This window comes from Anomaloglossus baeobatrachus, chromosome 7, assembly GCF_048569485.1.
Source record: "Anomaloglossus baeobatrachus isolate aAnoBae1 chromosome 7, aAnoBae1.hap1, whole genome shotgun sequence".
NCBI classification, from domain to species: Eukaryota; Metazoa; Chordata; class Amphibia; order Anura; family Aromobatidae; genus Anomaloglossus; species Anomaloglossus baeobatrachus.
In genome coordinates this window covers 172,978,905-173,050,993 of record NC_134359.1, presented here as the reverse complement: position 1 = coordinate 173,050,993, position 72,089 = coordinate 172,978,905, and positions in this window count along the sequence as shown.

Below are 72,089 nucleotides of genomic sequence, written 5' to 3'. Positions count from 1 at the left end.
TAAAAGTTTCATTTGGCTACTTTGCACTCTCGAGATAATTGTCACCATGTGCCAAATGCAATATAAAACCAATCTGAACACATTTCGCGCATAAATTAAATGACCACAATTTTCTCCAAAACTATAACAGATGCAAACTTGTCCTGTGTGGTGGAGATGAGATTTGATAAAATAAGTGGAAATCCAGTAAAAGTGTCATTTGGCTACTTTGCACTCTCGAGATAATCGTCACCATGTGCCAAATGCAATATAAAACCAATCTAAACACATTTCGCGCATAAATGAAATGACCACAATTTTCTCCAAAACTATAAAAGATGCAAACTTGTCCTGTGTGGTGGAGATGAGATTTGATAAAATAAGTGCAAATCCAGTAAAAGTTTCATTTGGCTACTTTGCACACTCGAGAAAATCGTCACCATGTGCCAAATGCAATATAAAACCAATCTGAACACATTTCGCGCATAAATTAAATGACCACAATTTTCTCCAAAACAATAACAGATGCAAACTTGTCCTGTGTGGTGGAGATGAGATTTGATAAAATAAGTGGAAATCCAGTAAAAGTTTCATTTGGCTACTTTGCACTCTCGAGATAATCGTCACCATGTGCCAAATGCAATAGAATAGCAATCTGAACACATTCGCGCATAAATGAAATGACCACAATTTTCTCCAAAACTATAACAGATGCAAACTTGTCCTGTGTGGTGGAGATGAGATTTGATAAAGTAAGTGGAAATCCAGTAAAAGTTTCATTTGGCTACTTTGCACTCTCGAGATAATCGTCACCATGTGCCAAATGCAATAGAATAGCAATCTGAACACATTCGCGCATAAATGAAATGACCACAATTTTCTCCAAAACTATAACAGATGCAAACTTGTCCTGTGTGGTGGAGATGAGATTTGATAAAGTAAGTGGAAATCCAGTAAAAGTTTCATTTGGCTACTTTGCACTCTCGAGATAATCGTCACCATGTGCCAAATGCAATAGAATAGCAATCTGAACACATTCGCGCATAAATGAAATGACCACAATTTTCTCCTGAACTATAACAGATGCAAACTTGTCCTGTGTGGTGGAGATGAGATTTGATAAAGTAAGTGGAAATCCAGTAAAAGTTTCATTTGGCTACTTTGCACTCTCGAGATAATCGTCACCATGTGCCAAATGCAATATAAAACCAATCTGAACACATTTCGCGCATAAATGAAATGACCACAATTTTCTCCAAAACAATAACAGATGCAAACTTGTCCTGTGTGGAGGAGATGAGATTTGATAAAATAAGTGCAAAACCAGTAAAAGTTTCATTTGGCTACTTTGCACACTCGAGATTATCGTCACCATGTGCCAAATGCAATATAAAACCAATCTGAACACATTTCGAGCATAAATGAAATGACCACAATTTTCTCCAAAATTATAACAGATGCAAACTTGTCCTGTGTGGTGGAGATGAGATTTGATAAAATAAGTGGAAATCCAGTAGAAGTTTCATTTAACTCTTTTGCACTCTCGAGATAATCGTCACCATGTGCCAAATGCAATATAAAACCAATCTGAACACATTTCGTGTATAAATGAAATGACCACAATTTTCTCCAAAACAATAACAGATGCAAACTTGTCCTGTGTGGTGGAGATGAGATTTGATAAAATAGGTGCAAATCCAGTAAAAGTTTCATTTGGCTACTTTGCACACTCGAGATAATTGTCACCATGTGCCAAATGCAATACAAAACCAATCTGAACACATTTCGCGCATAAATTAAATGACCACAATTATCTCCAAAACTATAACAGATGCAAACTTGTCCTGTGTGGTGGAGATGAGATTTGATAAAATAAGTGGAAATCCAGTAAAAGTTTCATTTGGCTACTTTGCACTCTCGAGATAATCGTCACCATGTGCCAAATGCAAAATAAACCAATCTGAACACATTTCGCGCATAAATTAAATGACCACAATTTTCTCCAAAACAATAACAGATGCAAACTTGTCCTGTGTGGTGGAGATGAGATTTGATAAAATAAGTGGAAATCCAGTAAAAGTTTCATTTGGCTACTTTGCACTCTCGAGATAATTGTCACCATGTGCCAAATGCAATATAAAACCAATCTGAACACATTTCGCGCATAAATTAAATGACCACAATTTTCTCCAAAACTATAACAGATGCAAACTTGTCCTGTGTGGTGGAGATGAGATTTGATAAAATAAGTGGAAATCCAGTAAAAGTGTCATTTGGCTACTTTGCACTCTCGAGATAATCGTCACCATGTGCCAAATGCAATATAAAACCAATCTAAACACATTTCGCGCATAAATGAAATGACCACAATTTTCTCCAAAACTATAAAAGATGCAAACTTGTCCTGTGTGGTGGAGATGAGATTTGATAAAATAAGTGCAAATCCAGTAAAAGTTTCATTTGGCTACTTTGCACACTCGAGATAATCGTCACCATGTGCCAAATGCAATATAAAACCAATCTGAACACATTTCGCGCATAAATTAAATGACCACAATTTTCTCCAAAACAATAACAGATGCAAACTTGTCCTGTGTGGTGGAGATGAGATTTGATAAAATAAGTGGAAATCCAGTAAAAGTTTCATTTGGCTACTTTGCACTCTCGAGATAATCGTCACCATGTGCCAAATGCAATAGAATAGCAATCTGAACACATTCGCGCATAAATGAAATGACCACAATTTTCTCCAAAACTATAACAGATGCAAACTTATCCTGTGTGGTGGAGATGAGATTTGATAAAGAAAGTGGAAATCCAGTAAAAGTTTCATTTGGCTACTTTGCACTCTCGAGATAATCGTCACCATGTGCCAAATGCAATAGAATAGAAATCTGAACACATTCGCGCATAAATGAAATGACCACAATTTTCTCCAAAACTATAACAGATGCAAACTTTTCCTGTGTGGTGGAGATGAGATTTGATAAAGTAAGTGGAAATCCAGTAAAAGTTTCATTTGGCTACTTTGCACTCTCGAGATAATCGTCACCATGTGCCAAATGCAATAGAATAGCAATCTGAACACATTCGCGCATAAATGAAATGACCACAATTTTCTCCAAAACTATAACAGATGCAAACTTGTCCTGTGTGGTGGAGATGAGATTTGATAAAGTAAGTGGAAATCCAGTAAAAGTTTCATTTGGCTACTTTGCACTCTCGAGATAATCGTCACCATGTGCCAAATGCAATAGAATAGCAATCTGAACACATTCGCGCATAAATGAAATGACCACAATTTTCTCCTGAACTATAAAAGATGCAAACTTGTCCTGTGTGGTGGAGATGAGATTTGATAAAATAAGTGCAAATCCAGTAAAAGTTTCATTTGGCTACTTTGCACACTCGAGATAATCGTTACCATGTGCCAAATGCAATATAAAACCAATCTGAACACATTTCGCGCATAAATTAAATGACCACAATTTTCTCCAAAACAATAACAGATGCAAACTTGTCCTGTGTGGTGGAGATGAGATTTGATAAAATAAGTGGAAATCCAGTAAAAGTTTCATTTGGCTACTTTGCACTCTCGAGATAATCGTCACCATGTGCCAAATGCAATAGAATAGCAATCTGAACACATTTGCGCATAAATGAAATGACCACAATTTTCTCCAAAACTATAACAGATGCAAACTTATCCTGTGTGGTGGAGATGAGATTTGATAAAGAAAGTGGAAATCCAGTAAAAGTTTCATTTGGCTACTTTGCACTCTCGAGATAATCGTCACCATGTGCCAAATGCAATAGAATAGAAATCTGAACACATTCGCGCATAAATGAAATGACCACAATTTTCTCCAAAACTATAACAGATGCAAACTTTTCCTGTGTGGTGGAGATGAGATTTGATAAAGTAAGTGGAAATCCAGTAAAAGTTTCATTTGGCTACTTTGCACTCTCGAGATAATCGTCACCATGTGCCAAATGCAATAGAATAGCAATCTGAACACATTCGCGCATAAATGAAATGACCACAATTTTCTCCAAAACTATAACAGATGCAAACTTGTCCTGTGTGGTGGAGATGAGATTTGATAAAGTAAGTGGAAATCCAGTAAAAGTTTCATTTGGCTACTTTGCACTCTCGAGATAATCGTCACCATGTGCCAAATGCAATAGAATAGCAATCTGAACACATTCGCGCATAAATGAAATGACCACAATTTTCTCCTGAACTATAACAGATGCAAACTTGTCCTGTGTGGTGGAGATGAGATTTGATAAAGTAAGTGGAAATCCAGTAAAAGTTTCATTTGGCTACTTTGCACTCTCGAGATAATCGTCACCATGTGCCAAATGCAATAGAATAGCAATCTGAACACATTCGCGCATAAATGAAATGACCACAATTTTCTCCAAAACTATAACAGATGCAAACTTGTCCTGTGTGGTGGAGATGAGATTTGATAAAGTAAGTGGAAATCCAGTAAAAGTTTCATTTGGCTACTTTGCACTCTCGAGATAATCGTCACCATGTGCCAAATGCAATAGAATAGCAATCTGAACACATTCGCGCATAAATGAAATGACCACAATTTTCTCCAAAACTATAACAGATGCAAACTTGTCCTGTGTGGTGGAGATGAGATTTGTAATGTAAATGGAAATCCAGTAAAAGTTTCATTTGGCTACTTTGCACTCTCGAGATAATCGTCACCATGTGCCAAATGCAATAGAATATCAATCTGAACACATTCGCGCATAAATGAAATGACCACAATTTACTCCAAAACTATAACAGATGCAAACTTGTCCTGTGTGGTGGGGATGAGATTTGATAAAGTAAGTGGAAATCCAGTAAAAGTTTCATTTGGCTACTTTGCACTCTCGAGATAATCGTCACCATGTGCCAAATGCAATAGAATAGCAATCTGAACACATTCGCGCATAAATGAAATGACCACAATTTTCTCCAAAACTATAACAGATGCAAACTTGTCCTGTGTGGTGGAGATGAGATTTGATAAAGTAAGTGGAAATCCAGTAAAAGTTTCATTTGGCTACTTTGCACTCTCGAGATAATCGTCACCATGTGCCAAATGCAATAGAATAGCAATCTGAACACATTCGCGCATAAATGAAATGACCACAATTTTCTCCATAACTATAACAGATGCAAACTTGTCCTGTGTGGTGGAGATGAGATTTGATAAAGTAAGTGGAAATCCAGTAAAAGTTTCATTTGGCTACTTTGCACTCTCGAGATAATCGTCACCATGTGCCAAATGCAATAGAATAGCAATCTGAGCACATTCGCGCATAAATGAAATGAACACAATTTTCTCAAAAACTATAACAGATGCAAACTTGTCCTGTGTGGTGGAGATGAGATTTGATAAAGTAAGTGGAAATCCAGTAAAAGTTTCATTTGGCTACTTTGCACTCTCGAGATAATCGTCACCATGTGCCAAATGCAATAGAATAGCAATCTGAACACATTCGCGCATAAATGAAATGACCACAATTTTCTCCAAAACTATAACAGATGCAAACTTGTCCTGTGTGGTGGAGATGAGATTTGATAAAGTAAGTGGAAATCCAGTAAAAGTTTCATTTGGCTACTTTGCACTCTCGAGATAATCGTCACCATGTGCCAAATGCAATAGAATATCAATCTGAACACATTCGCGCATAAATGAAATGACCACAATTTTCTCCAAAACTATAACAGATGCAAACTTGTCCTGTGTGGTGGAGATGAGATTTGATTAAGTAAGTGGAAATCCAGTAAAAGTTTCATTTGGCTACTTTGCACTCTCGAGATAATCGTCACCATGTGCCAAATGCAATAGAATATCAATCTGAACACATTCGCGCATAAATGAAATGACCACAATTTACTCCAAAACTATAACAGATGCAAACTTGTCCTGTGTGGTGGAGATGAGATTTGATAAAGTAAGTGGAAATCCAGTAAAAGTTTCATTTGGCTACTTTGCACTCTCGAGATAATTGTCACCATGTGCCAAATGCAATATAAAACCAATCTGAACACATTTCGCGCATAAATTAAATGACCACAATTTTCTCCAAAACCATAACAGATGCAAACTTGTCCTGTGTTGTGGAGATGAGATTTGATAAAATAAGTGGAAATCCAGTAAAAGTGTCATTTGGCTACTTTGCACTCTCGAGATAATCGTCACCATGTGCCAAATGCAATATAAAACCAATCTAAACACATTTCGCGCATAAATGAAATGACCACAATTTTCTCCAAAACTATAAAAGATGCAAACTTGTCCTGTGTGGTGGAGATGAGATTTGATAAAATAAGTGCAAATCCAGTAAAAGTTTCATTTGGCTACTTTGCACACTCGAGATAATCGTCACCATGTGCCAAATGCAATATAAAACCAATCTGAACACATTTCGCGCATAAATTAAATGACCACAACTTTCTCCAAAACAATAACAGATGCAAACTTGTCCTGTGTGGTGGAGATGAGATTTGATAAAATAAGTGGAAATCCAGTAAAAGTTTCATTTGGCTACTTTGCACTCTCGAGATAATCGTCACCATGTGCCAAATGCAATAGAATAGCAATCTGAACACATTCGCGCATAAATGAAATGACCACAATTTTCTCCAAAACTATAACAGATGCAAACTTGTCCTGTGTGGTGGAGATGAGATTTGATAAAGTAAGTGGAAATCCAGTAAAAGTTTCATTTGGCTACTTTGCACTCTCGAGATAATCGTCACCATGTGCCAAATGCAATAGAATAGAAATCTGAACACATTCGCGCATAAATGAAATGACCACAATTTTCTCCAAAACTATAACAGATGCAAACTTTTCCTGTGTGGTGGAGATGAGATTTGATAAAGTAAGTGGAAATCCAGTAAAAGTTTCATTTGGCTACTTTGCACTCTCGAGATAATCGTCACCATGTGCCAAATGCAATAGAATAGCAATCTGAACACATTCGCGCATAAATGAAATGACCACAATTTTCTCCAAAACTATAACAGATGCAAACTTGTCCTGTGTGGTGGAGATGAGATTTGATAAAGTAAGTGGAAATCCAGTAAAAGTTTCATTTGGCTACTTTGCACTCTCGAGATAATCGTCACCATGTGCCAAATGCAATAGAATAGCAATCTGAACACATTCGCGCATAAATGAAATGACCACAATTTTCTCCTGAACTATAACAGATGCAAACTTGTCCTGTGTGGTGGAGATGAGATTTGATAAAGTAAGTGGAAATCCAGTAAAAGTTTCATTTGGCTACTTTGCACTCTCGAGATAATCGTCACCATGTGCCAAATGCAATAGAATAGCAATCTGAACACATTCGCGCATAAATGAAATGACCACAATTTTCTCCAAAACTATAACAGATGCAAACTTGTCCTGTGTGGTGGAGATGAGATTTGATAAAGTAAGTGGAAATCCAGTAAAAGTTTCATTTGGCTACTTTGCACTCTCGAGATAATCGTCACCATGTGCCAAATGCAATAGAATAGCAATCTGAACACATTCGCGCATAAATGAAATGACCACAATTTTCTCCAAAACTATAACAGATGCAAACTTGTCCTGTGTGGTGGAGATGAGATTTGTAAAGTAAATGGAAATCCAGTAAAAGTTTCATTTGGCTACTTTGCACTCTCGAGATAACCGTCACCATGTGCCAAATGCAATAGAATAGCAATCTGAACACATTCGCGCATAAATGAAATGACCACAATTTTCTCCAAAACTATAACAGATGCAAACTTGTCCTGTGTGGTGGAGATGAGATTTGATAAAGTAAGTGGAAATCCAGTAAAAGTTTCATTTGGCTACTTTGCACTCTCGAGATAATCGTCACCATGTGCCAAATGCAATAGAATAGCAATCTGAACACATTCGCGCATAAATGAAATGACCACAATTTTCTCCAAAACTATAACAGATGCAAACTTGTCCTGTGTGGTGGAGATGAGATTTGATAAAGTAAGTGGAAATCCAGTAAAAGTTTCATTTGGCTACTTTGCACTCTCGAGATAATCGTCACCATGTGCCAAATGCAATAGAATAGCAATCTGAACACATTCGCGCATAAATGAAATGACCACAATTTTCTCCAAAACTATAACAGATGCAAACTTGTCCTGTGTGGTGGAGATGAGATTTGATAAAGTAAGTGGAAATCCAGTAAAAGTTTCATTTGGCTACTTTGCACTCTCGAGATAATCGTCACCATGTGCCAAATGCAATAGAATAGCAATCTGAGCACATTCACGCATAAATGAAATGAACACAATTTTCTCAAAAACTATAACAGATGCAAACTTGTCCTGTGTGGTGGAGATGAGATTTGATAAAGTAAGTGGAAATCCAGTAAAAGTTTCATTTGGCTACTTTGCACTCTCGAGATAATCGTCACCATGTGCCAAATGCAATAGAATAGCGATCTGAACACATTCGCGCATAAATGAAATGACCACAATTTTCTCCAAAACTATAACAGATGCAAACTTGTCCTGTGTGGTGGAGATGAGATTTGATAAAGTAAGTGGAAATCCAGTAAAAGTTTCATTTGGCTACTTTGCACTCTCGAGATAATCGTCACCATGTGCCAAATGCAATAGAATATCAATCTGAACACATTCGCGCATAAATGAAATGACCACAATTTTCTCCAAAACTATAACAGATGCAAACTTGTCCTGTGTGGTGGAGATGAGATTTGATTAAGTAAGTGGAAATCCAGTAAAAGTTTCATTTGGCTACTTTGCACTCTCGAGATAATCGTCACCATGTGCCAAATGCAATAGAATATCAATCTGAACACATTCGCGCATAAATGAAATGACCACAATTTTCTCCAAAACTATAACAGATGCAAACTTGTCCTGTGTGGTGGAGATGAGATTTGATTAAGTAAGTGGAAATCCAGTAAAAGTTTCATTTGGCTACTTTGCACTCTCGAGATAATCGTCACCATGTGCCAAATGCAATAGAATATCAATCTGAACACATTCGCGCATAAATGAAATGACCACAATTTACTCCAAAACTATAACAGATGCAAACTTGTCCTGTGTGGTGGAGATGAGATTTGATAAAGTAAGTGGAAATCCAGTAAAAGTTTCATTTGGCTACTTTGCACTCTCGAGATAATCGTCACCATGTGCCAAATGCAATAGAATAGCAATCTGAACACATTCGCGCATAAATGAAATGACCACAATTTTCTCCAAAACTATAACAGATGCAAACTTGTCCTGTGTGGTGGAGATGAGATTTGATAAAGTAAGTGGAAATCCAGTAAAAGTTTCATTTGGCTACTTTGCACTCTCGAGATAATCGTCACCATGTGCCAAATGCAATAGAATAGCAATCTGAGCACATTCGCGCATAAATGAAATGACCACAATTTTCTCCAAAACAATAACAGATGCAAACTTGTCCTGTGTGGTGGAGATGAGATTTGATAAAATAAGTGGAAATCCAGTAAAAGTTTCATTTGGCTACTTTGCACTCTCGAGATAATTGTCACCATGTGCCAAATGCAATATAAAACCAATCTGAACACATTTCGCGCATAAATTAAATGACCACAATTTTCTCCAAAACTATAACAGATGCAAACTTGTCCTGTGTGGTGGAGATGAGATTTGATAAAATAAGTGGAAATCCAGTAAAAGTGTCATTTGGCTACTTTGCACTCTCGAGATAATCGTCACCATGTGCCAAATGCAATATAAAACCAATCTAAACACATTTCGCGCATAAATGAAATGACCACAATTTTCTCCAAAACTATAAAAGATGCAAACTTGTCCTGTGTGGTGGAGATGAGATTTGATAAAATAAGTGCAAATCCAGTAAAAGTTTCATTTGGCTACTTTGCACACTCGAGATAATCGTCACCATGTGCCAAATGCAATATAAAACCAATCTGAACACATTTCGCGCATAAATTAAATGACCACAATTTTCTCCAAAACAATAACAGATGCAAACTTGTCCTGTGTGGTGGAGATGAGATTTGATAAAATAAGTGGAAATCCAGTAAAAGTTTCATTTGGCTACTTTGCACTCTCGAGATAATCGTCACCATGTGCCAAATGCAATAGAATAGCAATCTGAACACATTCGCGCATAAATGAAATGACCACAATTTTCTCCAAAACTATAACAGATGCAAACTTGTCCTGTGTGGTGGAGATGAGATTTGATAAAGTAAGTGGAAATCCAGTAAAAGTTTCATTTGGCTACTTTGCACTCTCGAGATAATCGTCACCATGTGCCAAATGCAATAGAATAGAAATCTGAACACATTCGCGCATAAATGAAATGACCACAATTTTCTGCAAAACTATAACAGATGCAAACTTTTCCTGTGTGGTGGAGATGAGATTTGATAAAGTAAGTGGAAATCCAGTAAAAGTTTCATTTGGCTACTTTGCACTCTCGAGATAATCGTCACCATGTGCCAAATGCAATAGAATAGCAATCTGAACACATTCGCGCATAAATGAAATGACCACAATTTTCTCCAAAACTATAACAGATGCAAACTTGTCCTGTGTGGTGGAGATGAGATTTGATAAAGTAAGTGGAAATCCAGTAAAAGTTTCATTTGGCTACTTTGCACTCTCGAGATAATCGTCACCATGTGCCAAATGCAATAGAATAGCAATATGAACACATTCGCGCATAAATGAAATGACCACAATTTTCTCCTGAACTATAACAGATGCAAACTTGTCCTGTGTGGTGGAGATGAGATTTGATAAAGTAAGTGGAAATCCAGTAAAAGTTTCATTTGGCTACTTTGCACTCTCGAGATAATCGTCACCATGTGCCAAATGCAATAGAATAGCAATCTGAACACATTCGCGCATAAATGAAATGACCACAATTTTCTCCAAAACTATAACAGATGCAAACTTGTCCTGTGTGGTGGAGATGAGATTTGATAAAGTAAGTGGAAATCCAGTAAAAGTTTCATTTGGCTACTTTGCACTCTCGAGATAATCGTCACCATGTGCCAAATGCAATAGAATATCAATCTGAACACATTCGCGCATAAATGAAATGACCACAATTTTCTCCAAAACTATAACAGATGCAAACTTGTCCTGTGTGGTGGAGATGAGATTTGTAAAGTAAATGGAAATCCAGTAAAAGTTTCATTTGGCTACTTTGCACTCTCGAGATAATCGTCACCATGTGCCAAATGCAATAGAATAGCAATCTGAACACATTCGCGCATAAATGAAATGACCACAATTTTCTCCAAAACTATAACAGATGCAAACTTGTCCTGTGTGGTGGAGATGAGATTTGATAAAGTAAGTGGAAATCCAGTAAAAGTTTCATTTGGCTACTTTGCACTCTCGAGATAATCGTCACCATGTGCCAAATGCAATAGAATAGCAATCTGAGCACATTCGCGCATAAATGAAATGACCACAATTTTCTCCAAAACTATAACAGATGCAAACTTGTCCTGTGTGGTGGAGATGAGATTTGATAAAGTAAGTGGAAATCCAGTAAAAGTTTCATTTGGCTACTTTGCACTCTCGAGATAATCGTCACCATGTGCCAAATGCAATAGAATAGCAATCTGAACACATTCGCGCATAAATGAAATGACCACAATTTTCTCCAAAACTATAACAGATGCAAACTTGTCCTGTGTGGTGGAGATGAGATTTGATAAAGTAAGTGGAAATCCAGTAAAAGTTTCATTTGGCTACTTTGCACTCTCGAGATAATCGTCACCATGTGCCAAATGCAATAGAATAGCAATCTGAGCACATTCACGCATAAATGAAATGAACACAATTTTCTCAAAAACTATAACAGATGCAAACTTGTCCTGTGTGGTGGAGATGAGATTTGATAAAGTAAGTGGAAATCCAGTAAAAGTTTCATTTGGCTACTTTGCACTCTCGAGATAATCGTCACCATGTGCCAAATGCAATAGAATAGCAATCTGAACACATTCGCGCATAAATGAAATGACCACAATTTTCTCCAAAACTATAACAGATGCAAACTTGTCCTGTGTGGTGGAGATGAGATTTGATAAAGTAAGTGGAAATCCAGTAAAAGTTTCATTTGGCTACTTTGCACTCTCGAGATAATCGTCACCATGTGCCAAATGCAATAGAATATCAATCTAAACACATTCGCGCATAAATGAAATGACCACAATTTACTCCAAAACTATAACAGATGCAAACTTGTCCTGTGTGGTGGAGATGAGATTTGATAAAGTAAGTGGAAATCCAGTAAAAGTTTCATTTGGCTACTTTGCACTCTCGAGATAATCGTCACCATGTGCCAAATGCAATAGAATAGCAATCTGAACACATTCGCGCATAAATGAAATGACCACAATTTTCTCCAAAACTATAACAGATGCAAACTTGTCCTGTGTGGTGGAGATGAGATTTGATAAAGTAAGTGGAAATCCAGTAAAAGTTTCATTTGGCTACTTTGCACTCTCGAGATAATCGTCACCATGTGCCAAATGCAATAGAATAGCAATCTGAGCACATTCGCGCATAAATGAAATGACCACAATTTTCTCAAAAACTATAACAGATGCAAACTTGTCCTGTGTGGTGGAGATGAGATTTGATAAAGTAAGTGGAAATCCAGTAAAAGTTTCATTTGGCTACTTTGCACTCTCGAGATAATCGTCACCATGTGCCAAATGCAATAGAATAGCAATCTGAACACATTCGCGCATAAATGAAATGACCATAATTTTCTCCAAAACTATAACAGATGCAAACTTGTCCTGTGTGGTGGAGATGAGATTTGATAAAGTAAGTGGAAATCCAGTAAAAGTTTCATTTGGCTACTTTGCACTCTCGAGATAATCGTCACCATGTGCCAAATGCAATAGAATAGCAATCTGAACACATTCGCGCATAAATGAAATGACCACAATTTTCTCCAAAACTATAACAGATGCAAACTTGTCCTGTGTGGTGGAGATGAGATTTGATAAAGTAAGTGGAAATCCAGTAAAAGTTTCATTTGGCTACTTTGCACTCTCGAGATAATCGTCACCATGTGCCAAATGCAATAGAATAGCAATCTGAACACATTCGCGCATAAATGAAATGACCACAATTTTCTCCAAAACTATAACAGATGCAAACTTGTCCTGTGTGGTGGAGATGAGATTTGATAAAGTAAGTGGAAATCCAGTAAAAGTTTCATTTGGCTACTTTGCACTCTCGAGATAATCGTCACCATGTGCCAAATGCAATAGAATAGCAATCTGAACACATTCGCGCATAAATGAAATGACCACAATTTTCTCCAAAACTATAACAGATGCAAACTTGTCCTGTGTGGTGGAGATGAGATTTGATAAAGTAAGTGGAAATCCAGTAAAAGTTTCATTTGGCTACTTTGCACTCTCGAGATAATCGTCACCATGTGCCAAATGCAATAGAATAGCAATCTGAACACATTCGCGCATAAATGAAATGACCACAATTTTCTCCAAAACTATAACAGATGCAAACTTGTCCTGTGTGGTGGAGATGAGATTTGATAAGTAAGTGGAAATCCAGTAAAAGTTTCATTTGGCTACTTTGCACTCTCGAGATAATCGTCACCATGTGCCAAATGCAATAGAATATCAATCTGAACACATTCGCGCATAAATGAAATGACCACAATTTACTCCAAAACTATAACAGATGCAAACTTGTCCTGTGTGGTGGAGATGAGATTTGATAAAGTAAGTGGAAATCCAGTAAAAGTTTCATTTGGCTACTTTGCACTCTCGAGATAATCGTCACCATGTGCCAAATGCAATAGAATAGCAATCTGAACACATTCGCGCATAAATGAAATGACCACAATTTTCTCCAAAACTATAACAGATGCAAACTTGTCCTGTGTGGTGGAGATGAGATTTGATAAAGTAAGTGGAAATCCAGTAAAAGTTTCATTTGGCTACTTTGCACTCTCGAGATAATCGTCACCATGTGCCAAATGCAATAGAATAGCAATCTGAGCACATTCGCGCATAAATGAAATGACCACAATTTTCTCAAAAACTATAACAGATGCAAACTTGTCCTGTGTGGTGGAGATGAGATTTGATAAAGTAAGTGGAAATCCAGTAAAAGTTTCATTTGGCTACTTTGCACTCTCGAGATAATCGTCACCATGTGCCAAATGCAATAGAATAGCAATCTGAACACATTCGCGCATAAATGAATGACCACAATTTTCTCCAAAACTATAACAGATGCAAACTTGTCCTGTGTGGTGGAGATGAGATTTGATAAAGTAAGTGGAAATCCAGTAAAAGTTTCATTTGGCTACTTTGCACTCTCGAGATAATCGTCACCATGTGCCAAATGCAATAGAATAGCAATCTGAACACATTCGCGCATAAATGAAATGACCACAATTTTCTCCAAAACTATAACAGATGCAAACTTGTCCTGTGTGGTGGAGATGAGATTTGATAAAGTAAATGGAAATCCAGTAAAAGTTTCATTTGGCTACTTTGCACTCTCGAGATAATCGTCACCATGTGCCAAATGCAATAGAATAGCAATCTGAACACATTCGCGCATAAATGAAATGACCACAATTTTCTCCAAAACTATAACAGATGCAAACTTGTCCTGTGTGGTGGAGATGAGATTTGATAAAGTAAGTGGAAATCCAGTAAAAGTTTCATTTGGCTACTTTGCACTCTCGAGATAATCGTCACCATGTGCCAAATGCAATAGAATAGCAATCTGAACACATTCGCGCATAAATGAAATGACCACAATTTTCTCCAAAACTATAACAGATGCAAACTTGTCCTGTGTGGTGGAGATGAGATTTGATAAAGTAAGTGGAAAATCCAGTAAAAGTTTCATTTGGCTACTTTGCACTCTCGAGATAATCGTCACCATGTGCCAAATTGCAATAGAATAGCAATCTGAACACATTCGCGCATAAATGAAATGACCACAATTTTCTCCTGAACTATAACAGATGCAAACTTGTCCTGTGTGGTGGAGATGAGATTTGATAAAGTAAGTGGAAATCCAGTAAAAGTTTCATTTGGCTACTTTGCACTCTCGAGATAATCGTCACCATGTGCCAAATGCAATATAAAACCAATCTGAACACATTTCGCGCATAAATGAAATGACCACAATTTTCTCCAAAACAATAACAGATGCAAACTTGTCCTGTGTGGAGGAGATGAGATTTGATAAAATAAGTGCAAAACCAGTAAAAGTTTCATTTGGCTACTTTGCACACTCGAGATTATCGTCACCATGTGCCAAATGCAATATAAAACCAATCTGAACACATTTCGAGCATAAATGAAATGACCACAATTTTCTCCAAAATTATAACAGATGCAAACTTGTCCTGTGTGGTGGAGATGAGATTTGATAAAATAAGTGGAAATCCAGTAGAAGTTTCATTTAACTCTTTTGCACTCTCGAGATAATCGTCACCATGTGCCAAATGCAATATAAAACCAATCTGAACACATTTCGTGTATAAATGAAATGACCACAATTTTCTCCAAAACAATAACAGATGCAAACTTGTCCTGTGTGGTGGAGATGAGATTTGATAAAATAGGTGCAAATCCAGTAAAAGTTTCATTTGGCTACTTTGCACACTCGAGATAATTGTCACCATGTGCCAAATGCAATACAAAACCAATCTGAACACATTTCGCGCATAAATTAAATGACCACAATTATCTCCAAAACTATAACAGATGCAAACTTGTCCTGTGTGGTGGAGATGAGATTTGATAAAATAAGTGGAAATCCAGTAAAAGTTTCATTTGGCTACTTTGCACTCTCGAGATAATCGTCACCATGTGCCAAATGCAAAATAAACCAATCTGAACACATTTCGCGCATAAATTAAATGACCACAATTTTCTCCAAAACAATAACAGATGCAAACTTGTCCTGTGTGGTGGAGATGAGATTTGATAAAATAAGTGGAAATCCAGTAAAAGTTTCATTTGGCTACTTTGCACTCTCGAGATAATTGTCACCATGTGCCAAATGCAATATAAAACCAATCTGAACACATTTCGCGCATAAATTAAATGACCACAATTTTCTCCAAAACTATAACAGATGCAAACTTGTCCTGTGTGGTGGAGATGAGATTTGATAAAATAAGTGGAAATCCAGTAAAAGTGTCATTTGGCTACTTTGCACTCTCGAGATAATCGTCACCATGTGCCAAATGCAATATAAAACCAATCTAAACACATTTCGCGCATAAATGAAATGACCACAATTTTCTCCAAAACTATAAAAGATGCAAACTTGTCCTGTGTGGTGGAGATGAGATTTGATAAAATAAGTGCAAATCCAGTAAAAGTTTCATTTGGCTACTTTGCACACTCGAGATAATCGTCACCATGTGCCAAATGCAATATAAAACCAATCTGAACACATTTCGCGCATAAATTAAATGACCACAATTTTCTCCAAAACAATAACAGATGCAAACTTGTCCTGTGTGGTGGAGATGAGATTTGATAAAATAAGTGGAAATCCAGTAAAAGTTTCATTTGGCTACTTTGCACTCTCGAGATAATCGTCACCATGTGCCAAATGCAATAGAATAGCAATCTGAACACATTCGCGCATAAATGAAATGACCACAATTTTCTCCAAAACTATAACAGATGCAAACTTATCCTGTGTGGTGGAGATGAGATTTGATAAAGAAAGTGGAAATCCAGTAAAAGTTTCATTTGGCTACTTTGCACTCTCGAGATAATCGTCACCATGTGCCAAATGCAATAGAATAGAAATCTGAACACATTCGCGCATAAATGAAATGACCACAATTTTCTCCAAAACTATAACAGATGCAAACTTTTCCTGTGTGGTGGAGATGAGATTTGATAAAGTAAGTGGAAATCCAGTAAAAGTTTCATTTGGCTACTTTGCACTCTCGAGATAATCGTCACCATGTGCCAAATGCAATAGAATAGCAATCTGAACACATTCGCGCATAAATGAAATGACCACAATTTTCTCCAAAACTATAACAGATGCAAACTTGTCCTGTGTGGTGGAGATGAGATTTGATAAAGTAAGTGGAAATCCAGTAAAAGTTTCATTTGGCTACTTTGCACTCTCGAGATAATCGTCACCATGTGCCAAATGCAATAGAATAGCAATCTGAACACATTCGCGCATAAATGAAATGACCACAATTTTCTCCTGAACTATAAAAGATGCAAACTTGTCCTGTGTGGTGGAGATGAGATTTGATAAAATAAGTGCAAATCCAGTAAAAGTTTCATTTGGCTACTTTGCACACTCGAGATAATCGTTACCATGTGCCAAATGCAATATAAAACCAATCTGAACACATTTCGCGCATAAATTAAATGACCACAATTTTCTCCAAAACAATAACAGATGCAAACTTGTCCTGTGTGGTGGAGATGAGATTTGATAAAATAAGTGGAAATCCAGTAAAAGTTTCATTTGGCTACTTTGCACTCTCGAGATAATCGTCACCATGTGCCAAATGCAATAGAATAGCAATCTGAACACATTTGCGCATAAATGAAATGACCACAATTTTCTCCAAAACTATAACAGATGCAAACTTATCCTGTGTGGTGGAGATGAGATTTGATAAAGAAAGTGGAAATCCAGTAAAAGTTTCATTTGGCTACTTTGCACTCTCGAGATAATCGTCACCATGTGCCAAATGCAATAGAATAGAAATCTGAACACATTCGCGCATAAATGAAATGACCACAATTTTCTCCAAAACTATAACAGATGCAAACTTTTCCTGTGTGGTGGAGATGAGATTTGATAAAGTAAGTGGAAATCCAGTAAAAGTTTCATTTGGCTACTTTGCACTCTCGAGATAATCGTCACCATGTGCCAAATGCAATAGAATAGCAATCTGAACACATTCGCGCATAAATGAAATGACCACAATTTTCTCCAAAACTATAACAGATGCAAACTTGTCCTGTGTGGTGGAGATGAGATTTGATAAAGTAAGTGGAAATCCAGTAAAAGTTTCATTTGGCTACTTTGCACTCTCGAGATAATCGTCACCATGTGCCAAATGCAATAGAATAGCAATCTGAACACATTCGCGCATAAATGAAATGACCACAATTTTCTCCTGAACTATAACAGATGCAAACTTGTCCTGTGTGGTGGAGATGAGATTTGATAAAGTAAGTGGAAATCCAGTAAAAGTTTCATTTGGCTACTTTGCACTCTCGAGATAATCGTCACCATGTGCCAAATGCAATAGAATAGCAATCTGAACACATTCGCGCATAAATGAAATGACCACAATTTTCTCCAAAACTATAACAGATGCAAACTTGTCCTGTGTGGTGGAGATGAGATTTGATAAAGTAAGTGGAAATCCAGTAAAAGTTTCATTTGGCTACTTTGCACTCTCGAGATAATCGTCACCATGTGCCAAATGCAATAGAATAGCAATCTGAACACATTCGCGCATAAATGAAATGACCACAATTTTCTCCAAAACTATAACAGATGCAAACTTGTCCTGTGTGGTGGAGATGAGATTTGTAATGTAAATGGAAATCCAGTAAAAGTTTCATTTGGCTACTTTGCACTCTCGAGATAATCGTCACCATGTGCCAAATGCAATAGAATATCAATCTGAACACATTCGCGCATAAATGAAATGACCACAATTTACTCCAAAACTATAACAGATGCAAACTTGTCCTGTGTGGTGGGGATGAGATTTGATAAAGTAAGTGGAAATCCAGTAAAAGTTTCATTTGGCTACTTTGCACTCTCGAGATAATCGTCACCATGTGCCAAATGCAATAGAATAGCAATCTGAACACATTCGCGCATAAATGAAATGACCACAATTTTCTCCAAAACTATAACAGATGCAAACTTGTCCTGTGTGGTGGAGATGAGATTTGATAAAGTAAGTGGAAATCCAGTAAAAGTTTCATTTGGCTACTTTGCACTCTCGAGATAATCGTCACCATGTGCCAAATGCAATAGAATAGCAATCTGAACACATTCGCGCATAAATGAAATGACCACAATTTTCTCCATAACTATAACAGATGCAAACTTGTCCTGTGTGGTGGAGATGAGATTTGATAAAGTAAGTGGAAATCCAGTAAAAGTTTCATTTGGCTACTTTGCACTCTCGAGATAATCGTCACCATGTGCCAAATGCAATAGAATAGCAATCTGAGCACATTCGCGCATAAATGAAATGAACACAATTTTCTCAAAAACTATAACAGATGCAAACTTGTCCTGTGTGGTGGAGATGAGATTTGATAAAGTAAGTGGAAATCCAGTAAAAGTTTCATTTGGCTACTTTGCACTCTCGAGATAATCGTCACCATGTGCCAAATGCAATAGAATAGCAATCTGAACACATTCGCGCATAAATGAAATGACCACAATTTTCTCCAAAACTATAACAGATGCAAACTTGTCCTGTGTGGTGGAGATGAGATTTGATAAAGTAAGTGGAAATCCAGTAAAAGTTTCATTTGGCTACTTTGCACTCTCGAGATAATCGTCACCATGTGCCAAATGCAATAGAATATCAATCTGAACACATTCGCGCATAAATGAAATGACCACAATTTTCTCCAAAACTATAACAGATGCAAACTTGTCCTGTGTGGTGGAGATGAGATTTGATTAAGTAAGTGGAAATCCAGTAAAAGTTTCATTTGGCTACTTTGCACTCTCGAGATAATCGTCACCATGTGCCAAATGCAATAGAATATCAATCTGAACACATTCGCGCATAAATGAAATGACCACAATTTACTCCAAAACTATAACAGATGCAAACTTGTCCTGTGTGGTGGAGATGAGATTTGATAAAGTAAGTGGAAATCCAGTAAAAGTTTCATTTGGCTACTTTGCACTCTCGAGATAATTGTCACCATGTGCCAAATGCAATATAAAACCAATCTGAACACATTTCGCGCATAAATTAAATGACCACAATTTTCTCCAAAACCATAACAGATGCAAACTTGTCCTGTGTTGTGGAGATGAGATTTGATAAAATAAGTGGAAATCCAGTAAAAGTGTCATTTGGCTACTTTGCACTCTCGAGATAATCGTCACCATGTGCCAAATGCAATATAAAACCAATCTAAACACATTTCGCGCATAAATGAAATGACCACAATTTTCTCCAAAACTATAAAAGATGCAAACTTGTCCTGTGTGGTGGAGATGAGATTTGATAAAATAAGTGCAAATCCAGTAAAAGTTTCATTTGGCTACTTTGCACACTCGAGATAATCGTCACCATGTGCCAAATGCAATATAAAACCAATCTGAACACATTTCGCGCATAAATTAAATGACCACAACTTTCTCCAAAACAATAACAGATGCAAACTTGTCCTGTGTGGTGGAGATGAGATTTGATAAAATAAGTGGAAATCCAGTAAAAGTTTCATTTGGCTACTTTGCACTCTCGAGATAATCGTCACCATGTGCCAAATGCAATAGAATAGCAATCTGAACACATTCGCGCATAAATGAAATGACCACAATTTTCTCCAAAACTATAACAGATGCAAACTTGTCCTGTGTGGTGGAGATGAGATTTGATAAAGTAAGTGGAAATCCAGTAAAAGTTTCATTTGGCTACTTTGCACTCTCGAGATAATCGTCACCATGTGCCAAATGCAATAGAATAGAAATCTGAACACATTCGCGCATAAATGAAATGACCACAATTTTCTCCAAAACTATAACAGATGCAAACTTTTCCTGTGTGGTGGAGATGAGATTTGATAAAGTAAGTGGAAATCCAGTAAAAGTTTCATTTGGCTACTTTGCACTCTCGAGATAATCGTCACCATGTGCCAAATGCAATAGAATAGCAATCTGAACACATTCGCGCATAAATGAAATGACCACAATTTTCTCCAAAACTATAACAGATGCAAACTTGTCCTGTGTGGTGGAGATGAGATTTGATAAAGTAAGTGGAAATCCAGTAAAAGTTTCATTTGGCTACTTTGCACTCTCGAGATAATCGTCACCATGTGCCAAATGCAATAGAATAGCAATCTGAACACATTCGCGCATAAATGAAATGACCACAATTTTCTCCTGAACTATAACAGATGCAAACTTGTCCTGTGTGGTGGAGATGAGATTTGATAAAGTAAGTGGAAATCCAGTAAAAGTTTCATTTGGCTACTTTGCACTCTCGAGATAATCGTCACCATGTGCCAAATGCAATAGAATAGCAATCTGAACACATTCGCGCATAAATGAAATGACCACAATTTTCTCCAAAACTATAACAGATGCAAACTTGTCCTGTGTGGTGGAGATGAGATTTGATAAAGTAAGTGGAAATCCAGTAAAAGTTTCATTTGGCTACTTTGCACTCTCGAGATAATCGTCACCATGTGCCAAATGCAATAGAATAGCAATCTGAACACATTCGCGCATAAATGAAATGACCACAATTTTCTCCAAAACTATAACAGATGCAAACTTGTCCTGTGTGGTGGAGATGAGATTTGTAAAGTAAATGGAAATCCAGTAAAAGTTTCATTTGGCTACTTTGCACTCTCGAGATAACCGTCACCATGTGCCAAATGCAATAGAATAGCAATCTAAACACATTCGCGCATAAATGAAATGACCACAATTTTCTCCAAAACTATAACAGATGCAAACTTGTCCTGTGTGGTGGAGATGAGATTTGATAAAGTAAGTGGAAATCCAGTAAAAGTTTCATTTGGCTACTTTGCACTCTCGAGATAATCGTCACCATGTGCCAAATGCAATAGAATAGCAATCTGAACACATTCGCGCATAAATGAAATGACCACAATTTTCTCCAAAACTATAACAGATGCAAACTTGTCCTGTGTGGTGGAGATGAGATTTGATAAAGTAAGTGGAAATCCAGTAAAAGTTTCATTTGGCTACTTTGCACTCTCGAGATAATCGTCACCATGTGCCAAATGCAATAGAATAGCAATCTGAACACATTCGCGCATAAATGAAATGACCACAATTTTCTCCAAAACTATAACAGATGCAAACTTGTCCTGTGTGGTGGAGATGAGATTTGATAAAGTAAGTGGAAATCCAGTAAAAGTTTCATTTGGCTACTTTGCACTCTCGAGATAATCGTCACCATGTGCCAAATGCAATAGAATAGCAATCTGAGCACATTCACGCATAAATGAAATGAACACAATTTTCTCAAAAACTATAACAGATGCAAACTTGTCCTGTGTGGTGGAGATGAGATTTGATAAAGTAAGTGGAAATCCAGTAAAAGTTTCATTTGGCTACTTTGCACTCTCGAGATAATCGTCACCATGTGCCAAATGCAATAGAATAGCGATCTGAACACATTCGCGCATAAATGAAATGACCACAATTTTCTCCAAAACTATAACAGATGCAAACTTGTCCTGTGTGGTGGAGATGAGATTTGATAAAGTAAGTGGAAATCCAGTAAAAGTTTCATTTGGCTACTTTGCACTCTCGAGATAATCGTCACCATGTGCCAAATGCAATAGAATATCAATCTGAACACATTCGCGCATAAATGAAATGACCACAATTTTCTCCAAAACTATAACAGATGCAAACTTGTCCTGTGTGGTGGAGATGAGATTTGATTAAGTAAGTGGAAATCCAGTAAAAGTTTCATTTGGCTACTTTGCACTCTCGAGATAATCGTCACCATGTGCCAAATGCAATAGAATATCAATCTGAACACATTCGCGCATAAATGAAATGACCACAATTTTCTCCAAAACTATAACAGATGCAAACTTGTCCTGTGTGGTGGAGATGAGATTTGATTAAGTAAGTGGAAATCCAGTAAAAGTTTCATTTGGCTACTTTGCACTCTCGAGATAATCGTCACCATGTGCCAAATGCAATAGAATATCAATCTGAACACATTCGCGCATAAATGAAATGACCACAATTTACTCCAAAACTATAACAGATGCAAACTTGTCCTGTGTGGTGGAGATGAGATTTGATAAAGTAAGTGGAAATCCAGTAAAAGTTTCATTTGGCTACTTTGCACTCTCGAGATAATCGTCACCATGTGCCAAATGCAATAGAATAGCAATCTGAACACATTCGCGCATAAATGAAATGACCACAATTTTCTCCAAAACTATAACAGATGCAAACTTGTCCTGTGTGGTGGAGATGAGATTTGATAAAGTAAGTGGAAATCCAGTAAAAGTTTCATTTGGCTACTTTGCACTCTCGAGATAATCGTCACCATGTGCCAAATGCAATAGAATAGCAATCTGAGCACATTCGCGCATAAATGAAATGACCACAATTTTCTCCAAAACAATAACAGATGCAAACTTGTCCTGTGTGGTGGAGATGAGATTTGATAAAATAAGTGGAAATCCAGTAAAAGTTTCATTTGGCTACTTTGCACTCTCGAGATAATTGTCACCATGTGCCAAATGCAATATAAAACCAATCTGAACACATTTCGCGCATAAATTAAATGACCACAATTTTCTCCAAAACTATAACAGATGCAAACTTGTCCTGTGTGGTGGAGATGAGATTTGATAAAATAAGTGGAAATCCAGTAAAAGTGTCATTTGGCTACTTTGCACTCTCGAGATAATCGTCACCATGTGCCAAATGCAATATAAAACCAATCTAAACACATTTCGCGCATAAATGAAATGACCACAATTTTCTCCAAAACTATAAAAGATGCAAACTTGTCCTGTGTGGTGGAGATGAGATTTGATAAAATAAGTGCAAATCCAGTAAAAGTTTCATTTGGCTACTTTGCACACTCGAGATAATCGTCACCATGTGCCAAATGCAATATAAAACCAATCTGAACACATTTCGCGCATAAATTAAATGACCACAATTTTCTCCAAAACAATAACAGATGCAAACTTGTCCTGTGTGGTGGAGATGAGATTTGATAAAATAAGTGGAAATCCAGTAAAAGTTTCATTTGGCTACTTTGCACTCTCGAGATAATCGTCACCATGTGCCAAATGCAATAGAATAGCAATCTGAACACATTCGCGCATAAATGAAATGACCACAATTTTCTCCAAAACTATAACAGATGCAAACTTGTCCTGTGTGGTGGAGATGAGATTTGATAAAGTAAGTGGAAATCCAGTAAAAGTTTCATTTGGCTACTTTGCACTCTCGAGATAATCGTCACCATGTGCCAAATGCAATAGAATAGAAATCTGAACACATTCGCGCATAAATGAAATGACCACAATTTTCTGCAAAACTATAACAGATGCAAACTTTTCCTGTGTGGTGGAGATGAGATTTGATAAAGTAAGTGGAAATCCAGTAAAAGTTTCATTTGGCTACTTTGCACTCTCGAGATAATCGTCACCATGTGCCAAATGCAATAGAATAGCAATCTGAACACATTCGCGCATAAATGAAATGACCACAATTTTCTCCAAAACTATAACAGATGCAAACTTGTCCTGTGTGGTGGAGATGAGATTTGATAAAGTAAGTGGAAATCCAGTAAAAGTTTCATTTGGCTACTTTGCACTCTCGAGATAATCGTCACCATGTGCCAAATGCAATAGAATAGCAATATGAACACATTCGCGCATAAATGAAATGACCACAATTTTCTCCTGAACTATAACAGATGCAAACTTGTCCTGTGTGGTGGAGATGAGATTTGATAAAGTAAGTGGAAATCCAGTAAAAGTTTCATTTGGCTACTTTGCACTCTCGAGATAATCGTCACCATGTGCCAAATGCAATAGAATAGCAATCTGAACACATTCGCGCATAAATGAAATGACCACAATTTTCTCCAAAACTATAACAGATGCAAACTTGTCCTGTGTGGTGGAGATGAGATTTGATAAAGTAAGTGGAAATCCAGTAAAAGTTTCATTTGGCTACTTTGCACTCTCGAGATAATCGTCACCATGTGCCAAATGCAATAGAATATCAATCTGAACACATTCGCGCATAAATGAAATGACCACAATTTTCTCCAAAACTATAACAGATGCAAACTTGTCCTGTGTGGTGGAGATGAGATTTGTAAAGTAAATGGAAATCCAGTAAAAGTTTCATTTGGCTACTTTGCACTCTCGAGATAATCGTCACCATGTGCCAAATGCAATAGAATAGCAATCTGAACACATTCGCGCATAAATGAAATGACCACAATTTTCTCCAAAACTATAACAGATGCAAACTTGTCCTGTGTGGTGGAGATGAGATTTGATAAAGTAAGTGGAAATCCAGTAAAAGTTTCATTTGGCTACTTTGCACTCTCGAGATAATCGTCACCATGTGCCAAATGCAATAGAATAGCAATCTGAACACATTCGCGCATAAATGAAATGACCACAATTTTCTCCAAAACTATAACAGATGCAAACTTGTCCTGTGTGGTGGAGATGAGATTTGATAAAGTAAGTGGAAATCCAGTAAAAGTTTCATTTGGCTACTTTGCACTCTCGAGATAATCGTCACCATGTGCCAAATGCAATAGAATAGCAATCTGAACACATTCGCGCATAAATGAAATGACCACAATTTTCTCCAAAACTATAACAGATGCAAACTTGTCCTGTGTGGTGGAGATGAGATTTGATAAAGTAAGTGGAAATCCAGTAAAAGTTTCATTTGGCTACTTTGCACTCTCGAGATAATCGTCACCATGTGCCAAATGCAATAGAATAGCAATCTGAGCACATTCACGCATAAATGAAATGAACACAATTTTCTCAAAAACTATAACAGATGCAAACTTGTCCTGTGTGGTGGAGATGAGATTTGATAAAGTAAGTGGAAATCCAGTAAAAGTTTCATTTGGCTACTTTGCACTCTCGAGATAATCGTCACCATGTGCCAAATGCAATAGAATAGCAATCTGAACACATTCGCGCATAAATGAAATGACCACAATTTTCTCCAAAACTATAACAGATGCAAACTTGTCCTGTGTGGTGGAGATGAGATTTGATAAAGTAAGTGGAAATCCAGTAAAAGTTTCATTTGGCTACTTTGCACTCTCGAGATAATCGTCACCATGTGCCAAATGCAATAGAATATCAATCTAAACACATTCGCGCATAAATGAAATGACCACAATTTACTCCAAAACTATAACAGATGCAAACTTGTCCTGTGTGGTGGAGATGAGATTTGATAAAGTAAGTGGAAATCCAGTAAAAGTTTCATTTGGCTACTTTGCACTCTCGAGATAATCGTCACCATGTGCCAAATGCAATAGAATAGCAATCTGAACACATTCGCGCATAAATGAAATGACCACAATTTTCTCCAAAACTATAACAGATGCAAACTTGTCCTGTGTGGTGGAGATGAGATTTGATAAAGTAAGTGGAAATCCAGTAAAAGTTTCATTTGGCTACTTTGCACTCTCGAGATAATCGTCACCATGTGCCAAATGCAATAGAATAGCAATCTGAGCACATTCGCGCATAAATGAAATGACCACAATTTTCTCAAAAACTATAACAGATGCAAACTTGTCCTGTGTGGTGGAGATGAGATTTGATAAAGTAAGTGGAAATCCAGTAAAAGTTTCATTTGGCTACTTTGCACTCTCGAGATAATCGTCACCATGTGCCAAATGCAATAGAATAGCAATCTGAACACATTCGCGCATAAATGAAATGACCATAATTTTCTCCAAAACTATAACAGATGCAAACTTGTCCTGTGTGGTGGAGATGAGATTTGATAAAGTAAGTGGAAATCCAGTAAAAGTTTCATTTGGCTACTTTGCACTCTCGAGATAATCGTCACCATGTGCCAAATGCAATAGAATAGCAATCTGAACACATTCGCGCATAAATGAAATGACCACAATTTTCTCCAAAACTATAACAGATGCAAACTTGTCCTGTGTGGTGGAGATGAGATTTGATAAAGTAAGTGGAAATCCAGTAAAAGTTTCATTTGGCTACTTTGCACTCTCGAGATAATCGTCACCATGTGCCAAATGCAATAGAATAGCAATCTGAACACATTCGCGCATAAATGAAATGACCACAATTTTCTCCAAAACTATAACAGATGCAAACTTGTCCTGTGTGGTGGAGATGAGATTTGATAAAGTAAGTGGAAATCCAGTAAAAGTTTCATTTGGCTACTTTGCACTCTCGAGATAATCGTCACCATGTGCCAAATGCAATAGAATAGCAATCTGAACACATTCGCGCATAAATGAAATGACCACAATTTTCTCCAAAACTATAACAGATGCAAACTTGTCCTGTGTGGTGGAGATGAGATTTGATAAAGTAAGTGGAAATCCAGTAAAAGTTTCATTTGGCTACTTTGCACTCTCGAGATAATCGTCACCATGTGCCAAATGCAATAGAATAGCAATCTGAACACATTCGCGCATAAATGAAATGACCACAATTTTCTCCAAAACTATAACAGATGCAAACTTGTCCTGTGTGGTGGAGATGAGATTTGATAAAGTAAGTGGAAATCCAGTAAAAGTTTCATTTGGCTACTTTGCACTCTCGAGATAATCGTCACCATGTGCCAAATGCAATAGAATATCAATCTGAACACATTCGCGCATAAATGAAATGACCACAATTTACTCCAAAACTATAACAGATGCAAACTTGTCCTGTGTGGTGGAGATGAGATTTGATAAAGTAAGTGGAAATCCAGTAAAAGTTTCATTTGGCTACTTTGCACTCTCGAGATAATCGTCACCATGTGCCAAATGCAATAGAATAGCAATCTGAACACATTCGCGCATAAATGAAATGACCACAATTTTCTCCAAAACTATAACAGATGCAAACTTGTCCTGTGTGGTGGAGATGAGATTTGATAAAGTAAGTGGAAATCCAGTAAAAGTTTCATTTGGCTACTTTGCACTCTCGAGATAATCGTCACCATGTGCCAAATGCAATAGAATAGCAATCTGAGCACATTCGCGCATAAATGAAATGACCACAATTTTCTCAAAAACTATAACAGATGCAAACTTGTCCTGTGTGGTGGAGATGAGATTTGATAAAGTAAGTGGAAATCCAGTAAAAGTTTCATTTGGCTACTTTGCACTCTCGAGATAATCGTCACCATGTGCCAAATGCAATAGAATAGCAATCTGAACACATTCGCGCATAAATGAAATGACCACAATTTTCTCCAAAACTATAACAGATGCAAACTTGTCCTGTGTGGTGGAGATGAGATTTGATAAAGTAAGTGGAAATCCAGTAAAAGTTTCATTTGGCTACTTTGCACTCTCGAGATAATCGTCACCATGTGCCAAATGCAATAGAATAGCAATCTGAACACATTCGCGCATAAATGAAATGACCACAATTTTCTCCAAAACTATAACAGATGCAAACTTGTCCTGTGTGGTGGAGATGAGATTTGATAAAGTAAATGGAAATCCAGTAAAAGTTTCATTTGGCTACTTTGCACTCTCGAGATAATCGTCACCATGTGCCAAATGCAATAGAATAGCAATCTGAACACATTCGCGCATAAATGAAATGACCACAATTTTCTCCAAAACTATAACAGATGCAAACTTGTCCTGTGTGGTGGAGATGAGATTTGATAAAGTAAGTGGAAATCCAGTAAAAGTTTCATTTGGCTACTTTGCACTCTCGAGATAATCGTCACCATGTGCCAAATGCAATAGAATAGCAATCTGAACACATTCGCGCATAAATGAAATGACCACAATTTTCTCCAAAACTATAACAGATGCAAACTTGTCCTGTGTGGTGGAGATGAGATTTGATAAAGTAAGTGGAAATCCAGTAAAAGTTTCATTTGGCTACTTTGCACTCTCGAGATAATCGTCACCATGTGCCAAATGCAATAGAATAGCAATCTGAACACATTCGCGCATAAATGAAATTACCACAATTTTCTCCAAAACTATAACAGATGCAAACTTGTCCTGTGTGGTGGAGATGAGATTTGATAAAGTAAGTGGAAATCCAGTAAAAGTTTCATTTGGCTACTTTGCACTCTCGAGATAATCGTCACCATGTGCCAAATGCAATAGAATAGCAATCTGAGCACATTCGCGCATAAATGAAATGAACACAATTTTCTCAAAAACTATAACAGATGCAAACTTGTCCTGTGTGGTGGAGATGAGATTTGATAAAGTAAGTGGAAATCCAGTAAAAGTTTCATTTGGCTACTTTGCACTCTCGAGATAATCGTCACCATGTGCCAAATGCAATAGAATAGCAATCTGAACACATTCGCGCATAAATGAAATGACCACAATTTTCTCCAAAACTATAACAGATGCAAACTTGTCCTGTGTGGTGGAGATGAGATTTGATAAAGTAAGTGGAAATCCAGTAAAAGTTTCATTTGGCTACTTTGCACTCTCGAGATAATCGTCACCATGTGCCAAATGCAATAGAATATCAATCTGAACACATTCGCGCATAAATGAAATGACCACAATTTTCTCCAAAACTATAACAGATGCAAACTTGTCCTGTGTGGTGGAGATGAGATTTGATTAAGTAAGTGGAAATCCAGTAAAAGTTTCATTTGGCTACTTTGCACTCTCGAGATAATCGTCACCATGTGCCAAATGCAATAGAATATCAATCTGAACACATTCGCGCATAAATGAAATGACCACAATTTACTCCAAAACTATAACAGATGCAAACTTGTCCTGTGTGGTGGAGATGAGATTTGATAAAGTAAGTGGAAATCCAGTAAAAGTTTCATTTGGCTACTTTGCACTCTCGAGATAATCGTCACCATGTGCCAAATGCAATAGAATAGCAATCTGAACACATTCGCGCATAAATGAAATGACCACAATTTTCTCCAAAACTATAACAGATGCAAACTTGTCCTGTGTGGTGGAGATGAGATTTGATAAAGTAAGTGGAAATCCAGTAAAAGTTTCATTTGGCTACTTTGCACTCTCGAGATAATCGTCACCATGTGCCAAATGCAATAGAATAGCAATCTGAGCACATTCGCGCATAAATGAAATGACCACAATTTTCTCAAAAACTATAACAGATGCAAACTTGTCCTGTGTGGTGGAGATGAGATTTGATAAAGTAAGTGGAAATCCAGTAAAAGTTTCATTTGGCTACTTTGCACTCTCGAGATAATCGTCACCATGTGCCAAATGCAATAGAATATCAATCTGAACACATTCGCGCATAAATGAAATGACCACAATTTTCTCCAAAACTATAACAGATGCAAACTTGTCCTGTGTGGTGGAGATGAGATTTGATAAAGTAAGTGGAAATCCAGTAAAAGTTTCATTTGGCTACTTTGCACTCTCGAGATAATCGTCACCATGTGCCAAATGCAATAGAATAGCAATCTGAACACATTCGCGCATAAATGAAATGACCACAATTTTCTCCAAAACTATAACAGATGCAAACTTGTCCTGTGTGGTGGAGATGAGATTTGATAAAGTAAGTGGAAATCCAGTAAAAGTTTCATTTGGCTACTTTGCACTCTCGAGATAATCGTCACCATGTGCCAAATGCAATAGAATAGCAATCTGAGCACATTCGCGCATAAATGAAATGAACACAATTTTCTCAAAAACTATAACAGATGCAAACTTGTCCTGTGTGGTGGAGATGAGATTTGATAAAGTAAGTGGAAATCCAGTAAAAGTTTCATTTGGCTACTTTGCACTCTCGAGATAATCGTCACCATGTGCCAAATGCAATAGAATAGCAATCTGAACACATTCGCGCATAAATGAAATGACCACAATTTTCTCCAAAACTATAACAGATGCAAACTTGTCCTGTGTGGTGGAGATGAGATTTGATAAAGTAAGTGGAAATCCAGTAAAAGTTTCATTTGGCTACTTTGCACTCTCGAGATAATCGTCACCATGTGCCAAATGCAATAGAATATCAATCTGAACACATTCGCGCATAAATGAAATGACCACAATTTTCTCCAAAACTATAACAGATGCAAACTTGTCCTGTGTGGTGGAGATGAGATTTGATTAAGTAAGTGGAAATCCAGTAAAAGTTTCATTTGGCTACTTTGCACTCTCGAGATAATCGTCACCATGTGCCAAATGCAATAGAATATCAATCTGAACACATTCGCGCATAAATGAAATGACCACAATTTACTCCAAAACTATAACAGATGCAAACTTGTCCTGTGTGGTGGAGATGAGATTTGATAAAGTAAGTGGAAATCCAGTAAAAGTTTCATTTGGCTACTTTGCACTCTCGAGATAATCGTGACCATGTGCCAAATGCAATAGAATAGCAATCTGAACACATTCGCGCATAAATGAAATGACCACAATTTTCTCCAAAACTATAACAGATGCAAACTTGTCCTGTGTGGTGGAGATGAGATTTGATAAAGTAAGTGGAAATCCAGTAAAAGTTTCATTTGGCTACTTTGCACTCTCGAGATAATCGTCACCATGTGCCAAATGCAATAGAATAGCAATCTGAGCACATTCGCGCATAAATGAAATGACCACAATTTTCTCAAAAACTATAACAGATGCAAACTTGTCCTGTGTGGTGGAGATGAGATTTGATAAAGTAAGTGGAAATCCAGTAAAAGTTTCATTTGGCTACTTTGCACTCTCGAGATAATCGTCACCATGTGCCAAATGCAATAGAATAGCAATCTGAACACATTCGCGCATAAATGAAATGACCACAATTTTCTCCAAAACTATAACAGATGCAAACTTGTCCTGTGTGGTGGAGATGAGATTTGATAAAGTAAGTGGAAATCCAGTAAAAGTTTCATTTGGCTACTTTGCACTCTCGAGATAATCGTCACCATGTGCCAAATGCAATAGAATAGCAATCTGAACACATTCGCGCATAAATGAAATGACCACAATTTTCTCCAAAACTATAACAGATGCAAACTTGTCCTGTGTGGTGGAGATGAGATTTGATAAAGTAAGTGGAAATCCAGTAAAAGTTTCATTTGGCTACTTTGCACTCTCGAGATAATCGTCACCATGTGCCAAATGCAATAGAATAGCAATCTGAACACATTCGCGCATAAATGAAATGACCACAATTTTCTCCAAAACTGTAACAGATGCAAACTTGTCCTGTGTGGTGGAGATGAGATTTGATAAAGTAAGTGGAAATCCAGTAAAAGTTTCATTTGGCTACTTTGCACTCTCGAGATAATCGTCACCATGTGCCAAATGCAATAGAATAGCAATCTGAACACATTCGCGCATAAATGAAATGACCACAATTTTCTCCAAAACTATAACAGATGCAAACTTGTCCTGTGTGGTGGAGATGAGATTTGATAAAGTAAGTGGAAATCCAGTAAAAGTTTCATTTGGCTACTTTGCACTCTCGAGATAATCGTCACCATGTGCCAAATGCAATAGAATAGCAATCTGAACATATTCGCGCATAAATGAAATGACCACAATTTTCTCCAAAACTATAACAGATGCAAACTTGTCCTGTGTGGTGGAGATGAGATTTGATAAAGTAAGTGGAAATCCAGTAAAAGTTTCATTTGGCTACTTTACACTCTCGAGATAATCGTCACCATGTGCCAAATGCAATAGAATAGCAATCTGATTCCATTCGCGCATAAATGAAATGACCACAATTTTCTCCAAAACTATAACAGATGCAAACTTGTCCTGTGTGGTGGAGATGAGATTTGATAAAGTAAGTGGAAATCCAGTAAAAGTTTCATTTGGCTACTTTGCACTCTCGAGATAATCGTCACCATGTGCCAAATGCAATAGAATATCAATCTGAACACATTCGCGCATAAATGAAATGACCACAATTTTCTCCAAAACTATAACAGATGCAAACTTGTCCTGTGTGGTGGAGATGAGATTTGATAAAGTAAGTGGAAATCCAGTAAAAGTTTCATTTGGCTACTTTGCACTCTCGAGATAATCGTCACCATGTGCCAAATGCAATAGAATAGCAATCTGAACACATTCGCGCATAAATGAAATGACCACAATTTTCTCCAAAACTATAACAGATGCAAACTTGTCCTGTGTGGTGGAGATGAGATTTGATAAAGTAAGTGGAAATCCAGTAAAAGTTTCATTTGGCTACTTTGCACTCTCGAGATAATCGTCACCATGTGCCAAATGCAATAGAATAGCAATCTGAACACATTCGCGCATAAATGAAATGACCACAATTTTCTCCAAAACTATAACAGATGCAAACTTGTCCTGTGTGGTGGAGATGAGATTTGATAAAGTAAGTGGAAATCCAGTAAAAGTTTAATTTGGCTACTTTGCACTCTCGAGATAATCGTCACCATGTGCCAAATGCAATAGAATAGCAATCTGAACACATTCGCGCATAAATGAAATGACCACAATTTTCTCCAAAACTATAACAGATGCAAACTTGTCTTGTGTGGTGGAGATGAGATTTGATAAAGTAAGTGGAAATCCAGTAAAAGTTTCATTTGGCTACTTTGCACTCTCGAGATAATCGTCACCATGTGCCAAATGCAATAGAATAGCAATCTGAAAACATTCGCGCATAAATGAAATGACCACAATTTTCTCCAAAACTATAACAGATGCAAACTTGTCCTGTGTGGTGGAGATGAGATTTGATAAAGTAAGTGGAAATCCAGTAAAAATTCATTTAGCTACTTTGCACTCTCGAGATAATCGTCACCATGTGCCAAATGCAATAGAATAGCAATCTGAACACATTCGCGCATAAATGAAATGACCACAATTTTCTCCAAAACTATAACAGATGCAAACTTGTCCTGTGTGGTGGAGATGAGATTTGATAAAGTAAGTGGAAATCCAGTAAAAGTTTCATTTGGCTACTTTGCACTCTCGAGATAATCGTCACCATGTGCCAAATGCAATAGAATAGCAATCTGAACACATTCGCGCATAAATGAAATGACCACAATTTTCTCCAAAACTATAACAGATGCAAACTTGTCCTGTGTGGTGGAGATGAGATTTGATAAAGTAAGTGGAAATCCAGTAAAAGTTTCATTTGGCTACTTTGCACTCTCGAGATAATCGTCACCATGTGCCAAATGCAATAGAATAGCAATCTGAAAACATTCGCGCATAAATGAAATGACCACAATTTTCTCCAAAACTATAACAGATGCAAACTTGTCCTGTGTGGTGGAGATGAGATTTGATAAAGTAAGTGGAAATCCAGTAAAAGTTTCATTTGGCTACTTTGCATTCTCGAGATAATCGTCACCATGTGCCAAATGCAATAGAATAGCAATCTGAACACATTCGCGCATAAATGAAATGACCACAATTTTCTCCAAAACTATAACAGATGCAAACTTGTCTTGTGTGGTGGAGATGAGATTTGATAAAGTAAGTGGAAATCCAGTAAAAGTTTCATTTGGCTACTTTGCACTCTCGAGATAATCGTCACCATGTGCCAAATGCAATAGAATAGCAATCTGAAAACATTCGCGCATAAATGAAATGACCACAATTTTCTCCAAAACTGTAACAGATGCAAACTTGTCCTGTGTGGTGGAGATGAGATTTGATAAAGTAAGTGGAAATCCAGTAAAAGTTTCATTTGGCTACTTTGCACTCTCGAGATAATCGTCACCATGTGCCAAATGCAATATAAAAGGAATCTGAACACATTCGCGCAAAAATGAAATGACCACAATTTTCTCCAAAACTATAACAGATGCAAACTTGTCCTGTGTGGTGGAGATGAGATTTGATAAAGTAAGTGGAAATCCAGTAAAAGTTTCATTTGGCTACTTTGCACTCTCGAGATAATCGTCACCATGTGCCAAATGCAATAGAATAGCAATCTGAACACATTCGCGCATAAATGAAATGACCACAATTTTCTCCAAAACTATAACAGATGCAAACTTGTCCTGTGTGGTGGAGATGAGATTTGATAAAGTAAGTGGAAATCCAGTAAAAGTTTAATTTGGCTACTTTGCACTCTCGAGATAATCGTCACCATGTGCCAAATGCAATAGAATAGCAATCTGAACACATTCGCGCATAAATGAAATGACCACAATTTTCTCCAAAACTATAACAGATGCAAACTTGTCTTGTGTGGTGGAGATGAGATTTGATAAAGTAAGTGGAAATCCAGTAAAAGTTTCATTTGGCTACTTTGCACTCTCGAGATAATCGTCACCATGTGCCAAATGCAATAGAATAGCAATCTGAAAACATTCGCGCATAAATGAAATGACCACAATTTTCTCCAAAACTATAACAGATGCAAACTTGTCCTGTGTGGTGGAGATGAGATTTGATAAAGTAAGTGGAAATCCAGTAAAAATTCATTTAGCTACTTTGCACTCTCGAGATAATCGTCACCATGTGCCAAATGCAATAGAATAGCAATCTGAACACATTCGCGCATAAATGAAATGACCACAATTTTCTCCAAAACTATAACAGATGCAAACTTGTCCTGTGTGGTGGAGATGAGATTTGATAAAGTAAGTGGAAATCCAGTAAAAGTTTCATTTGGCTACTTTGCACTCTCGAGATAATCGTCACCATGTGCCAAATGCAATAGAATAGCAATCTGAACACATTCGCGCATAAATGAAATGACCACAATTTTCTCCAAAACTATAACAGATGCAAACTTGTCCTGTGTGGTGGAGATGAGATTTGATAAAGTAAGTGGAAATCCAGTAAAAGTTTCATTTGGCTACTTTGCACTCTCGAGATAATCGTCACCATGTGCCAAATGCAATAGAATAGCAATCTGAACACATTCGCGCATAAATGAAATGACCACAATTTTCTCCAAAACTATAACAGATGCAAACTTGTCCTGTGTGGTGGAGATGAGATTTGATAGAGTAAGTGGAAATCCAGTAAAAGTTTCATTTGGCTACTTTGCACTCTCGAGATAATCGTCACCATGTGCCAAATGCAATAGAATAGCAATCTGAACACATTCGCGCATAAATGAAATGACCACAATTTTCTCCAAAACTATAACAGATGCAAACTTGTCCTGTGTGGTGGAGATGAGATTTGATAAAGTAAGTGGAAATCCAGTAAAAGTTTCATTTGGCTACTTTGCACTCTCGAGATAATCGTCACCATGTGCCAAATGCAATAGAATAGCAATCTGAAAACATTCGCGCATAAATGAAATGACCACAATTTTCTCCAAAACTATAACAGATGCAAACTTGTCCTGTGTGGTGGAGATGAGATTTGATAAAGTAAGTGGAAATCCAGTAAAAGTTTCATTTGGCTACTTTGCATTCTCGAGATAATCGTCACCATGTGCCAAATGCAATAGAATAGCAATCTGAACACATTCGCGCATAAATGAAATGACCACAATTTTCTCCAAAACTATAACAGATGCAAACTTGTCTTGTGTGGTGGAGATGAGATTTGATAAAGTAAGTGGAAATCCAGTAAAAGTTTCATTTGGCTACTTTGCACTCTCGAGATAATCGTCACCATGTGCCAAATGCAATAGAATAGCAATCTGAAAACATTCGCGCATAAATGAAATGACCACAATTTTCTCCAAAACTATAACAGATGCAAACTTGTCCTGTGTGGTGGAGATGAGATTTGATAAAGTAAGTGGAAATCCAGTAAAAGTTTCATTTGGCTACTTTGCACTCTCGAGATAATCGTCACCATGTGCCAAATGCAATATAAAAGGAATCTGAACACATTCGCGCAAAAATGAAATGACCACAATTTTCTCCAAAACTATAACAGATGCAAACTTGTCCTGTGTGGTGGAGATGAGATTTGATAAAGTAAGTGGAAATCCAGTAAAAGTTTCATTTGGCTACTTTGCACTCTCGAGATAATCGTCACCATGTGCCAAATGCAATATAGGAGGAATCTGAACACATTCGCGCAAAAATGAAATGACCACAATTTTCTCCAAAACTATAACAGATGCAAACTTGTCCTGTGTGGTGGAGATGAGATTTGATAAAGTAAGTGGAAATCCAGTAAAAGTTTCATTTGGCTACTTTGCACTCTCGAGATAATCGTCACCATGTGCCAAATGCAATATAGGAGGAATCTGAACACATTCGGGCAAAAATGAAATGACCACAATTTTCTCCAAAACTATAACAGATGCAAACTTGTCCTGTGTGGTGGAGATGAGATTTGATAAAGTAAGTGGAAATCCAGTAAAAGTTTCATTTGGCTACTTTGCACTCTCGAGATAATCGTCACCATGTGCCAAATGCAATATAAAAGGAATCTGAACACATTCGCGCAAAAATGAAATGACCACAATTTTCTCCAAAACTATAACAGATGCAAACTTGTCCTGTGTGGTGGAGATGAGATTTGATAAAGTAAGTGGAAATCCAGTAAAAGTTTCATTTGGCTACTTTGCACTCTCGAGATAATCGTCACCATGTGCCAAATGCAATATAAAAGGAATCTGAACACATTCGCGCAAAAATGAAATGACCACAATTTTCTCCAAAACTATAACAGATGCAAACTTGTCCTGTGTGGTGGAGATGAGATTTGATAAAGTAAGTGGAAATCAAGTAAAAGTTTCATTTGGCTACTTTGCACTCTCGAGAAAATCGTCACCATGTGCCAAATGCAATATAAAAGGAATCTGAACACATTCGCGCAAAAATGAAATGACCACAATTTTCTCCAAAACTATAACAGATGCAAACTTGTCCTGTGTGGTGGAGATGAGATTTGATAAAGTAAGTGGAAATCCAGTAAAAGTTTCATTTGGCTACTTTGCACTCTCGAGATAATCGTCACCATGTGCCAAATGCAATAGAATAGCAATCTGAACACATTCGCGCATAAATGAAATGACCACAATTTTCTCCAAAACTATAACAGATGCAAACTTGTCCTGTGTGGTGGAGATGAGATTTGATAAAGTAAGTGGAAATCCAGTAAAAGTTTCATTTGGCTACTTTGCACTCTCGAGATAATCGTCACCATGTGCCAAATGCAATAGAATAGCAATCTGAACACATTCGCGCATAAATGAAATGACCACAATTTTCTCCAAAACTATAACAGATGCAAACTTGTCCTGTGTGGTGGAGATGAGATTTGATAAAGTAAGTGGAAATCCAGTAAAAGTTTCATTTGGCTACTTTGCACTCTCGAGATAATCGTCACCATGTGCCAAATGCAATAGAATAGCAATCTGAACACATTCGCGCATAAATGAAATGACCACAATTTTCTCCAAAACTATAACAGATGCAAACTTGTCCTGTGTGGTGGAGATGAGATTTGATAAAGTAAGTGGAAATCCAGTAAAAGTTTCATTTGGCTACTTTGCACTCTCGAGATAATCGTCACCATGTGCCAAATGCAATAGAATAGCAATCTGAACACATTCGCGCATAAATGAAATGACCACAATTTTCTCCAAAACTATAACAGATGCAAACTTGTCTTGTGTGGTGGAGATGAGATTTGATAAAGTAAGTGGAAATCCAGTAAAAGTTTCATTTGGCTACTTTGCACTCTCGAGATAATCGTCACCATGTGCCAAATGCAATATAGGAGGAATCTGAACACATTCGGGCAAAAATGAAATGACCACAATTTTCTCCAAAACTATAACAGATGCAAACTTGTCCTGTGTGGTGGAGATGAGATTTGATAAAGTAAGTGGAAATCCAGTAAAAGTTTCATTTGGCTACTTTGCACTCTCGAGATAATCGTCACCATGTGCCAAATGCAATATAAAAGGAATCTGAACACATTCGCGCAAAAATGAAATGACCACAATTTTCTCCAAAACTATAACAGATGCAAACTTGTCCTGTGTGGTGGAGATGAGATTTGATAAAGTAAGTGGAAATCCAGTAAAAGTTTCATTTGGCTACTTTGCACTCTCGAGATAATCGTCACCATGTGCCAAATGCAATATAAAAGGAATCTGAACACATTCGCGCAAAAATGAAATGACCACAATTTTCTCCAAAACTATAACAGATGCAAACTTGTCCTGTGTGGTGGAGATGAGATTTGATAAAGTAAGTGGAAATCCAGTAAAAGTTTCATTTGGCTACTTTGCACTCTCGAGATAATCGTCACCATGTGCCAAATGCAATATAAAAGGAATCTGAACACATTCGCGCAAAAATGAAATGACCACAATTTTCTCCAAAACTATAACAGATGCAAACTTGTCCTGTGTGGTGGAGATGAGATTTGATAAAGTAAGTGGAAATCAAGTAAAAGTTTCATTTGGCTACTTTGCACTCTCGAGAAAATCGTCACCATGTGCCAAATGCAATATAAAAGGAATCTGAACACATTCGCGCAAAAATGAAATGACCACAATTTTCTCCAAAACTATAACAGATGCAAACTTGTCCTGTGTGGTGGAGATGAGATTTGATAAAGTAAGTGGAAATCCAGTAAAAGTTTCATTTGGCTACTTTGCACTCTCGAGATAATCGTCACCATGTGCCAAATGCAATAGAATAGCAATCTGAACACATTCGCGCATAAATGAAATGACCACAATTTTCTCCAAAACTATAACAGATGCAAACTTGTCCTGTGTGGTGGAGATGAGATTTGATAAAGTAAGTGGAAATCCAGTAAAAGTTTCATTTGGCTACTTTGCACTATCGAGATAATCGTCACCATGTGCCAAATGCAATAGAATAGCAATCTGAACACATTCGCGCATAAATGAAATGACCACAATTTTCTCCAAAACTATAACAGATGCAAACTTGTCCTGTGTGGTGGAGATGAGATTTGATAAAGTAAGTGGAAATCCAGTAAAAGTTTCATTTGGCTACTTTGCACTCTCGAGATAATCGTCACCATGTGCCAAATGCAATAGAATAGCAATCTGAACACATTCGCGCATAAATGAAATGACCACAATTTTCTCCAAAACTATAACAGATGCAAACTTGTCCTGTGTGGTGGAGATGAGATTTGATAAAGTAAGTGGAAATCCAGTAAAAGTTTCATTTGGCTACTTTGCACTCTCGAGATAATCGTCACCATGTGCCAAATGCAATAGAATAGCAATCTGAACACATTCGCGCATAAATGAAATGACCACAATTTTCTCCAAAACTATAACAGATGCAAACTTGTCTTGTGTGGTGGAGATGAGATTTGATAAAGTAAGTGGAAATCCAGTAAAAGTTTCATTTGGCTACTTTGCACTCTCGAGATAATCGTCACCATGTGCCAAATGCAATAGAATAGCAATCTGAAAACATTCGCGCATAAATGAAATGACCACAATTTGCTCCAAAACTATAACAGATGCAAACTTGTCCTGTGTGGTGGAGATGAGATTTGATAAAGTAAGTGGAAATCCAGTAAAAGTTTAATTTGGCTACTTTGCACTCTCGAGATAATCGTCACCATGTGCCAAATGCAATAGAATAGCAATCTGAACACATTCGTGCATAAATGAAATGACCACAATTTTCTCCAAAACTATAACAGATGCAAACTTGTCCTGTGTGGTGGAGATGAGATTTGATAAAGTAAGTGGAAATCCAGTAAAAGTTTCATTTGGCTACTTTGCACTCTCGAGATAATCGTCACCATGTGCCAAATGCAATAGAATAGCAATCTGAACACATTCGCGCATAAATGAAATGACCACAATTTTCTCCAAAACTATAACAGATGCAAACTTGTCTTGTGTGGTGGAGATGAGATTTGATAAAGTAAGTGGAAATCCAGTAAAAGTTTAATTTGGCTACTTTGCACTCTCGAGATAATCGTCACCATGTGCCAAATGCAATAGAATAGCAATCTGAAAACATTCGCGCATAAATGAAATGACCACAATTTTCTCCAAAACTATAACAGATGCAAACTTGTCCTGTGTGGTGGAGATGAGATTTGATAAAGTAAGTGGAAATCCAGTAAAAGTTTCATTTGGCTACTTTGCACTCTCGAGATAATCGTCACCATGTGCCAAATGCAATAGAATAGCAATCTGAACACATTCGCGCATAAATGAAATGACCACAATTTTCTCCAAAACTATAACAGATGCAAACTTGTCCTGTGTGGTGGAGATGAGATTTGATAAAGTAAGTGGAAATCCAGTAAAAGTTTTATTTGGCTACTTTGCACTCTCGAGATAATCGTCACCATGTGCCAAATGCAATAGAATAGCAATCTGAACACATTTGCGCATAAATGAAATGACCACAATTTTCTCCAAAACTATAACAGATGCAAACTTGTCCTGTGTGGTGGAGATGAGATTTGATAAAGTAAGTGGAAATCCAGTAAAAGTTTCATTTGGCTACTTTGCACTCTCGAGATAATCGTCACCATGTGCCAAATGCAATAGAATAGCAATCTGAACACATTCGCGTATAACTGAAATGACCACAATTTTCTCCAAAACTATAACAGATGCAAACTTGTCCTGTGTGGTGGAGATGAGATTTGATAGAGTAAGTGGAAATCCAGTAAAAGTTTCATTTGGCTACTTTGCACTCTCGAGATAATCGTCACCATGTGCCAAATGCAATAGAATAGCAATCTGAACACATTCGCGCATAAATGAAATGACCACAATTTTCTCCAAAACTATAACAGATGCAAACTTGTCCTGTGTGGTGGAGATGAGATTTGATAAAGTAAGTGGAAATCCAGTAAAAGTTTCATTTGGCTACTTTGCACTCTCGAGATAATCGTCACCATGTGCCAAATGCAATAGAATAGCAATCTGAAAACATTCGCGCATAAATGAAATGACCACAATTTTCTCCAAAACTATAACAGATGCAAACTTGTCCTGTGTGGTGGAGATGAGATTTGATAAAGTAAGTGAAAATCCAGTAAAAGTTTCATTTGGCTACTTTGCATTCTCGAGATAATCGTCACCATGTGCCAAATGCAATAGAATAGCAATCTGAACACATTCGCGCATAAATGAAATGACCACAATTTTCTCCAAAACTATAACAGATGCAAACTTGTCTTGTGTGGTGGAGATGAGATTTGATAAAGTAAGTGGAAATCCAGTAAAAGTTTCATTTGGCTACTTTGCACTCTCGAGATAATCGTCACCATGTGCCAAATGCAATAGAATAGCAATCTGAACACATTCGCGCATAAATGAAATGACCACAATTTTCTCCAAAACTATAACAGATGCAAACTTGTCCTGTGTGGTGGAGATGAGATTTGATAAAGTAAGTGGAAATCCAGTAAAAGTTTCATTTGGCTACTTTGCACTCTCGAGATAATCGTCACCATGTGCCAAATGCAATAGAATAGCAATCTGAAAACATTCGCGCATAAATGAAATGACCACAATTTTCTCCAAAACTATAACAGATGCAAACTTGTCCTGTGTGGTGGAGATGAGATTTGATAAAGTAAGTGGAAATCCAGTAAAAGTTTCATTTGGCTACTTTGCATTCTCGAGATAATCGTCACCATGTGCCAAATGCAATAGAATAGCAATCTGAACACATTCGCGCATAAATGAAATGACCACAATTTTCTCCAAAACTATAACAGATGCAAACTTGTCCTGTGTGGTGGAGATGAGATTTGATAAAGTAAGTGGAAATCCAGTAAAAGTTTCATTTGGCTACTTTGCACTCTCGAGATAATCGTCACCATGTGCCAAATGCAATAGAATAGCAATCTGAACACATTCGCGCATAAATGAAATGACCACAATTTTCTCCAAAACTATAACAGATGCAAACTTGTCTTGTGTGGTGGAGATGAGATTTGATAAAGTAAGTGGAAATCCAGTAAAAGTTTCATTTGGCTACTTTGCACTCTCGAGATAATCGTCACCATGTGCCAAATGCAATAGAATAGCAATCTGAAAACATTCGCGCATAAATGAAATGACCACAATTTGCTCCAAAACTATAACAGATGCAAACTTGTCCTGTGTGGTGGAGATGAGATTTGATAAAGTAAGTGGAAATCCAGTAAAAGTTTAATTTGGCTACTTTGCACTCTCGAGATAATCGTCACCATGTGCCAAATGCAATAGAATAGCAATCTGAACACATTCGTGCATAAATGAAATGACCACAATTTTCTCCAAAACTATAACAGATGCAAACTTGTCCTGTGTGGTGGAGATGAGATTTGATAAAGTAAGTGGAAATCCAGTAAAAGTTTCATTTGGCTACTTTGCACTCTCGAGATAATCGTCACCATGTGCCAAATGCAATAGAATAGCAATCTGAACACATTCGCGCATAAATGAAATGACCACAATTTTCTCCAAAACTATAACAGATGCAAACTTGTCTTGTGTGGTGGAGATGAGATTTGATAAAGTAAGTGGAAATCCAGTAAAAGTTTCATTTGGCTACTTTGCACTCTCGAGATAATCGTCACCATGTGCCAAATGCAATAGAATAGCAATCTGAAAACATTCGCGCATAAATGAAATGACCACAATTTTCTCCAAAACTATAACAGATGCAAACTTGTCCTGTGTGGTGGAGATGAGATTTGATAAAGTAAGTGGAAATCCAGTAAAAGTTTCATTTGGCTACTTTGCACTCTCGAGATAATCGTCACCATGTGCCAAATGCAATAGAATAGCAATCTGAACACATTCGCGCATAAATGAAATGACCACAATTTTCTCCAAAACTATAACAGATGCAAACTTGTCCTGTGTGGTGGAGATGAGATTTGATAAAGTAAGTGGAAATCCAGTAAAAGTTTTATTTGGCTACTTTGCACTCTCGAGATAATCGTCACCATGTGCCAAATGCAATAGAATAGCAATCTGAACACATTTGCGCATAAATGAAATGACCACAATTTTCTCCAAAACTATAACAGATGCAAACTTGTCCTGTGTGGTGGAGATGAGATTTGATAAAGTAAGTGGAAATCCAGTAAAAGTTTCATTTGGCTACTTTGCACTCTCGAGATAATCGTCACCATGTGCCAAATGCAATAGAATAGCAATCTGAACACATTCGCGTATAACTGAAATGACCACAATTTTCTCCAAAACTATAACAGATGCAAACTTGTCCTGTGTGGTGGAGATGAGATTTGATAGAGTAAGTGGAAATCCAGTAAAAGTTTCATTTGGCTACTTTGCACTCTCGAGATAATCGTCACCATGTGCCAAATGCAATAGAATAGCAATCTGAACACATTCGCGCATAAATGAAATGACCACAATTTTCTCCAAAACTATAACAGATGCAAACTTGTCCTGTGTGGTGGAGATGAGATTTGATAAAGTAAGTGGAAATCCAGTAAAAGTTTCATTTGGCTACTTTGCACTCTCGAGATAATCGTCACCATGTGCCAAATGCAATAGAATAGCAATCTGAAAACATTCGCGCATAAATGAAATGACCACAATTTTCTCCAAAACTATAACAGATGCAAACTTGTCCTGTGTGGTGGAGATGAGATTTGATAAAGTAAGTGAAAATCCAGTAAAAGTTTCATTTGGCTACTTTGCATTCTCGAGATAATCGTCACCATGTGCCAAATGCAATAGAATAGCAATCTGAACACATTCGCGCATAAATGAAATGACCACAATTTTCTCCAAAACTATAACAGATGCAAACTTGTCTTGTGTGGTGGAGATGAGATTTGATAAAGTAAGTGGAAATCCAGTAAAAGTTTCATTTGGCTACTTTGCACTCTCGAGATAATCGTCACCATGTGCCAAATGCAATAGAATAGCAATCTGAACACATTCGCGCATAAATGAAATGACCACAATTTTCTCCAAAACTATAACAGATGCAAACTTGTCCTGTGTGGTGGAGATGAGATTTGATAAAGTAAGTGGAAATCCAGTAAAAGTTTCATTTGGCTACTTTGCACTCTCGAGATAATCGTCACCATGTGCCAAATGCAATAGAATAGCAATCTGAAAACATTCGCGCATAAATGAAATGACCACAATTTTCTCCAAAACTATAACAGATGCAAACTTGTCCTGTGTGGTGGAGATGAGATTTGATAAAGTAAGTGGAAATCCAGTAAAAGTTTCATTTGGCTACTTTGCATTCTCGAGATAATCGTCACCATGTGCCAAATGCAATAGAATAGCAATCTGAACACATTCGCGCATAAATGAAATGACCACAATTTTCTCCAAAACTATAACAGATGCAAACTTGTCTTGTGTGGTGGAGATGAGATTTGATAAAGTAAGTGGAAATCCAGTAAAAGTTTCATTTGGCTACTTTGCACTCTCGAGATAATCGTCACCATGTGCCAAATGCAATAGAATAGCAATCTGAAAACATTCGCGCATAAATGAAATGACCACAATTTTCTCCAAAACTATAACAGATGCAAACTTGTCCTGTGTGGTGGAGATGAGATTTGATAAAGTAAGTGGAAATCCAGTAAAAGTTTCATTTGGCTACTTTGCACTCTCGAGATAATCGTCACCATGTGCCAAATGCAATATAAAAGGAATCTGAACACATTCGCGCAAAAATGAAATGACCACAATTTTCTCCAAAACTATAACAGATGCAAACTTGTCCTGTGTGGTGGAGATGAGATTTGATAAAGTAAGTGGAAATCCAGTAAAAGTTTCATTTGGCTACTTTGCACTCTCGAGATAATCGTCACCATGTGCCAAATGCAATATAGGAGGAATCTGAACACATTCGCGCAAAAATGAAATGACCACAATTTTCTCCAAAACTATAACAGATGCAAACTTGTCCTGTGTGGTGGAGATGAGATTTGATAAAGTAAGTGGAAATCCAGTAAAAGTTTCATTTGGCTACTTTGCACTCTCGAGATAATCGTCACCATGTGCCAAATGCAATATAAAAGGAATCTGAACACATTCGCGCAAAAATGAAATGACCACAATTTTCTCCAAAACTATAACAGATGCAAACTTGTCCTGTGTGGTGGAGATGAGATTTGATAAAGTAAGTGGAAATCCAGTAAAAGTTTCATTTGGCTACTTTGCACTCTCGAGATAATCGTCACCATGTGCCAAATGCAATATAAAAGGAATCTGAACACATTCGCGCAAAAATGAAATGACCACAATTTTCTCCAAAACTATAACAGATGCAAACTTGTCCTGTGTGGTGGAGATGAGATTTGATAAAGTAAGTGGAAATCCAGTAAAAGTTTCATTTGGCTACTTTGCACTCTCGAGATAATCGTCACCATGTGCCAAATGCAATATAAAAGGAATCTGAACACATTCGCGCAAAAATGAAATGACCACAATTTTCTCCAAAACTATAACAGATGCAAACTTGTCCTGTGTGGTGGAGATGAGATTTGATAAAGTAAGTGGAAATCCAGTAAAAGTTTCATTTGGCTACTTTGCACTCTCGAGATAATCGTCACCATGTGCCAAATGCAATATAAAAGGAATCTGAACACATTCGCGCAAAAATGAAATGACCACAATTTTCTCCAAAACTATAACAGATGCAAACTTGTCCTGTGTGGTGGAGATGAGATTTGATAAAGTAAGTGGAAATCAAGTAAAAGTTTCATTTGGCTACTTTGCACTCTCGAGAAAATCGTCACCATGTGCCAAATGCAATATAAAAGGAATCTGAACACATTCGCGCAAAAATGAAATGACCACAATTTTCTCCAAAACTATAACAGATGCAAACTTGTCCTGTGTGGTGGATATGAGATTTGATTAAGTAAGTGGAAATCCAGTAAAAGTTTCATTTGGCTACTTTGCACTCTCGAGATAATCGTCACCATGTGCCAAATGCAATAGAATAGCAATCTGAACACATTCGCGCATAAATGAAATGACCACAATTTTCTCCAAAACTATAACAGATGCAAACTTGTCCTGTGTGGTGGAGATGAGATTTGATAAAGTAAGTGGAAATCCAGTAAAAGTTTCATTTGGCTACTTTGCACTCTCGAGATAATCGTCACCATGTGCCAAATGCAATAGAATAGCAATCTGAACACATTCGCGCATAAATGAAATGACCACAATTTTCTCCAAAACTATAACAGATGCAAACTTGTCCTGTGTGGTGGAGATGAGATTTGATAAAGTAAGTGGAAATCCAGTAAAAGTTTCATTTGGCTACTTTGCATTCTCGAGATAATCGTCACCATGTGCCAAATGCAATAGAATAGCAATCTGAACACATTCGCGCATAAATGAAATGACCACAATTTTCTCCAAAACTATAACAGATGCAAACTTGTCTTGTGTGGTGGAGATGAGATTTGATAAAGTAAGTGGAAATCCAGTAAAAGTTTCATTTGGCTACTTTGCACTCTCGAGATAATCGTCACCATGTGCCAAATGCAATAGAATAGCAATCTGAAAACATTCGCGCATAAATGAAATGACCACAATTTTCTCCAAAACTATAACAGATGCAAACTTGTCCTGTGTGGTGGAGATGAGATTTGATAAAGTAAGTGGAAATCCAGTAAAAGTTTCATTTGGCTACTTTGCACTCTCGAGATAATCGTCACCATGTGCCAAATGCAATATAAAAGGAATCTGAACACATTCGCGCAAAAATGAAATGACCACAATTTTCTCCAAAACTATAACAGATGCAAACTTGTCCTGTGTGGTGGAGATGAGATTTGATAAAGTAAGTGGAAATCCAGTAAAAGTTTCATTTGGCTACTTTGCACTCTCGAGATAATCGTCACCATGTGCCAAATGCAATATAGGAGGAATCTGAACACATTCGCGCAAAAATGAAATGACCACAATTTTCTCCAAAACTATAACAGATGCAAACTTGTCCTGTGTGGTGGAGATGAGATTTGATAAAGTAAGTGGAAATCCAGTAAAAGTTTCATTTGGCTACTTTGCACTCTCGAGATAATCGTCACCATGTGCCAAATGCAATATAAAAGGAATCTGAACACATTCGCGCAAAAATGAAATGACCACAATTTTCTCCAAAACTATAACAGATGCAAACTTGTCCTGTGTGGTGGAGATGAGATTTGATAAAGTAAGTGGAAATCCAGTAAAAGTTTCATTTGGCTACTTTGCACTCTCGAGATAATCGTCACCATGTGCCAAATGCAATATAGGAGGAATCTGAACACATTCGCGCAAAAATGAAATGACCACAATTTTCTCCAAAACTATAACAGATGCAAACTTGTCCTGTGTGGTGGAGATGAGATTTGATAAAGTAAGTGGAAATCCAGTAAAAGTTTCATTTGGCTACTTTGCACTCTCGAGATAATCGTCACCATGTGCCAAATGCAATATAAAAGGAATCTGAACACATTCGCGCAAAAATGAAATGACCACAATTTTCTCCAAAACTATAACAGATGCAAACTTGTCCTGTGTGGTGGAGATGAGATTTGATAAAGTAAGTGGAAATCCAGTAAAAGTTTCATTTGGCTACTTTGCACTCTCGAGATAATCGTCACCATGTGCCAAATGCAATATAGGAGGAATCTGAACACATTCGCGCAAAAATGAAATGACCACAATTTTCTCCAAAACTATAACAGATGCAAACTTGTCCTGTGTGGTGGAGATGAGATTTGATAAAGTAAGTGGAAATCCAGTAAAAGTTTCATTTGGCTACTTTGCACTCTCGAGATAATCGTCACCATGTCCGAAATGCAAAATAAAAGGAATCTGAACACATTCGCGCAAAAATGAAATTACCACAATTTTCTCCAAAACTATAACAGATGCAAACTTGTCCTGTGTGGTGGAGATGAGATTTGATAAAGTAAGTGGAAATCCAGTAAAAGTTTCATTTGGCTACTTTGCACTCTCGAGATAATCGTCACCATGTGCCAAGTGCAATAGAATAGCAATCTGAACACATTCGCGCATAAATGAAATGACCACAATTTTCTCCAAAACTATAACAGATGCAAACTTGTCCTGTGTGGTGGAGATGAGATTTGATAAAGTAAGTGGAAATCCAGTAAAAGTTTAATTTGGCTACTTTGCACTCTCGAGATAATCGTCACCATGTGCCAAATGCAATAGAATAGCAATCTGAACACATTCGCGCATAAATGAAATGACCACAATTTTCTCCAAAACTATAACAGATGCAAACTTGTCCTGTGTGGTGGAGATGAGATTTGATAAAGTAAGTGGAAATCCAGTAAAAGTTTCATTTGGCTACTTTGCACTCTCGAGATAATCGTCACCATGTGCCAAATGCAATAGAATAGCAATCTGAACACATTCGCGCATAAATGAAATGACCACAATTTTCTCCAAAACTATAACAGATGCAAACTTGTCTTGTGTGGTGGAGATGAGATTTGATAAAGTAAGTGGAAATCCAGTAAAAGTTTCATTTGGCTACTTTGCACTCTCGAGATAATCGTCACCATGTGCCAAATGCAATAGAATAGCAATCTGAAAACATTCGCGCATAAATGAAATGACCACAATTTTCTCCAAAACTATAACAGATGCAAACTTGTCCTGTGTGGTGGAGATGAGATTTGATAAAGTAAGTGGAAATCCAGTAAAAGTTTCATTTGGCTACTTTGCACTCTCGAGATAATCGTCACCATGTGCCAAATGCAATAGAATAGCAATCTGAACACATTCGCGCATAAATGAAATGACCACAATTTTCTCCAAAACTATAACAGATGCAAACTTGTCCTGTGTGGTGGAGATGAGATTTGATAAAGTAAGTGGAAATCCAGTAAAAGTTTTATTTGGCTACTTTGCACTCTCGAGATAATCGTCACCATGTGCCAAATGCAATAGAATAGCAATCTGAACACATTCGCGCATAAATGAAATGACCACAATTTTCTCCAAAACTATAACAGATGCAAACTTGTCCTGTGTGGTGGAGATGAGATTTGATAAAGTAAGTGGAAATCCAGTAAAAGTTTCATTTGGCTACTTTGCACTCTCGAGATAATCGTCACCATGTGCCAAATGCAATAGAATAGCAATCTGAACACATTCGCGCATAAATGAAATGACCACAATTTTCTCCAAAACTATAACAGATGCAAACTTGTCCTGTGTGGTGGAGATGAGATTTGATAGAGTAAGTGGAAATCCAGTAAAAGTTTCATTTGGCTACTTTGCACTCTCGAGATAATCGTCACCATGTGCCAAATGCAATAGAATAGCAATCTGAACACATTCGCGCATAAATGAAATGACCACAATTTTCTCCAAAACTATAACAGATGCAAACTTGTCCTGTGTGGTGGAGATGAGATTTGATAAAGTAAGTGGAAATCCAGTAAAAGTTTCATTTGGCTACTTTGCACTCTCGAGATAATCGTCACCATGTGCCAAATGCAATATAAAAGGAATCTGAACACATTCGCGCAAAAATGAAATGACCACAATTTTCTCCAAAACTATAACAGATGCAAACTTGTCCTGTGTGGTGGAGATGAGATTTGATAAAGTAAGTGGAAATCCAGTAAAAGTTTCATTTGGCTACTTTGCACTCTCGAGATAATCGTCACCATGTGCCAAATGCAATATAAAAGGAATCTGAACACATTCGCGCAAAAATGAAATGACCACAATTTTCTCCAAAACTATAACAGATGCAAACTTGTCCTGTGTGGTGGAGATGAGATTTGATAAAGTAAGTGGAAATCCAGTAAAAGTTTCATTTGGCTACTTTGCACTCTCGAGATAATCGTCACCATGTGCCAAATGCAATATAAAAGGAATCTGAACACATTCGCGCAAAAATGAAATGACCACAATTTTCTCCAAAACTATAACAGATGCAAACTTGTCCTGTGTGGTGGAGATGAGATTTGATAAAGTAAGTGGAAATCCAGTAAAAGTTTCATTTGGCTACTTTGCACTCTCGAGATAATCGTCACCATGTGCCAAATGCAATATAAAAGGAATCTGAACACATTCGCGCAAAAATGAAATGACCACAATTTTCTCCAAAACTATAACAGATGCAAACTTGTCCTGTGTGGTGGAGATGAGATTTGATAAAGTAAGTGGAAATCCAGTAAAAGTTTCATTTGGCTACTTTGCACTCTCGAGATAATCGTCACCATGTGCCAAATGCAATATAAAAGGAATCTGAACACATTCGCGCAAAAATGAAATGACCACAATTTTCTCCAAAACTATAACAGATGCAAACTTGTCCTGTGTGGTGGAGATGAGATTTGATAAAGTAAGTGGAAATCAAGTAAAAGTTTCATTTGGCTACTTTGCACTCTCGAGAAAATCGTCACCATGTGCCAAATGCAATATAAAAGGAATCTGAACACATTCGCGCAAAAATGAAATGACCACAATTTTCTCCAAAACTATAACAGATGCAAACTTGTCCTGTGTGGTGGATATGAGATTTGATTAAGTAAGTGGAAATCCAGTAAAAGTTTCATTTGGCTACTTTGCACTCTCGAGATAATCGTCACCATGTGCCAAATGCAATAGAATAGCAATCTGAACACATTCGCGCATAAATGAAATGACCACAATTTTCTCCAAAACTATAACAGATGCAAACTTGTCCTGTGTGGTGGAGATGAGATTTGATAAAGTAAGTGGAAATCCAGTAAAAGTTTCATTTGGCTACTTTGCACTCTCGAGATAATCGTCACCATGTGCCAAATGCAATAGAATAGCAATCTGAACACATTCGCGCATAAATGAAATGACCACAATTTTCTCCAAAACTATAACAGATGCAAACTTGTCCTGTGTGGTGGAGATGAGATTTGATAAAGTAAGTGGAAATCCAGTAAAAGTTTCATTTGGCTACTTTGCATTCTCGAGATAATCGTCACCATGTGCCAAATGCAATAGAATAGCAATCTGAACACATTCGCGCATAAATGAAATGACCACAATTTTCTCCAAAACTATAACAGATGCAAACTTGTCTTGTGTGGTGGAGATGAGATTTGATAAAGTAAGTGGAAATCCAGTAAAAGTTTCATTTGGCTACTTTGCACTCTCGAGATAATCGTCACCATGTGCCAAATGCAATAGAATAGCAATCTGAAAACATTCGCGCATAAATGAAATGACCACAATTTTCTCCAAAACTATAACAGATGCAAACTTGTCCTGTGTGGTGGAGATGAGATTTGATAAAGTAAGTGGAAATCCAGTAAAAGTTTCATTTGGCTACTTTGCACTCTCGAGATAATCGTCACCATGTGCCAAATGCAATATAAAAGGAATCTGAACACATTCGCGCAAAAATGAAATGACCACAATTTTCTCCAAAACTATAACAGATGCAAACTTGTCCTGTGTGGTGGAGATGAGATTTGATAAAGTAAGTGGAAATCCAGTAAAAGTTTCATTTGGCTACTTTGCACTCTCGAGATAATCGTCACCATGTGCCAAATGCAATATAGGAGGAATCTGAACACATTCGCGCAAAAATGAAATGACCACAATTTTCTCCAAAACTATAACAGATGCAAACTTGTCCTGTGTGGTGGAGATGAGATTTGATAAAGTAAGTGGAAATCCAGTAAAAGTTTCATTTGGCTACTTTGCACTCTCGAGATAATCGTCACCATGTGCCAAATGCAATATAAAAGGAATCTGAACACATTCGCGCAAAAATGAAATGACCACAATTTTCTCCAAAACTATAACAGATGCAAACTTGTCCTGTGTGGTGGAGATGAGATTTGATAAAGTAAGTGGAAATCCAGTAAAAGTTTCATTTGGCTACTTTGCACTCTCGAGATAATCGTCACCATGTGCCAAATGCAATATAGGAGGAATCTGAACACATTCGCGCAAAAATGAAATGACCACAATTTTCTCCAAAACTATAACAGATGCAAACTTGTCCTGTGTGGTGGAGATGAGATTTGATAAAGTAAGTGGAAATCCAGTAAAAGTTTCATTTGGCTACTTTGCACTCTCGAGATAATCGTCACCATGTGCCAAATGCAATATAAAAGGAATCTGAACACATTCGCGCAAAAATGAAATGACCACAATTTTCTCCAAAACTATAACAGATGCAAACTTGTCCTGTGTGGTGGAGATGAGATTTGATAAAGTAAGTGGAAATCCAGTAAAAGTTTCATTTGGCTACTTTGCACTCTCGAGATAATCGTCACCATGTGCCAAATGCAATATAGGAGGAATCTGAACACATTCGCGCAAAAATGAAATGACCACAATTTTCTCCAAAACTATAACAGATGCAAACTTGTCCTGTGTGGTGGAGATGAGATTTGATAAAGTAAGTGGAAATCCAGTAAAAGTTTCATTTGGCTACTTTGCACTCTCGAGATAATCGTCACCATGTCCGAAATGCAAAATAAAAGGAATCTGAACACATTCGCGCAAAAATGAAATTACCACAATTTTCTCCAAAACTATAACAGATGCAAACTTGTCCTGTGTGGTGGAGATGAGATTTGATAAAGTAAGTGGAAATCCAGTAAAAGTTTCATTTGGCTACTTTGCACTCTCGAGATAATCGTCACCATGTGCCAAGTGCAATAGAATAGCAATCTGAACACATTCGCGCATAAATGAAATGACCACAATTTTCTCCAAAACTATAACAGATGCAAACTTGTCCTGTGTGGTGGAGATGAGATTTGATAAAGTAAGTGGAAATCCAGTAAAAGTTTAATTTGGCTACTTTGCACTCTCGAGATAATCGTCACCATGTGCCAAATGCAATAGAATAGCAATCTGAACACATTCGCGCATAAATGAAATGACCACAATTTTCTCCAAAACTATAACAGATGCAAACTTGTCCTGTGTGGTGGAGATGAGATTTGATAAAGTAAGTGGAAATCCAGTAAAAGTTTCATTTGGCTACTTTGCACTCTCGAGATAATCGTCACCATGTGCCAAATGCAATAGAATAGCAATCTGAACACATTCGCGCATAAATGAAATGACCACAATTTTCTCCAAAACTATAACAGATGCAAACTTGTCTTGTGTGGTGGAGATGAGATTTGATAAAGTAAGTGGAAATCCAGTAAAAGTTTCATTTGGCTACTTTGCACTCTCGAGATAATCGTCACCATGTGCCAAATGCAATAGAATAGCAATCTGAAAACATTCGCGCATAAATGAAATGACCACAATTTTCTCCAAAACTATAACAGATGCAAACTTGTCCTGTGTGGTGGAGATGAGATTTGATAAAGTAAGTGGAAATCCAGTAAAAGTTTCATTTGGCTACTTTGCACTCTCGAGATAATCGTCACCATGTGCCAAATGCAATAGAATAGCAATCTGAACACATTCGCGCATAAATGAAATGACCACAATTTTCTCCAAAACTATAACAGATGCAAACTTGTCCTGTGTGGTGGAGATGAGATTTGATAAAGTAAGTGGAAATCCAGTAAAAGTTTTATTTGGCTACTTTGCACTCTCGAGATAATCGTCACCATGTGCCAAATGCAATAGAATAGCAATCTGAACACATTCGCGCATAAATGAAATGACCACAATTTTCTCCAAAACTATAACAGATGCAAACTTGTCCTGTGTGGTGGAGATGAGATTTGATAAAGTAAGTGGAAATCCAGTAAAAGTTTCATTTGGCTACATTGCACTCTCGAGATAATCGTCACCATGTGCCAAATGCAATAGAATAGCAATCTGAACACATTCGCGCATAAATGAAATGACCACAATTTTCTCCAAAACTATAACAGATGCAAACTTGTCCTGTGTGGTGGAGATGAGATTTGATAGAGTAAGTGGAAATCCAGTAAAAGTTTCATTTGGCTACTTTGCACTCTCGAGATAATCGTCACCATGTGCCAAATGCAATAGAATAGCAATCTGAACACATTCGCGCATAAATGAAATGACCACAATTTTCTCCAAAACTATAACAGATGCAAACTTGTCCTGTGTGGTGGAGATGAGATTTGATAAAGTAAGTGGAAATCCAGTAAAAGTTTCATTTGGCTACTTTGCACTCTCGAGATAATCGTCACCATGTGCCAAATGCAATAGAATAGCAATCTGAAAACATTCGCGCATAAATGAAATGACCACAATTTTCTCCAAAACTATAACAGATGCAAACTTGTCCTGTGTGGTGGAGATGAGATTTGATAAAGTAAGTGGAAATCCAGTAAAAGTTTCATTTGGCTACTTTGCATTCTCGAGATAATCGTCACCATGTGCCAAATGCAATAGAATAGCAATCTGAACACATTCGCGCATAAATGAAATGACCACAATTTTCTCCAAAACTATAACAGATGCAAACTTGTCTTGTGTGGTGGAGATGAGATTTGATAAAGTAAGTGGAAATCCAGTAAAAGTTTCATTTGGCTACTTTGCACTCTCGAGATAATCGTCACCATGTGCCAAATGCAATAGAACAGCAATCTGAAAACATTCGCGCATAAATGAAATGACCACAATTTTCTCCAAAACTATAACAGATGCAAACTTGTCCTGTGTGGTGGAGATGAGATTTGATAAAGTAAGTGGAAATCCAGTAAAAGTTTCATTTGGCTACTTTGCACTCTCGAGATAATCGTCACCATGTGCCAAATGCAATATAAAAGGAATCTGAACACATTCGCGCAAAAATGAAATGACCACAATTTTCTCCAAAACTATAACAGATGCAAACTTGTCCTGTGTGGTGGAGATGAGATTTGATAAAGTAAGTGGAAATCCAGTAAAAGTTTCATTTGGCTACTTTGCACTCTCGAGATAATCGTCACCATGTGCTAAATGCAATATAAAAGGAATCTGAACACATTCGCGCAAAAATGAAATGACCACAATTTTCTCCAAAACTATAACAGATGCAAACTTGTCCTGTGTGGTGGAGATGAGATTTGATAAAGTAAGTGGAAATCCAGTAAAAGTTTCATTTGGCTACTTTGCACTCTCGAGATAATCGTCACCATGTGCCAAATGCAATATAAAAGGAATCTGAACAGATTCGCGCAAAAATGAAATGACCACAATTTTCTCCAAAACTATAACAGATGCAAACTTGTCCTGTGTGGTGGAGATGAGATTTGATAAAGTAAGTGGAAATCCAGTAAAAGTTTCATTTGGCTACTTTGCACTCTCGAGATAATCGTCACCATGTGCCAAATGCAATATAGGAGGAATCTGAACACATTCGCGCAAAAATGATATGACCACAATTTTCTCCAAAACTATAACAGATGCAAACTTGTCCTGTGTGGTGGAGATGAGATTTGATAAAGTAAGTGGAAATCCAGTAAAAGTTTCATTTGGCTACTTTGCACTCTCGAGATAATCGTCACCATGTGCCAAATGCAATATAAAAGGAATCTGAACACATTCGCGCAAAAATGAAATGACCACAATTTTCTCCAAAAGTATAACAGATGCAAACTTGTCCTGTGTGGTGGAGATGAGATTTGATAAAGTAAGTGGAAATCCAGTAAAAGTTTCATTTGGCTACTTTGCACTCTCGAGATAATCGTCACCATGTGCCAAATGCAATATAAAAGGAATCTGAACACATTCGCGCAAAAATGAAATGACCACAATTTTCTCCAAAACTATAACAGATGCAAACTTGTCCTGTGTGGTGGAGATGAGATTTGATAAAGTAAGTGGAAATCCAGTAAAAGTTTCATTTGGCTACTTTGCACTCTCGAGATAATCGTCACCATGTGCCAAATGCAATATAAAAGGAATCTGAACACATTCGCGCAAAAATGAAATGACCACAATTTTCTCCAAAACTATAACAGATGCAAACTTGTCCTGTGTGGTGGAGATGAGATTTGATAAAGTAAGTGGAAATCCAGTAAAAGTTTCATTTGGCTACTTTGCACTCTCGAGATAATCGTCACCATGTGCCAAATGCAATATAAAAGGAATCTGAACACATTCGCGCAAAAATGAAATGACCACAATTTTCTCCAAAACTATAACAGATGCAAACTTGTCCTGTGTGGTGGAGATGAGATTTGATAAAGTAAGTGGAAATCCAGTAAAAGTTTCATTTGGCTGCTTTGCACTCTCGAGATAATCGTCACCATGTGCCAAATGCAATATAAAAGGAATCTGAACACATTCGCGCAAAAATAAAATGACCACAATTTTCTCCAAAAGTATAACAGATGCAAACTTGTCCTGTGTGGTGGAGATGAGATTTGATAAAGTAAGTGGAAATCCAGTAAAAGTTTCATTTGGCTACTTTGCACTCTCGAGATAATCGTCACCATGTGCCAAATGCAATATAAAAGGAATCTGAACACATTCGCGCAAAAATGAAATGACCACAATTTTCTCCAAAACTATAACAGATGCAAACTTGTCCTGTGTGGTGGAGATGAGATTTGTTAAAATAAGTGGAAATCCAGTAAAAGTTTCATTTGGCTACTTTGCACTCCCGAGACAATCGTCACCATGTGCCAAATGCAATATAGGAGGAATCTGAACACATTCGCGCAAAAATGAAATGACCACAATTTTCTCCAAAACTATAACAGATGCAAACTTGTGCTGAGTGGTGGAGATGAGATTTGATAAAGTAAGTGGAAATCCAGTAAAAGTTTCATTTGGCTACTTTGCACTCTCGAGATAATCGTCACCATGTGCCAAATGCAATATAAAAGGAATCTGAACACATTCGCGCAAAAATAAAGTGACCACAATTTTCTCCAAAAGTATAACAGATGCAAACTTGTCCTGTGTGGTGGAGATGAGATTTGATAAAGTAAGTGGAAATCCAGTAAAAGTTTCATTTGGCTACTTTGCACTCTCGAGATAATCGTCACCATGTGCCAAATGCAATATAAAAGGAATCTGAACACATTCGCGCAAAAATGAAATGACCACAATTTTCTCCCAAACTATAACAGATGCAAACTTGTCCTGTGTGGTGGAGATGAGATTTGATAAAGTAAGTGGAAATCCAGTAAAAGTTTCATTTGGCTACTTTGCACTCCCGAGATAATCGTCACCATGTGCCAAATGCAATATAGGAGGAATCTGAAGACATTCGCGCAAAAATGAAATGACCACAATTTTCTCCAAAACTATAACAGATGCAAACTTGTCCTGTGTGGTGGAGATGAGATTTGATAAAGTAAGTGGAAATCCAGTAAAAGTTTCATTTGGCTACTTTGCACTCTCGAGATAATCGTCACCATGTGCCAAATGCAATATAAAAGGAATCTGAACACATTCGCGCAAAAATGAAATGACCACAATTTTCTCCAAAACTATAACAGATGCAAACTTGTCCTGTGTGGTGGAGATGAGATTTGATAAAGTAAGTGGAAATCCAGTAAAAGTTTCATTTGGCTACTTTGCACTCTCGAGATAATCGTCACCATGTGCCAAATGCAATATAAAAGGAATCTGAACACATTCGCGTAAAAATGAAATGACCACAATTTTCTCCAAAACTATAACAGATGCAAACTTGTCCTGTGTGGTGGAGATGATATTTGATAAAGTAAGTGGAAATCCAGTAAAAGTTTCATTTGGCTACTTTGCACTCTCGAGATAATCGTCACCATGTGCCAAATGCAATATAAAAGGAATCTGAACACATTCGTGCAAAAATGAAATGACCACAATTTTCTCCAAAACTATAACAGATGCAAACTTGTCCTGTGTGGTGGAGATGAGATTTGATAAAGTAAGTGGAAATCCAGTAAAAGTTTCATTTGGCTACTTTGCACTCTCGAGATAATCGTCACCATGTGCTAAATGCAATATAAAAGGAATCTGAACACATTCGCGCAAAAATGAAATGACCACAATTTTCTCCAAAACTATAACAGATGCAAACTTGTCCTGTGTGGTGGAGATGAGATTTGATAAAGTAAGTGGAAATCCAGTAAAAGTTTCATTTGGCTACTTTGCACTCTCGAGATAATCGTCACCATGTGCCAAATGCAATATAGGAGGAATCTGAACACATTCGCGCAAAAATGAAATGACCACAATTTTCTCCAAAACTATAACAGATGCAAACTTGTCCTGTGTGGTGGAGATGAGATTTGATAAAGTAAGTGGAAATCCAGTAAAAGTTTCATTTGGCTACTTTGCACTCTCGAGATAATCGTCACCATGTGCCAAATGCAATATAAAAGGAATCTGAACACATTCGCGCAAAAATGAAATGACCACAATTTTCTCCAAAACTATAACAGATGCAAACTTGTCCTGTGTGGTGGAGATGAGATTTGATAAAGTAAGTGGAAATCCAGTAAAAGTTTCATTTGGCTACTTTGCACTCTCGAGATAATCGTCACCATGTGCCAAATGCAATATAAAAGGAATCTGAACACATTCGCGCAAAAATGAAATGATCACAATTTTCTCCAAAACTATAACAGATGCAAACTTGTCCTGTGTGGTGGAGATGAGATTTGATAAAGTAAGTGGAAATCCAGTAAAAGTTTCATTTGGCTACTTTGCACTCTCGAGATAATCGTCACCATGTGCCAAATGCAATATAAAAGGAATCTGAACACATTCGCGCAAAAATGAAATGACCACAATTTTCTCCAAAACTATAACAGATGCAAACTTGTCCTGTGTGGTGGAGATGAGATTTGATAAAGTAAGTGGAAATCCAGTAAAAGTTTCATTTGGCTGCTTTGCACTCTCGAGATAATCGTCACCATGTGCCAAATGCAATATAAAAGGAATCTGAACACATTCGAGCAAAAATAAAATGACCACAATTTTCTCCAAAAGTATAACAGATGCAAACTTGTCCTGTGTGGTGGAGATGAGATTTGATAAAGTAAGTGGAAATCCAGTAAAAGTTTCATTTGGCTACTTTGCACTCTCGAGATAATCGTCACCATGTGCCAAATGCAATATAAAAGGAATCTGAACACATTCGCGCAAAAATGAAATGACCACAATTTTCTCCAAAACTATAACAGATGCAAACTTGTCCTGTGTGGTGGAGATGAGATTTGATAAAGTAAGTGGAAATCCAGTAAAAGTTTCATTTGGCTACTTTGCACTCCCGAGATAATCGTCACCATGTGCCAAATGCAATATAGGAGGAATCTGAACACATTCGCGCAAAAATGAAATGACCACAATTTTCTCCAAAACTATAACAGATGCAAACTTGTGCTGAGTGGTGGAGATGAGATTTGATAAAGTAAGTGGAAATCCAGTAAAAGTTTCATTTGGCTACTTTGCACTCTCTAGATAATCGTCACCATGTGCCGAATGCAATATAAAAGGAATCTGAACACATTCGCGCAAAAATAAAATGACCACAATTTTCTCCAAAAGTATAACAGATGAAAACTTGTCCTGTGTGGTGGAGATGAGATTTGATAAAGTAAGTGGAAATCCAGTAAAAGTTTCATTTGGCTACTTTGCACTCTCGAGATAATCGTCACCATGTGCCAAATGCAATATAAAAGGAATCTGAACACATTCGCGCAAAAATGAAATGACCACAATTTTCTCCAAAACTATAACAGATGCAAACTTGTCCTGTGTGGTGGAGATGAGATTTGATAAAGTAAGTGGAAATCCAGTAAAAGTTTCATTTGGCTACTTTGCACTCCCGAGATAATCGTCACCATGTGCCAAATGCAATATAGGAAGAATCTGAAGACATTCGCGCAAAAATGAAATGACCACAATTTTCTCCAAAACTATAACAGATGCAAACTTGTCCTGTGTGGTGGAGATGGGATTTGATAAAGTAAGTGGAAATCCAGTAAAAGTTTCATTTGGCTACTTTGCACTCTCGAGATAATCGTCACCATGTGCCAAATGCAATATAAAAGGAATCTGAACACATTCGCGCAAAAATGAAATGACCACAATTTTCTCCAAAACTATAACAGATGCAAACTTGTCCTGTGTGGTGGAGATGAGATTTGATAAAGTAAGTGGAAATCCAGTAAAAGTTTCATTTGGCTACTTTGCACTCTCGAGATAATCGTCACCATGTGCCAAATGCAATATAGGAGGAATCTGAACACATTCGCGCAAAAATGAAATGACCACAATTTTCTACAAAACTATAACAGATGCAAACTTGTCCTGTGTGGTGGAGATGAGATTTGATAAAGTAAGTGGAAATCCAGTAAAAGTTTCATTTGGCTGCTTTGCACTCTCGAGATAATCGTCACCATGTGCCAAATGCAATATAAAAGGAATCTGAACACATTTGCGCAAAAATGAAATGACCACAATTTTCTCCAAAACTATAACAGATGCAAACTTGTCCTGTGTGGTGGAGATGAGATTTGATAAAGTAAGTGGAAATCCAGTAAAAGTTTCATTTGGCTACTTTGCACTCTCGAGATAATCGTCACCATGTGCCAAATGCAATATAAAAGGAATCTGAACACATTCGCGCAAAAATGAAATGACCACAATTTTCTCCAAAACTATAACAGATGCAAACTTGTCCTGTGTGGTGGAGATGAGATTTGATAAAGTAAGTGGAAATCCAGTAAAAGTTTCATTTGGCTACTTTGCACTCTCGAGATAATCGTCACCATGTGCCAAATGCAATATAAAAGGAATCTGAACACATTCGCGTAAAAATGAAATGACCACAATTTTCTCCAAAACTATAACAGATGCAAACTTGTCCTGTGTGGTGGAGATGATATTTGATAAAGTAAGTGGAAATCCAGTAAAAGTTTCATTTGGCTACTTTGCACTCTCGAGATAATCGTCACCATGTGCCAAATGCAATATAAAAGGAATCTGAACACATTCGCGCAAAAATGAAATGACCACAATTTTCTCCAAAACTATAACAGATGCAAACTTGTCCTGTGTGGTGGAGATGAGATTTGATAAAGTAAGTGGAAATCCAGTAAAAGTTTCATTTGGCTGCTTTGCACTCTCGAGATAATCGTCACCATGTGCCAAATGCAATATAAAAGGAATCTGAACACATTCGCGCAAAAATGAAATGACCACAATTTTCTCCAAAACTATAACAGATGCAAACTTGTCCTGTGTGGTGGAGATGAGATTTGATAAAGTAAGTGGAAATCCAGTAAAAGTTTCATTTGGCTGCTTTGCACTCTCGAGATAATCGTCACCATGTGCCAAATGTAATATAAAAGGAATCTGAACACATTCGCGCAAAAATAAAATGACCACAATTTTCTCCAAAAGTATAACAGATGCAAACTTGTCCTGTGTGGTGGAGATGAGATTTGATAAAGTAAGTGGAAATCCAGTAAAAGTTTCATTTGGCTACTTTGCACTCTCGAGATAATCGTCACCATGTGCCAAATGCAATATAAAAGGAATCTGAACACATTCGCGCAAAAATGAAATGACCACAATTTTCTCCAAAACTATAACAGATGCAAACTTGTCCTGTGTGGTGGAGATGAGATTTGATAAAGTAAGTGAAAATCCAGTAAAAGTTTCATTTGGCTACTTTGCACTCTCGAGATAATCGTCACCATGTGCCAAATGCAATATAAAAGGAATCTGAACACATTCGCGCAAAAATGAAATGACCACAATTTTCTCCAAAACTATAACAGATGAAAACTTGTCCTGTGTGGTGGAGATGAGATTTGATAAAGTAAATGGAAATCCAGTAAAAGTTTCATTTGGCTACTTTGCACTCTCGAGATAATCGTCACCATGTGCCAAATGCAATATAAAAGGAATCTGAACACATTCGTGCAAAAATGAAATGACCACAATTTTCTCCAAAACTATAACAGATGCAAACTTGTCCTGTGTGGTGGAGATGAGATTTGATAAAGTAAGTGGAAATCCAGTAAAAGTTTCATTTGGCTACTTTGCACTCTCGAGATAATCGTCACCATGTGCCAAATGCAATATAAAAGGAATCTGAACACATTCGCGCAAAAATGAAATGACCACAATTTTCTCCAAAACTATAACAGATGCAAACTTGTCCTGTGTGGTGGAGATGAGATTTGATAAAGTAAGTGGAAATCCAGTAAAAGTTTCATTTGGCTGCTTTGCACTCTCGAGATAATCGTCACCATGTGCCAAATGCAATATAAAAGGAATCTGAACACATTCGCGCAAAAATAAAATGACCACAATTTTCTTTAAAAGTATAACAGATGCAAACTTGTCCTGTGTGGTGGAGATGAGATTTGATAAAGTAAGTGGAAATCCAGTAAAAGTTTCATTTGGCTACTTTGCACTCCCGAGATAATCGTCACCATGTGCCAAATGCAATATAAAAGGAATCTGAACACATTCGCGCAAAAATGAAATGACCACAATTTTCTCCAAAACTATAACAGATGCAAACTTGTCCTGTGTGGTGGAGATGAGATTTGATAAAGTAAGTGGAAATCCAGTAAAAGTTTCATTTGGCTGCTTTGCACTCTCGAGATAATCGTCACCATGTGCCAAATGCAATATAAAAGGAATCTAAACACATTCGCGCAAAAATGAAATGACCACAATTTTCTCCAAAACTATAACAGATGCAAACTTGTCCTGTGTGGTGGAGATGAGATTTGATAAAGTAAGTGGAAATCCAGTAAAAGTTTCATTTGGCTGCTTTGCACTCTCGAGATAATCGTCACCATGTGCCAAATGCAATATAAAAGGAATCTGAACACATTCGCGCAAAAATAAAATGACCACAATTTTCTCCAAAAGTATAACAGATGCAAACTTGTCCTGTGTGGTGGAGATGAGATTTGATAAAGTAAGTGGAAATCCAGTAAAAGTTTCATTTGGCTACTTTGCACTCTCGAGATAATCGTCACCATGTGCCAAATGCAATATAAAAGGAATCTGAACACATTCGCGCAAAAATGAAATGACCACAATTTTCTCCAAAACTATAACAGATGCAAACTTGTCCTGTGTGGTGGAGATGAGATTTGATAAAGTAAGTGAAAATCCAGTAAAAGTTTCATTTGGCTACTTTGCACTCTCGAGATAATCGTCACCATGTGCCAAATGCAATATAAAAGGAATCTGAACACATTCGCGCAAAAATGAAATGACCACAATTTTCTCCAAAACTATAACAGATGAAAACTTGTCCTGTGTGGTGGAGATGAGATTTGATAAAGTAAGTGAAAATCCAGTAAAAGTTTCATTTGGCTACTTTGCACTCTCGAGATAATCGTCACCATGTGCCAAATGCAATATAAAAGGAATCTGAACACATTCGCGCAAAAATGAAATGACCACAATTTTCTCCAAAACTATAACAGATGAAAACTTGTCCTGTGTGGTGGAGATGAGATTTGATAAAGTAAATGGAAATCCAGTAAAAGTTTCATTTGGCTACTTTGCACTCTCGAGATAATCGTCACCATGTGCCAAATGCAATATAAAAGGAATCTGAACACATTCGTGCAAAAATGAAATGACCACAATTTTCTCCAAAACTATATTAGATGCAAACTTGTCCTGTGTGGTGGAGATGAGATTTGATAAAGTAAGTGGAAATCCAGTAAAAGTTTCATTTGGCTACTTTGCACTCTCGAGATAATCGTCACCATGTGCCAAATGCAATATAAAAGGAATCTGAACACATTCGCGCAAAAATGAAATGACCACAATTTTCTCCAAAACTATAACAGATGCAAACTTGTCCTGTGTGGTGGAGATGAGATTTGATAAAGTAAGTGGAAATCCAGTAAAAGTTTCATTTGGCTGCTTTGCACTCTCGAGATAATCGTCACCATGTGCCAAATGCAATATAAAAGGAATCTGAACACATTCGCGCAAAAATAAAATGACCACAATTTTCTTTAAAAGTATAACAGATGCAAACTTGTCCTGTGTGGTGGAGATGAGATTTGATAAAGTAAGTGGAAATCCAGTAAAAGTTTCATTTGGCTACTTTGCACTCTCGAGATAATCGTCACCATGTGCCAAATGCAATATAAAAGGAATCTGAACACATTCGCGCAAAAATGAAATGACCACAATTTTCTCCAAAACTATAACAGATGCAAACTTGTCCTGTGTGGTGGATATGAGATTTGATAAAGTAAGTGGAAATCCAGTAAAAGTTTCATTTGGCTACTTTGCACTCCCGAGATAATCGTCACCATGTGCCAAATGCAATATAAAAGGAATCTGAACACATTCGCGCAAAAATGAAATGACCACAATTTTCTCCAAAACTATAACAGATGCAAACTTGTCCTGTGTGGTGGAGATGAGATTTGATAAAGTAAGTGGAAATCCAGTAAAAGTTTCATTTGGCTGCTTTGCACTCTCGAGATAATCGTCACCATGTGCCAAATGCAATATAAAAGGAATCTAAACACATTCGCGCAAAAATGAAATGACCACAATTTTCTCCAAAACTATAACAGATGCAAACTTGTCCTGTGTGGTGGAGATGAGATTTGATAAAGTAAGTGGAAATCCAGTAAAAGTTTCATTTGGCTGCTTTGCACTCTCGAGATAATCGTCACCATGTGCCAAATGCAATATAAAAGGAATCTGAACACATTCGCGCAAAAATAAAATGACCACAATTTTCTCCAAAAGTATAACAGATGCAAACTTGTCCTGTGTGGTGGAGATGAGATTTGATAAAGTAAGTGGAAATCCAGTAAAAGTTTCATTTGGCTACTTTGCACTCTCGAGATAATCGTCACCATGTGCCAAATGCAATATAAAAGGAATCTGAACACATTCGCGCAAAAATGAAATGACCACAATTTTCTCCAAAACTATAACAGATGCAAACTTGTCCTGTGTGGTGGAGATGAGATTTGATAAAGTAAGTGAAAATCCAGTAAAAGTTTCATTTGGCTACTTTGCACTCTCGAGATAATCGTCACCATGTGCCAAATGCAATATAAAAGGAATCTGAACACATTCGCGCAAAAATGAAATGACCACAATTTTCTCCAAAACTATAACAGATGAAAACTTGTCCTGTGTGGTGGAGATGAGATTTGATAAAGTAAATGGAAATCCAGTAAAAGTTTCATTTGGCTACTTTGCACTCTCGAGATAATCGTCACCATGTGCCAAATGCAATATAAAAGGAATCTGAACACATTCGTGCAAAAATGAAATGACCACAATTTTCTCCAAAACTATAACAGATGCAAACTTGTCCTGTGTGGTGGAGATGAGATTTGATAAAGTAAGTGGAAATCCAGTAAAAGTTTCATTTGGCTACTTTGCACTCTCGAGATAATCGTCACCATGTGCCAAATGCAATATAAAAGGAATCTGAACACATTCGCGCAAAAATGAAATGACCACAATTTTCTCCAAAACTATAACAGATGCAAACTTGTCCTGTGTGGTGGAGATGAGATTTGATAAAGTAAGTGGAAATCCAGTAAAAGTTTCATTTGGCTGCTTTGCACTCTCGAGATAATCGTCACCATGTGCCAAATGCAATATAAAAGGAATCTGAACACATTCGCGCAAAAATAAAATGACCACAATTTTCTTTAAAAGTATAACAGATGCAAACTTGTCCTGTGTGGTGGAGATGAGATTTGATAAAGTAAGTGGAAATCCAGTAAAAGTTTCATTTGGCTACTTTGCACTCTCGAGATAATCGTCACCATGTGCCAAATGCAATATAAAAGGAATCTGAACACATTCGCGCAAAAATGAAATGACCACAATTTTCTCCAAAACTATAACAGATGCAAACTTGTCCTGTGTGGTGGAGATGAGATTTGATAAAGTAAGTGGAAATCCAGTAAAAGTTTCATTTGGCTACTTTGCACTCCCGAGATAATCGTCACCATGTGCCAAATGCAATATAAAAGGAATCTGAACACATTCGCGCAAAAATGAAATGACCACAATTTTCTCCAAAACTATAACAGATGCAAACTTGTCCTGTGTGGTGGAGATGAGATTTGATAAAGTAAGTGGAAATCCAGTAAAAGTTTCATTTGGCTACTTTGCACTCTCGAGATAATCGTCACCATGTGCCAAATGCAATATAGGAGGAATCTGAACACATTCGCGCAAAAATGAAATGACCACAATTTTCTCCAAAACTATAACAGATGCAAACTTGTCCTGTGTGGTGGAGATGAGATTTGATAAAGTAAGTGGAAATCCAGTAAAAGTTTCATTTGGCTACTTTGCACTCTCGAGATAATCGTCACCATGTGCCAAATGCAATATAAAAGGAATCTGAACACATTCGCGCAAAAATGAAATGACCACAATTTTCTCCAAAACTATAACAGATGCAAACTTGTCCTGTGTGGTGGAGATGAGATTTGATAAAGTAAGTGGAAATCCAGTAAAAGTTTCATTTGGCTACTTTGCACTCTCGAGATAATCGTCACCATGTGCCAAATGCAATATAGGAGGAATCTGAACACATTCGCGCAAAAATGAAATGACCACAATTTTCTCCAAAACTATAACAGATGCAAACTTGTCCTGTGTGGTGGAGATGAGATTTGATAAAGTAAGTGGAAATCCAGTAAAAGTTTCATTTGGCTACTTTGCACTCTCGAGATAATCGTCACCATGTGCCAAATGCAATATAAAAGGAATCTGAACACATTCGCGCAAAAATGAAATGACCACAATTTTCTCCAAAACTATAACAGATGCAAACTTGTCCTGTGTGGTGGAGATGAGATTTGATAAAGTAAGTGGAAATCCAGTAAAAGTTTCATTTGGCTACTTTGCACTCTCGAGATAATCGTCACCATGTGCCAAATGCAATATAAAAGGAATCTGAACACATTCGCGCAAAAATGAAATGACCACAATTTTCTCCAAAACTATAACAGATGCAAACTTGTCCTGTGTGGTGGAGATGAGATTTGATAAAGTAAGTGGAAATCCAGTAAAAGTTTCATTTGGCTACTTTGCACTCTCGAGATAATCGTCACCATGTGCCAAATGCAATATAGGAGGAATCTGAACACATTCGCGCAAAAATGAAATGACCACAATTTTCTCCAAAACTATAACAGATGCAAACTTGTCCTGTGTGGTGGAGATGAGATTTGATAAAGTAAGTGGAAATCCAGTAAAAGTTTCATTTGGCTACTTTGCACTCTCGAGATAATCGTCACCATGTGCCAAATGCAATATAAAAGGAATCTGAACACATTCGCGCAAAAATGAAATGACCACAATTTTCTCCAAAACTATAACAGATGCAAACTTGTCCTGTGTGGTGGAGATGAGATTTGATAAAGTAAGTGGAAATCCAGTAAAAGTTTCATTTGGCTACTTTGCACTCTCGAGATAATCGTCACCATGTGCCAAATGCAATATAAAAGGAATCTGAACACATTCGCGCAAAAATGAAATGACCACAATTTTCTCCAAAACTATAACAGATGCAAACTTGTCCTGTGTGGTGGAGATGAGATTTGATAAAGTAAGTGGAAATCCAGTAAAAGTTTCATTTGGCTACTTTGCACTCTCGAGATAATCGTCACCATGTGCCAAATGCAATATAAAAGGAATCTGAACACATTCGCGCAAAAATGAAATGACCACAATTTTCTCCAAAACTATAACAGATGCAAACTTGTCCTGTGTGGTGGAGATGAGATTTGATAAAGTAAGTGGAAATCCAGTAAAAGTTTCATTTGGCTACTTTGCACTCTCGAGATAATCGTCACCATGTGCCAAATGCAATATAAAAGGAATCTGAACACATTCGTGCAAAAATGAAATGACCACAATTTTCTCCAAAACTATAACACATGCAAACTTGTCCTGTGTGGTGGAGATGAGATTTGATAAAGTAAGTGGAAATCCAGTAAAAGTTTCATTTGGCTGCTTTGCACTCTCGAGATAATCGTCACCATGTGCCAAATGCAATATAAAAGGAATCTGAACACATTCGCGCAAAAATAAAATGACCACAATTTTCTCCAAAAGTATAACAGATGCAAACTTGTCCTGTGTGGTGGAGATGAGATTTGATAAAGTAAGTGGAAATCCAGTAAAGGTTTCATTTGGCTACTTTGCACTCTCGAGATAATCGTCACCATGTGCCAAATGCAATATAAAAGGAATCTGAACACATTCGCGCAAAAATGAAATGATCACAATTTTCTCCAAAACTATAACAGATGCAAACTTGTCCTGTGTGGTGGAGATGAGATTTGATAAAGTAAGTGGAAATCCAGTAAAAGTTTCATTTGGCTACTTTGCACTCTCGAGATAATCGTCACCATGTGCCAAATGCAATATAAAAGGAATCTGAACACATTCGCGCAAAAATGAAATGACCACAATTTTCTCCAAAACTATAACAGATGCAAACTTGTCCTGTGTGGTGGAGATGAGATTTGATAAAGTAAGTGGAAATCCAGTAAAAGTTTCATTTGGCTACTTTGCACTCCCGAGATAATCGTCACCATGTGCCAAATGCAATATAGGAGGAATCTGAACACATTCGCGCAAAAATGAAATGACCACAATTTTCTCCAAAACTATATTAGATGCAAACTTGTCCTGTGTGGTGGAGATGAGATTTGATAAAGTAAGTGGAAATCCAGTAAAAGTTTCATTTGGCTACTTTGCACTCTCGAGATAATTGTCACCATGTGCCAAATGCAATATAAAAGGAATCTGAACACATTCGCGCAAAAATGAAATGACCACAATTTTCTCCAAAACTATAACAGATGCAAACTTGTCCTGTGTGGTGGAGATGAGATTTGATAAAGTAAGTGGAAATCCAGTAAAAGTTTCATTTGGCTACTTTGCACTCTCGAGATAATCGTCACCATGTGCCAAATGCAATATAGGAGGAATCTGAACACATTCGCGCAAAAATGAAATGACCACAATTTTCTACAAAACTATAACAGATGCAAACTTGTCCTGTGTGGTGGAGATGAGATTTGATAAAGTAAGTGGAAATCCAGTAAAAGTTTCATTTGGCTACTTTGCACTCTCGAGATAATCGTCACCATGTGCCAAATGCAATATAAAAGGAATCTGAACACATTCGCGCAAAAATGAAATGACCACAATTTTCTCCAAAACTATAACAGATGAAAACTTGTCCTGTGTGGTGGAGATGAGATTTGATAAAGTAAGTGGAAATCCAGTAAAAGTTTCATTTGGCTACTTTGCACTCTCAAAATAATCGTCACCATGTGCCAAATGCAATATAAAAGGAATCTGAACACATTCGCGCAAAAATGAAATGACCACAATTTTCTCCAAAACTATAACAGATGCAAACTTGTCCTGTGTGGTGGAGATGAGATTTGATAAAGTAAGTGGAAATCCAGTAAAAGTTTCATTTGGCTACTTTGCACTCTCAAAATAATCGTCACCATGTGCCAAATGCAATATAAAAGGAATCTGAACACATTCGCGCAAAAATGAAATGACCACAATTTTCTCCAAAACTATAACAGATGCAAACTTTTCCTGTGTGGTGGAGATGAGATTTGATAAAGTAAGTGGAAATCCAGTAAAAGTTTCATTTGGCTACTTTGCACTCTCGAGATAATCGTCACCATGTGCCAAATGCAATATAAAAGGAATCTGAACACATTCGCGCAAAAATGAAATGACCACAATTTTCTCCAAAACTATAACAGATGCAAACTTGTCCTGTGTGGTGGAGATGAGATTTGATAAAGTATGTGGAAATCCAGTAAAAGTTTCATTTGGCTGCTTTGCACTCTCGAGATAATCGTCACCATGTGCCAAATGCAATATAAAAGGAATCTGAACACATTCGCGCAAAAATAAAATGACCACAATTTTCTCCAAAAGTATAACAGATGCAAACTTGTCCTGTGTGGTGGAGATGAGATTTGATAAAGTAAGTGGAAATCCAGTAAAAGTTTCATTTGGTTACTTTGCACTCTCGAGATAATCGTCACCATGTGCCAAATGCAATATAAAAGGAATCTGAACACATTCGCGCAAAAATGAAATGACCACAATTTTCTCCAAAACTATAACAGATGCAAACTTGTCCTGTGTGGTGGAGATGAGATTTGATAAAGTAAGTGGAAATCCAGTAAAAGTTTCATTTGGCTACTTTGCACTCTCAAAATAATCGTCACCATGTGCCAAATGCAATATAAAAGGAATCTGAACACATTCGCGCAAAAATGAAATGACCACAATTTTCTCCAAAACTATAACAGATGCAAACTTTTCCTGTGTGGTGGAGATGAGATTTGATAAAGTAAGTGGAAATCCAGTAAAAGTTTCATTTGGCTACTTTGCACTCTCGAGATAATCGTCACCATGTGCCAAATGCAATATAAAAGGAATCTGAACACATTCGCGCAAAAATGAAATGACCACAATTTTCTCCAAAACTATAACAGATGCAAACTTGTCCTGTGTGGTGGAGATGAGATTTGATAAAGTATGTGGAAATCCAGTAAAAGTTTCATTTGGCTACTTTGCACTCTCGAGATAATCGTCACCATGTGCCAAATGCAATATAAAAGGAATCTGAACACATTCGCGCAAAAATGAAATGACCACAATTTTCTTCAAAACTATAACAGATGCAAACTTGTCCTGTGTGGTGGAGATGAGATTTGATAAAGTAAGTGGAATTCCAGTAAAAGTTTCATTTGGCTGCTTTGCACTCTCGAGATAATCGTCACCATGTGCCAAATGCAATATAAAAGGAATCTGAACACATTCGCGCAAAAATAAAATGACCACAATTTTCTCCAAAAGTATAACAGATGCAAACTTGTCCTGTGTGGTGGAGATGAGATTTGATAAAGTAAGTGGAAATCCAGTAAAAGTTTCATTTGGCTACTTTGCACTCTCGAGATAATCGTCACCATGTGCCAAATGCAATATAAAAGGAATCTGAACACATTCGCGCAAAAATGAAATGACCACAATTTTCTCCAAAACTATAACAGATGCAAACTTGTCCTGTGTGGTGGAGATGAGATTTGATAAAGTAAGTGGAAATCCAGTAAAAGTTTCATTTGGCTACTTTGCACTCCCGAGATAATCGTCACCATGTGCCAAATGCAATATAGGAGGAATCTGAAGACATTCGCGCAAAAATGAAATGACCACAATTTTCTCCAAAACTATAACAGATGCAAACTTGTCCTGTGTGGTGGAGATGAGATTTGATAAAGTAAGTGGAAATCCAGTAAAAGTTTCATTTGGCTACTTTGCACTCTCGAGATAATCGTCACCATGTGCCAAATGCAATATAAAAGGAATCTGAACACATT